General features: G+C 42.3%; 1 protein-coding gene across 1 annotated transcript; it reads right to left on the bottom strand.

The window, feature by feature from the left end:
* Positions 1-297: 297 nt before the first annotated feature.
* LOC126484337 (TD and POZ domain-containing protein 1-like) lies at positions 298-42,760 on the bottom strand. The gene is made up of 3 exons (XM_050107790.1): positions 42,502-42,760; positions 11,798-12,374; positions 298-1,689 (listed from the first exon to the last, which is right to left on the bottom strand). Exons 2-3 carry the CDS (start codon positions 12,361-12,363, stop codon positions 1,122-1,124), a joined length of 1,134 nt encoding a protein of 377 aa, XP_049963747.1. The 5' UTR covers positions 12,364-12,374; positions 42,502-42,760; the 3' UTR covers positions 298-1,121.
* Between the last annotated feature and the right edge of the window lie 18,188 nt (positions 42,761-60,948).

Below are 60,948 nucleotides of genomic sequence, written 5' to 3'. Positions count from 1 at the left end.
ACATTTCGTTTGACACGTCTTTACTCAGCCATCTTGGCTTAAGACTTGGTTTTAGAGTTCACACAGGGCAGAACCATATTTACACGCTTTCCATCTTGCAAGCCATTATTAATCAGATTTATTTAAGATTTTGACTGAGTATCTGCCTAAGACACTTTGGATTAAATTCAGAGAAGTGGGACCATAGTTCATAACTAACTAAACTCCTTGTGGTTTCATCCTATAGAACATGTTCGTATTGTTGCTTAGCTTCAACATAACTAACAGGAATATGTTACTGAAACAAAACTCGATAAGTGTAAGTTACCCTGTATAAAAATTTATTTTTGTTCAAAACACAATGATAACAGTCTCTGTACTGAAATCAATCAAATTAATCATTATCTACTGTCACTAATGTACCACCACAGAGTGATTAAATTTTGTCACCTATAAAAACATTAGCAACAGATACTCTATCAGTGGTCTAAGCTAGATGAAATTTGATGATCACTCTAAAGTTAATTTGATCCTAAATTAGATTTTTCTAGTTCAACTACATTTGGTAAGCAAACCTGTCCACACTTTAACCATTATCAGTTAAAATTACTTAATTGCAAACCCATTAGCTTTGTTTAGTTATGATAGCTTTATTGAAGAATTAATTACTCCTGGTACAGTTGTTTACTCATTGAGTATTGCAAAGCTAGCATCTTTGGCAAACTCTTCTGAGCAGATTGTTCTTTAATTCCTTCTAAGTACGCCAGTAGAGTGTTTGCCTCTCAGCACACATTCAACGCTATGTGTATAGATTTGTTGTCGTCCAATACATCGACAATGAGTTTCACTTCCCCCACTCTCTTGTTCAAAGATGTTGTTTTTTCCCTGAAGCACAAAAATTTAGACTTCTGTGTTTTAAAAGGTGTACTGATGTGGAGGACGTGGCACTCCTATAGTTTCTCAGTAATTTTAATGACTTATCGTTGGTACACTGTTTTACACTCCCACTCTACTTGGATTCTGTCACATTATTTTTTCCATGTGTTTCAATTTTTGCAGGAGTCAATACGTTATTTCGATCAATCCCTGTGTATAAGTACAAAAATATAGAAATAGTTACAGTATTATCCACACAAACAAAACTACCTATACCTTTCTGCTGAAGCCACACATTTGCATATCTCCACCATGATTTCCAGGTCATTGCGTAATGCCATTTCCCAACCAGCCGTGTCCATCACATCGAAGATTTCCCTCCTGATGAAATCAACACAAGCTCTCTTGAGCGCGGTGCAGGAGTGTTTTGTTGCGACCACAACCAGGGACACTGCATTGTCAACAAAGATTTGGTCTGCTAACTGCTCTTCACAGTATTTCTTTAGAACACAAAGCTCATAGTTGTCAGCCAGCACCAGGAGCTTGTCACTGACGCTTTCTGGGTGTGGCAGTTGGTCACTGTACATGTAGAGCAGGGCTTCGCCCAACTCCTTATGTGGTGCTCCGTCCATCTGCAGGGTACCATTTGGGGTGTCTTTGAGCTTCTCAGCCAAGACAGGGCTGCGTGCTGCCAGCAGTGCCCTATGGGCCGCCAGTGGCATCTCACCCACCATGAGTGTCACGTCACTGCTTTCAGCAGACTCCAGCAGTGCCACCAGGTCGCCTGCCAGGTCACCCCTATTCTCTTCCGTCTTTTCTGGTGTTTCATTCTTGCTGAAAAGGAGAATTGTGGTATTTAAAAGAACAGCTATTAAGTTTGCAGCAACCACAGCAGCTATAGCTAACATCTGCACAAAAAATTAAACACTAATGAACTGGCAAGGGAATGGAATAAAAATTTTCGATGAACATAATAATTTTCTACTTTTAATTAATGATCATATAAAAATAAATTAAAATTGAGCACAGACGTTCGAAATGCCTTATCATTAAATAAAGAAATTATATACATATATCAGTAATACTGTTGAATACCTAGAAATAAGGAGGTATTTTATTTTCTATTTGATGTTTCAAATTTTTTTTTAAAGAATTAACTGATAGCACTTTCATATGTTGAGTAAATAATTTAGAAAAATAATGTTCTTATTGTTAGTTACCAGTTGCATTCGACGATACATTTGTAATTTAAATAAAAATTAAAAACGTTGCTACTAGTAACATTTGAACAAATGACTGTCATTATGAGACTACTAAGCCATGCAGAGAGCTACAAGTAACAAAACTAATGTACCTGAAATGTTTTATACTTAACAGCAATTGGAAATCTTCTAATCTCCAAAGGCAATTTTTTCGTTGTTATTGTTCTTAGTACTCTACTAAATTTAGGTTCCTTGTGAGGTAATATTCAATTAACATGACTTCAGTAGGGTTATGCTATGAGATAAGGTTCAGCACGCAACACTGTCCAGAATTCATAGTTAACAACTTTCTTCAATCGAAGAAATATATCGAATAGGAAAAAAATAGCAAGATTTGAATATTGCTTATCAAATCAAAACAGAATTCCAAGTGCATCTTCATAGAACTTGCCTATCACAGCCTCTGAAGCCTCGTGAAATGTGGCTCATCTGCCATATTGTAAATTGATTCATTCCTGCAAAAGCACTAAGTACTCAAATCACTATTTATACTCTTATGAACAATTGCATAATTGTTTTTATGAATATGTTGATTGGTATCATTTTGCGTATTACCTATTTGCCAAATTCTAAGTTTCAGTTCTGCCAACCCTCTACTTAGGGATTATATTTTCTAGACCTGGTAACCTGCCACCTGTCACTGGTTCTGATATGGTACTGAACTGTTCCAGGGACTTACAATTACATGAAAATGAAGACGAGTTAAGAATCGAAAGGTGTGAATCAAGCAGTTATCTGCATTAGTGAATGATGGACTGTCATACAATATGTAACAGCATCAACAGTAAAAATCATGAATTGTATTCTCGTAATCTAAGAAAACATAAAAATTATAAATATTTATTTTGTATCTCACTTCTTCATTTGAATTAAGTCTTTACGATAAGTAAATTTATTAGTACAAATAGGGCTGTAGCATCAACATGTTACAGTATCATACCCATAACATTGTAACTGTGGCATTCTGGGGGCACTGTAAAAATGTTTAAGTGGTATAGGAGTTTGTTACATTGGTTATCAGCCTCTTCTTTAGTTTTAGCGATTAGTGTAAATAAATTTATTTTGTCATTTTGCTGATATAGAACTCAGTTTTATCACAATAAAGAATTTTTATACTAATTCACAATTAGAAATGAAGTTTATGTGTAGCTGAGAACAGCTGTAAGCTTAAAGGACATAGTATTTTACATTCGATGGAGAAGTGGAAATATCTTTAGGTTTGCCCCAGGGAAGTGTTGTGGGATTCATATCATATATTAAGCACCTGACAAATAATATTAATAGTGTTCTTAAATATTTTACAGATGAGGCAGTTAATTGTAGCGAGGTACTGTCTGAAAAGAACTGCACAAATACAGGGTGAAACGCCTAGAACTAAAAGGAATGTCTATTGAGGTGCTTTTTTCACAGAATGAATTGGTAGCCGGGCGCTCGTGTTGTTAGTCAATCTACAGCTTTGTAATAATACTTAGAAAGTATATTTTTATACAAATGTACATTTTTAATGGAACAATGCCTGTTGACACTAACAAACTAAAAGTAGGGTAAATTAGGAGGTCAGTGGCGTTTATTGCAAGATTTTAGTGCGAGTCGTTTAGAAGACATCGTATTTTGGAAGCGTTCCACACTGACACTTCTGCTATACCTGTGGTAGCACACACCAAAGAACAACACAGCTGCATGCACTAGTTACGTGGATTCTGGCCGGTAACGAGACAACTGACCATCACCGGTTGTGTTCAGAATGACCACCGACATCGGCAATACACGCTTCCTGTCTAGTAAGGAACGACTCTTGCATACATGCTGGCATTTTAGCAGATATGTCCGAGTGGGCGGCAGTAATATGTCGTTGCATATCATCAGGTGAAGTTGCTATGTTCTTGTAGGCGACGTCTCTCAACTTTTCCCACAGAAAGAAGACTAAAAGCGTTGAATCCAGGGAATGGGCCGGCCAAGGTACAGGTGCCCTGTGACCAAACCAACGATTTGGAAACAATTCGTGAAGACGTGCGGTAGTACTTCGTGCACTGTGCGGTGGGCAGCCATCATGGTGGTGCCACAAGTTCCACCTAGTCTGCAGAGGAACTTCTTTTGGCATCCGTTTCACTCCATGGATGTTGACGTTCCACCTGACGGGAACTGTCGGGAGATCAATAGTGCATGTTTCGGGGGTTTACATGGCCCCGATTGTTACATTTGGCTTCGTCATTAAACAAGACACATGATACATCTGGAGTGTCATGTCTTAATGCCCTTATACAGAAGTTATCACGATTCTCATAATCGTTTCCATACAGATCTTGATGGAGAGAGATGTGATACGGACAGAACCTTTGTCGATGGAAAATGCATAGGACACTTGCCTGACTCATACAACTTCCTCGTGTGATTGCATGGGAGCTAACGCGCAGCAAGAACGGCAGCAAGAACATTAGTTTCTCACTGTTCTGTCTTTACTTGTTTCATTCTGTTACGTTGTGTAGGTGTTGTCCGACCCTGGTAGCTGAATGGACAGGGTGACGAATTGTCAGTCCTCTGGGCCCAGGTTAGATTCCTGGCTGGGTCTGGGGATTTTCTCCGCCCAGGGACTGGGTGTTGTGCTGTCATCTTCATCATCCTATCATCCTCACCGATTGCAGGTCGCCGAAGTGGCGACAAATTGAACGGTCTGCCCGACGGGGGGGGGGGGGGGGGGGGGGCTAGCGATGCGATTAGATAAATAAAGTACAGGTGTTGGTCTACCACTTTCACATAACTGGCTGAAGAGGTTTATAAATAATTGCAGAGATGGTTAACGTTTATTGGGGTACCCTGCGGCACATGCCAGAACTGCGTCCTTCCTACACACCATCAGCTTGTCCGCTTTTTCTGTATTCGTAAATTCCATCATCTACTCACGATCTAAACTTGGACTGCCACACGCTAACTGACTCGCAAGTCGCAATGCATTCAAGGCACACACAAGTACAGTGTAAGTAAACACAACAACATCGTACCCAGCAATTATGCACGTTGCATGGCACACACGAGCGTCGGTGTAAAATCTTTTCAAAATACGATATCTCCTAAGCGATTCGCACTAGAATCTTGCAACAAACGCCACTGACATTTTAAGTTATCCTTCTTTTAGTCTGTTAATCTCAATAGACATTGTTCCATTAAAAAAAGTGTATGTCTGCACAAAATGGAAATGAGCGTATGGCATTGTTGGCCGGGAGGCCCCATGAGGGGGAGTTCGGCCGCCGTATTGCAAGTCCTTTTCGCCGACTTGCGGGTCAATGACGATGAAAATGATGGTGATAGACAGACAACACCCAGTCCCCTGTCGGGAATCGAACACGGGCCCCTGCGTAATAAGCGGAACCGCTACCGCTACGCTACGGAGGCGGACTATGTCTGCACAAAAATTCACTTTCTACGTATTATTAAAATCTGTGGATTGGACAACAATACGAGCCCCTGACAACCAATCCCTTTTGTGAAACCAGCACATCGATAGCACTTACCATTTTCGCAGCATTTGCAGTGCCTGTTTTAGGTAATTCACCCTGTATATAGTCAGATTTCAAAGCGCAACAAATATAGTCAAGCTTTTTTTAAATATTAACAAATGTAAAATTGTGCACCAGAAATGGTTTTTCTTATGACTAAAACATCACTGAGTAGGAATCATTCAACCAATCATACGATACCCCTAACAAGGCACCCCTTAAGTGCATGGACGAAATGGCTAATTACGTGTACAATATTCGGCGCCTAGAATATTGTCTACCATTCACCCGCAATATTGGCTGCTTATCGTACAGGGGCCGGTACTGGAGGTATCCAATGGTGGGCATAGCATGAATCTACAGAGCGTAGCAGAACTGTTTAGTCGCCGAGTAACTAAAATGGTTCAAATGACTCTAAGCACTATGGGACTTAACATCTGAGGTCATCAGTCCCCTAGACTTAGAACTACTTGAACCTAACTAACCTAAGGACATCACACACATCCATGCCCAAGGCAGGATTCGAAACTGCGACTGTAGCAGCCGCGTGGCTTTGGACTGAAGCGCCTAGAACCGCTCGACCACAGCGGCCGGCCTCCGAGTAACTCACATCATTGCTAAGGCGCTAGTGGTGCTGATACAAAGCAGAGTAATGGCAACGATACTCAAGCAAACATTGCACTTCGTCTACAACAACAGTTGCCGAAGTTGACATTTCGTCAGAAAGGAACCCACGGAATTTTACAGAGTGAGAAAGAAGTGGCAGATGGAATGTTAGCGTTTCTGCAAGTTGAGTCAGTGGCTTGTGTGGTGTCGTATATGCTCGAACGTGCGGACAACGTACATGAGGCGTACAATTATGACAATACGTGCTTAAAAAGTGAAAGTGATGTTGAAACATGTCGAGCTATGTAGTTCATCATCCTTGTCGGACAGGGAACCACAAATCCTGTCTACAGTAGAACGCAGTAAACGCCAGTCGTTGTCCAAGGAGCGGGTACTAAGCATCATTACTAACATGGAAGAGCATCCACAGTATTATGAAAAGATTTAGAATAAGGCTGCAGCAACATGATCTTGTAGTGCATGAGAAAAACTACGGATAGTCAAGGGAGGACAAAGCGCACTTGTTACGAAAAACTGGTGCTTGTGCGTTTCAAGAATTCTTAATACAATTAACAGGATGTGCATTGAGCCTAGTTTACACGACGCCATGGGTTGCACCACTCGTTGAGTGGAATGAGTTGCACGCAAGCAGTTTCATATATGACTGTAGACACGGCGACACCAGTATACACTTCAGCTTCGTCGTTTTGTGGGTCCCTGAGTCGTCTCTGAAATGAAAGTTTTGACAGCTGCACGTCGCACGAGTTGTGATGGAGTTAAAGCTTGTTTCGTGGAATCGCTGCATAAGAAAAAAGTAAGAAACGTTTTTCGATTCGTGACTGGATGAAGAAAAGACGTCAGCTCGGTTCCTCAGTAACCTTGCTGAAATAATTTATAACTGAAGATCCAAGAAGTTTTTTAATTATCTTAGAATGTCACCAGAACTGTTCACGTTTCTTCTAAATAGAGTTAATTATGTGATAAGGAATAAAGGTACTGCAATGGATGAAGCACTGTCACCAGAACTGTAGTTACATATCATATTGCGTGCAATACAATCGAGAACACTCTGCATGTTATAAGACACGGTTTTAGTTGGTGATGACGCTATTTCATTAACACCAATAATTATTAACATTAACAGTCATAATTATTAACATTAGCAACAATAATTACTCGAAGCAGGCCGCATTAGGAAGAGAATAGTTTGCAAACTACTCTCTTGAAGATAGATCTTTACAGTGGCAATATTTCAAAATTCAAACATATGTGAATGGGCAGCACTGCTGCGACGTTTTAAATAGATGAATATGGAATAAAGAATGCAGCTTCTTGAATTGTATAGCCTTTCCTCCTGTCAACAATATTCCTTAACAAAGAGATGGCCAACTCGAACGATGGGATTTTAGTCTTGTAGACGATAGCACTGCACAGCTAGAATTACACTTGCTTTTATCTTTCTTAATTCAGTTGTATAGAAGCATGCGCTCCTAACTCAAATTTTGCCCTGCAGCTCAGATATTGTCACACCATCTATGTTGTGATCGCATATGACGGTCTCAGCGGCAGCAATATGTTGCTTATTTTTGTAATCGCTAAAGGAATGCTTCATCCTCCGAAAGGCGTTCCTGCATGTTGAGTGCAAACTCTGTCCGTTTTGGCTTGTCATTTGACTCGAGTGCCTGTAACAGTTGCGCTTTGCAAGTGTACATCCATAAGTTCTCGTGGAGGACCTTACGCACAGTTGAACGTGGTAGTTTCAACTGTCTGACAGCAGTGTGGATGGACTTTGTAGGTGAACGAGTGAAAACATTTAGCCGGCCAGGTGGTCGAGCGGTTCTAGGCGCATGCCTCGGGCATGGATGTGTGTGATGTCCTTAGGTTAGTTAGGTTTAAGTAGTCCTAAGTATAGAGGACTGATGACCTCAGATGTTAAGTCCCATAGTGCTTAGAGCCATTTGAACCATTTTTTGAGCATCACTGAAATCCCACAAACACCTTTGCAAGCCATAGATATCCAAAAGGCGAACATTATTCTCCGTTCCCCACTTCATATTTCAGTTTGTCTACACTCTACGAACACACATAACCTCAAAACTCATGCAACTAGTGTCGCCAAAGTTGGAACACGCCGTAAGTGTTTAGTTTCACCAACGAGTTGCGGAACGCGGGGCGCGCATGCGCAGCGGCCTGTAGCCTGCAACCTAGTGTCGTCGTGTAAACTAGGCTTTATAGTGACCTAATACCTTTGCACATCATATTGTGCGCGTCATAGATTACAGTAATTTCATAGGAAGCAGTGGATGGTTGCATAACTTCAAACAGTGCAACAGAAACGGAAGACGTAAGGTAACGAAATTTCAAACAAACTGTCAACTTGACAATGCACAGCAAGCTGCGGAAACGGCCCGAAAATATGTAGATGAGATAAACAAACTAATCCTAACGTTGCGTGAGGAAACTGTTTTCAGCTTCGACCAATCGGAATTTGAAAAAGAAATGCATTAAGGAACCCTGGAAATTAGAAGTACCAAGAGATTTGCATCAAGATCAACCAACATCGATGTCTTAACGCTTTCGTATACAATTATTTCGACTGTCAATCTGGATGGTAAAATGGCTGGAAAGTCATTTATTGTGCTGCGAGAAGTTGGAGGTGCTCTGCCCCCTACCATTCATTTGTGTGTGCGTGATCTTACAAGGGAGTAGGGAATATTTACGTCACAGCAATTAAGAGTGGGAAAATGGGCGTAAGGGAACTACAAATGTGGTGTAAGCATTGCTTTTGGCCAATACGTGGTCAAAATAATTTGCTTTTGCTTGATTTCTGGTCTGTGTATAAAAATCATTCTCCATTAGAGAAAACTATTCCTCCTGAAAAGCGTGTGGCATTTGCAGTTCATACCACCCAGAACCACTGGACATATTCAGCGTCCGGATGTTTGTTTTTATCCTTGCCTATAAAAGATATCGCACTAACTGGAGGTTCGCCTTAAAGAATAGCCAGTTTCACGATAAGCTCCAAGACAGACTGTTTCACTGTCGGTTGCATGCCATCACATTCCATCAGTTCTTATCACCCCGTTACACCAGCCTGACTGTATATGCATTCTTGAAGAATGGGTACCTAGCTCAACGTGCTACACGGTTTGTAACTCCCAAGGAGCTCGCCTTCGATATTGATGGTGTGAACCTTTGTTATCACTGTGGCGCGGCATTTTTCATTCGGTGTTCACGGTGCAAGTTAATGGTTTATTTTTATTTTTATTTTTTTTATTTTTTATTTTTTTTACATTTCTTGAATGACGAGGATGTCCATTTTGTGACTTGTAATACATAGATCCCATAGATACTTGATCTCTGTACCTCCCGGACGTTCGTTTCCTGTCGCCCTCCTGATGCACATGTTGAATCATTAGCAGCTAGTATTTTTGCTGTCATAAGCGTTAACACCACTCTTTCAGATGAGCCTTGCTAAAGATTGAACTTGCAACCGCGCGCTGAAGGGGTTCCTTGTTAGCTTCTGCATGCCTGCAACCAGGTGTCAGAGTAGCAGCGGAAAGCCACCTAGCTGAATGGCTGTCGACGTCTGCACAGAGGTACATTTTTAAACGGTGTTACTTAGGTTTAAGTAGTTATAAGTTCTAGGGGCCTGATGACTTCAGCAGTTAAGTCCCATGGTGCTCAGAGCCATTTGAACATTCAGGGGTATATGTGCATACTGTCTGTAAATTTGTCTCGAATACAGTTGCTAGTAACAAAGCAATAATTTATAACGTCATGTCTCGTGCAGTACCTTCGATGCATGGTCAGCCATACAAAGTGACAGTCGTGCAAGAACTGAAAAATACTGATCATGGCAAGAGATTGCATTATTGTCAATGGTTCAAAAATTTCGTCGAACAAAATGGAAGGGATATTCTTAATGAAACGTTTTTCACTGATGAGGCGTGGTTTCATGTATCCAGGTACATGAACTCGCAAAATTATCGTATGTGGAGTACTGCAAATCCATTCTGTATTCATGAGGAACCACTTCATTCTGTGAAAATAGAAGTTTGGATTGCAATTTCTAGACGTCGGATTGTGGGTCCCATACTTTTCAACGAAACAATAGACGCACAACGATACTGCAGTGATATTCTGTACCCATTCATAGGAGAACTTGCGTTAAGTGAAATACTGAACGGTTATTTTCAACAAGATAGTGCAACCGTGCATACAGCTCGCGATTCAATGTCACTGCTTGCTGATGTTTTTGGTGATCGCATAATTTCGCAGGGACTTTGGCCTCCACGATCGCCTGACCTAACACCACCTGACTTTTTCTTCTGGGGTGCAGCGAAAGCAACTGTCTATAAAAACCGTCCAAAAATCCATCGATGAATTAAAAACTGTAATATCACTTTCACTGCTTCTATTACAGAAGAAATGTTACAGCTTGTGTTTGTAAACATGATTAGACGAATTGAACTGTGTATTCAACAACAGGGGGGACACTTTCAACATTCAATGTGAAAATTTGGAAGTAAAAATGAATATTCAATAAATTAATAACTTGTATTTCACTGAGTTTCATTTCGTTATATCCACTGCGGCATACGGCACGCGAAGCTAACAATCATACGGCACTGCAAAAAGTGGTTCAAATGGCTCTGAGCACTATGGGACTTAACATCTGAGGTCATCAGTCCCCTAGGACTTAGAACTACTTAAACTTAACTAACCTAAGGACATCACACACATCCATGCCCGTGGCAGGATTCGAACCTGCGACCGTAGCAGTCGCGCGATTCCGGACTGAAGCGCCTAGAAGCGCTCGGCCACCGCGGCCGGCACGGCACTGCAGAGAGACTTTTTGAACACCTCATATATGACCCTTAAGATAACATGATTATGGAGCTCATAAATAAGAAATGAGACAGTTAAAGTAGTAAAGGAGTTTTGCTATTTGGGGAGCAAAATAACTGATGATGGTCAAAGTAGAGACGATATAAAATGTAGACTGGCAATTGCAAGGAAAGCGTTTCTGAAGAAGAGAAATTTGTTAACATCGAATATAGATTTAAGTGTCAGGAAGTCGTTTCTGAAAGTATTTGTATGGAGTTTAGTCATCTATGGAAGTTAAACATGGACGATAAATAGTTTGGACGAAAAGAGAATAGAAGCTTTCGAAATGTGGTGCTACAGAAGAATGCTGAAGATTAGATGGGTAGATCACATAACTGATAAGAAGGTATTGAACAGAACTGGGGAGAAGAGGAGTTCGTGGAACAACTTGACTAGAAGAAGGGATCGGTTGGTGGGACATGTTCTGAGGCATCAAGGGATCACCAATTTAGTATTGGAGGGCAGTGTGGAGGGTAAAAGTCGTAGAGAGAGACCAAGAGACGAATACACTAAGCAGATTCAGAAGGATGTAGGTTGCAGTAGGTACAGGGAGATGATGAAGCTTGTACAGGATAGAGTAGCATGGAGAGCTGCATCAAACCAGTCTCTGGACTGAAGACCACAACAGCAACAACAAATAAAAAACTGAAGACAGTAAGGGATAGAAAACAAGCACACAGGCAGTCATACCATTCTGACTCAAGGCGTGTTGCATCCCTCAGCAGACGGCAGATCTCCACAGTGTCTTCCGTGTGTTCCCTCATGGCACTAGCCCAACCATCTGTAGCCATAACTTCTTGGTAGTGGGAATTGATAAAGCTGATAGCTGCCGCCTTCAGCTTCGCACACGAGTAGACCATTGCAAGGACGGCGCTGGCTGCAGCATTTTCCACACACAGGTCCATAATGACCTGTTGCTCACACTGTTGCTTCAGTCTGGTCACACCGTACTTCTCCGCTGCCGCGAGCAGCTCCGGTGCGACGCATTCCAGCAGAGGCGCTTCGTCAGTGTACATGAACTGCAGCAGCTGCTGCAGCACCTCCTGGTTGATGTCTGCAATGTTCACACTGCCCTCAGAAGCTTCCAGCACATCGTGCCGGAACATGGCGGCGAAGACAGGGCTGCGCGCCGCCAACACTGCTCTGTGCGCCGGCAGCCAGACGCCGTCCGCCATGATGGTGATGTCAGCAGCTTTTCCAGACGACAGCAGCGCCCCCAGGTCAGCCGACAGGGTCCATCTTCTGTTCTTTTCCATCGCAGTTTCACCTGCAAGACACAGATATGCCATCCTTAAGTTGCAGCCTCTGTGGCTCAGTGGTTAAGTGGCTGACAACAGATCCTTAATGGCTTCAGTCTGACTGTGCTTCGTCCTCTCATGTTTCTCATTTATTTATTTATTTGATTAATACTGTTTTGAATTTGGATCACTTTAATTACCACGAATTTGATTTCATAACAAGCTACTGTTTATTTTGTTTCATCTTAAATACGTTAGACCTAAGACCACGACTATGGCAATACAGGATGCATGTTTTCTGGGAATATCTGTGTGGGTCTCAGTGTTAGTCGAATAGAGAGGCATTTGTAGCTGTAGCCTACCTGTCGCTCCACAAGAAGCCACGGGTAGGACACAGCCAAAGAGTAAGAAGGGGGCGAACTCTGAAGTTAGAGTGCCAGGACGTCGGGGTCAATAGGGAAGCTGCTAGCCAAACAAAAGAGCTGCAGATTCCACGACGCATTGCAGACAATACGAGATATTTTTTTTTCTGTATTGTGATTTTAAAACCTGTAGAACAGGTAGGCTGGCAGCAGCACAATACGCCGCTCTTCAGCCGAAGATAGTACAATGATATAAACAGAGAAGATACACCACTTGGAAAAACGGCGGGAAAAAACAGTAGACACATGAACATAAAAAAACATGAAGCCCGTCACACTCGATGACAATCCACACTACAAACTGTTGACACGAAGCACAAACACTAAAGATGACGATGGCACTGGTGAACGGTGGAGTGTGACGGTGAACACTGAACACTAAACATGACGGCACACACGAGTCACTGATGGCGATGATCTCTGGCGTGCGAATGTCCACTTAGCATGTGCGAGTCCGGGGACCTGCCAAGAGGGGAATAAGGGTGAGGTGGGTGAGAGGGGAGAACAAAGATGCCAATGGCTGAGGAGATGGGAGGAGGAGGAGATGGACAGGGAAGGGGAAGCCCAGGGGAGGAGTGGGGAGAAATGGAGGAGGGAGGGAAGAGGGAGAGAAGGGAGGGAGGGTGCCCAGAGGAGCAAACACAGGAGGATGGTGGGAGGATCAAAGTTGGTAGGAGGGGTAGATGGAGGGGAGGAGGGCATCATCAGGGAGCTGGCGGAAGCCACCTTGGGAGAGCGTAAGGAGGGTGGAGAGATGGAGACCGGGTGGGACGTGGGAATACAGGCACGGCAGTGGGTGGGGGTGGGAGAGGATGGGGGTGACCAGCGGGAGAGGAGGATCGAGTTTGCAGGAGGTCTACAGGATCCGTATCCTTTCAGTAAAAGGAGGGGGTGGGGGAAGGGGATGAGATCATACAGGATCCGCGTAGGGGAGGGGAGACGGATGCGATAGGCGAGGTGGAGAGCATGGCGTTCAAGGATTTGGAGGGATTTATAAAAGGTAGGGGGGGCAGAGATCCAAGCCGGATGGGCGTAACAAAGGATAGGGCGGATGAGGGATTTATAGGTGTGGAGGATGGTGGAGGGGTCCAGACCCCACGTATGGCTGGAAAGGAGCTTGAGGAGGCGGAGTTGGGAGAGTGCCTTGGCTTGGATTGTCCGGAGATGGGGAGTCCAGGAGAGGCGACAGTCGAGGGTGACGCCAAGGTACTTAAGGGTGGGAGTGAGGGCGATAGGACGGCCATAGATGGTGAGATAGAAATCAAGGAGGCGGAAGGAAGGGGTGGTTTTGCCTACAATGATCGCCTGGGTTTTGGAGGGATTGACCTTGAGCAACCACTGGTTGCACCAAGCGGTGAACCGGTCAAGATGGGATTGGAGAAGGTGTTGGGAGAACTGCAGGGTGGGGGCAAGGGCAAGGAAGGCGGTGTCATCGGCAAACTGGAGAAGGTGGACGGGGGGTGACGGCGGCGGCATGTCCGCCAACAATACGAGATCTCAGCCAGGCAATATAATGTCTGTTCATAGGACAACCTACGACGAGAGCGAACACAAACAGCACCCCGTTCCTAAAAAATGCAACTCTCTGATTTGTGAATAAAGGACTGTTTTGAACAGATAACATCTTTCCTATGTTTCGTGAAAGCAAACAGCACTTAGGGCTACATGTTTTCTCTCAGCTTGTGAGAGTGGAACAGAATCACCTGTGAGGTAACGGGTGAGCCTTGGTGCCCTGAAAATATTTTTAGTTCAGAGTTGGTGGCCACCGCTCGGCAAGAAGCGGCTCGTTAGCAAGCGCTTGATGCCGCACAACGGCTGCACCACGTGGTCCATCGTGCATGTGGCTAGGAATTCCTTGGTGACGCTGTGCGCCGGGAGGGCCAAAGATGGTGGACTTGTGAAACCATAATGGCAGACATTTCACAGTTCGTATAGTAGCCAGATGAATCATGATACAGTAGAGTCTAGATAGTTCGAGTTTCCAATAATCAGAGCCTCTTAAAAAAAAAAATGTTGCAACGATATACTTTTTTTACTGACATGATAAATAATGAAAACATCATTGCAAAAGATAGATTGGGAGAGTACAGCTCAGTGACAAAACAGACAACAATGGAATCAACACCGACGATTAGCTCTCTGTACTGTTGCACGAACATCTGTTGTCAGTATGGCACGAAATACCCCGACTTCTGCCGGCTGCTACCGATCAAAACTGGGGAGTTCATACGCTGCTGTAATTCCCAGTAACTGTACTGTACAGTGTTGTGTGTCGTTTTGTTTGTTGACTGTGTGTTCCGTTGTACACCTTACAAGGATGAGTGCTGTAACAAAAAAGAGGAAATTTGTGCCTTTGCATCTAAAATTAGAAGCACTAAGACGACTTGACAAAGGAGAAACAATAAAAAAACTTGCTCTCGAATATGGTGTCGGTGAAGTTACTGTAGGTGACTGGCGAAGAAACCGACTTAAATTGGAACAGTTTTCTTCACAGAAATGCTCACACGAATCTCTCAGTCGAAGAAGTATAAAGAAGTCAGACTTCGAAAAAACAAGTGAGCCATTGTTCGTGTGGTTTACCCAACAGAGACAGAAAGGTGCTCCGATTTCTGGCCCAATCTTGCAAGAAAAAGCTTTGTTTTTCAGAAACCAGCTGCAGGAAGGAGATGACAATTTCGCCGCTAGTGTGGGCTGGCTCGACAAGTGGAAGAAAGAGGTATGGAGTGCATCAACTAGACGTATGTGGAGAAAAACTCTCTGGTGACGCTCAGGCCGTTTCAAAATGTATCGTCGAGTTTAAAAAAATCATAAATGACGAAAATTTGTCTAAGGAACAAATATATAACTGTGACGAAACTGGGCTAAATTTTAAAATGTTACCAGCGAGAACACTTGCTTCTTGTGAAGAAAAAAGAGCTCCTGGGCACAAAAAAGCAAAGAGCGGCTCACAGTTATGGTAGCTTAAAATGCAACTGGAAACCACAAACTAAAACTAGTTGTGATTGAGAAGTCTGCCAAGCCAAGAGCATTCAAGTATGTATCCATCTCAGCTCTTCCGGCTGTCTATACTGATGAGAGTAATGCTTGGATGAATCAGTAAGTCTTCAAGAACTGGTTTTTTTTAGTCATTTGTATCTGACTGCAAGAATTTTTTAAAAGAAAGGGAACTGCTATGCAAAACAATTTTGCTCATGGATAATGCGTCCTCACACCCAAGTGGAGGAGAACTGCAGTGCGACGGTATCCGCGCCTTGTTTTTCCCACCAAACGTTACCTGTCTCATTCAGCCCATGGATCAAGGCGTTCTGGAATGTCTAAAACTAAGTATCGACTGCGATTGCTACAGTCAATCCTGCATTCCGAAGACAACGAAAGCATTGTAGGAGCTTTCAAGAAAGTGACTTTGAAGGACGTCGTGTACTGGATTAGCGAATCTTGGAGCGAAATAAGGTCAGACATAATTTCTAAGTCATGGAGGTAAATTCTACAGGAAAGTATACCAGACACAGAAACTGAAGATTTAGCAGATGAGGACGATCAACCATTGTGTAATTTAATCAGAAGGTTGCCAGGGTGTGAAGAGGCAGACGAGGTGGAAGTAGGCGAGTGGTTAAATTCGGACGAACAGTTGGAAGTGACAGACTCTTCTATAATTGACATGGTTAACATTCCATCGCAATGTGAGAGTGACGAGGATGACGAGGCAGAGGCTGCAACGATGGTGAGTCACACCGATGGCTACGCTGCTCTCGAGGTCGCCATATGCTACGTGGAACAACAGCCCGAGGCGACACCAACTGACCTACTGCTCCTGAGACGGTGGCGTGACACTGCCGCGAGGAAACGTTGCTGCTTCGTCAAACAAAAGACACTTCGCCATTAATTGTCTAAATAAATAACTATTGTTATTCTGCCAATGAAAATGCATGTTTAAATACTGTTATTTTAACAAGGTTGATATTTTGACCTGTATTACTTGCAATATCATAATATTTCTTTTTCCCATTTAAATTTCAATAGTCCGAGTTTTCGATAGTTCGCGGTGGTTCCGGTCCCGTTCACCTCGAACTATCGAGACTCTACTGTACCTCAAAAAGAAACATGTTCATTACTATTATTTGCACGACGATTCTGATGGTGTAATCAGATTTTCAATATCTTTATCAGTCTAAAGTTTAGTATCTGAAAGTAAATTATACAAGTAACACCCAGCAACGAATTTCCAAAATATAAACGCTTCATTCGATTTTGTCGATCCCCGTGTCTTTAGAAAGCTATTAGTGTAGACCTAAATTGGTATGAATTATAGGCATGTAACTTGAATAGTACATGAGTTATCGGAGGTCAAAGTGGCCGATTACTATCGATCGTGTCAGGCCGTAAGTACTCCACAGTTACACGATAAAACGGTAGCAGCATGCTTATAAATATATTTATTCATCTATGTCTTTGTTTATATGCGATATATATTATTCATGAAGAAATTAGTTAAAAATTTACCGTGTAGGCTGCAGGCCTACCTTTTTTCTATTCCTTTGATATGTTGTTGTTGTTGTGGTCTTCAGTCCTGAGACTGGTTTGATGCAGCTCTCCATGCTACTCTATCCTGTGCAAGCTTTTTCATCTCCCAGTACCTACTGCAACCTACATCCTTCTGAATCTGCTTAGTGTATTCATCTCTTGGTCTCCCTCTACGATTTTTACCCTCCACACTGCCCTCCAATACTAAATTGGTGATCCCTTGATGCCTCAGAACATGTCCTACCAACCGATCCCTTCTTCTGGTCAAGTTGTGCCACAAACTTCTCTTCTCCCCAATCCTATTCAATACTTCCTCATTAGTTATGTGATCTACCCATCTAATCTTCAGCATTCTTCTGTAGCACCACATTTCGAAAGCTTCTATTCTCTTCTTGTCCAAACTATTTATCGTCCATGTTTCACTTCCATACATGGCTACACTCCATACGAATACTTTCAGAAATGACTTCCTGACACTTAAATCTATACTCGATGTTAACAAATTTCTCTTCTTCAGAAACGCTTTCCTTGCCATTGCCAGCCTACATTTTATATCCTCTCTACTTCGACCATCATCAGTTATTTTGCTCCCCAAATAGCAAAACTCCTTTACTACTTTAAGTGCCTCATTTCCTAATCTAATTCCCTCAGCATCACCCGACTTGATTAGACTACATTCCATTATCCTTGTTTTGCTTTTGTTGATGTTCATCTTATATCCTCCTTTGAAGACACTGTCCATTCCATTCAACTGCTCTTCCAAGTCCTTTGCTGTCTCTGACAGAATTACAATGTCATCGGCGAACCTCAAAGTTTTTATTTCTTCTCCATGAATTTTAATACCTACTCCGAATTTTTCTTTTGTTTCCTTTACTGCTTGCTCAATATACAGATTGAACAACATCGGGGAGAGGCTACAACCCTGTCTTACTCCCTTCCCAACCACTGCTTCCCTTTCATGCCCCTCGACTCTTATAACTGCCATCTGGTTTCTGTACAAATTGTAAATAGCCTTTCGCTCCCTGTATTTTACCCCTGCCACCTTTAGAATTTGAAAGAGAGTATTCCAGTCAACATTGTCAAAAGCTTTCTCTAAGTCTACAAATGCTAGAAACGTAGGTTTGCCTTTCCTTAATCTTTCTTCTAAGATAAGTCGTAAGGTCAGTATTGCCTCACGTGTTCCAGTGTTTCTACGGAATCCAAACTGATCTTCCCCGAGGTTGGCTTCTACTAGTTTTTCCATTCGTCTGTAAAGAATTCGTGTTAGTATTTTGCAGCTGTGACTTATTAAGCTGATAGTTCGGTAATTTTCACATCTGTCAACACCTGCTTTCTTTGGGATTGGAATTATTATATTCTTCTTGAAGTCTGAGGGTATTTCGCCTGTTTCATACATCTTGCTCACCAGATGGTAGAGTTTTGTCAGGACTGGCTCTCCCACGGCCGTCAGTAGTTCCAATGGAATATTGTCTACTCCGGGGGCCTTGTTTCGACTCAGGTCTTTCAGTGCTCTGTCAAACTCTTCACGCAGTATCATATCTCCCATTTCATCTTCATCTACATCCTCTTCCATTTCCATAATATTGTCCTCAAGTACATCGCCCTTGTATAGACCCTCTATATACTCCTTCCACCTTTCTGCTTTCCCTTCTTTGCTTAGAACTGGGTTTCCATCTGAGCTCTTGATATTCATACAAGTCGTTCTCTTATCTCCAAAGGTCTCTTTAATTTTCCTGTAGGCGGTATCTATCTTACCCCTAGTGAGATAGGCCTCTACATCCTTACATTTGTCCTCTAGCCATCCCTGCTTAGCCATTTTGCACTTCCTGTCGATCTCATTTTTGAGACGTTTGTATTCCTTTTTGCCTGCTTCATTTACTGCATTTTTATATTTTCTCCTTTCATCAATTAAATTCAATATTTCTTCTGTTACCCAAGGATTTCTACTAGCCCTAGTCTTTTTACCTACTTGATCCTCTGCTGCCTTCACTACTTCATCCCTCAAAGCTACCCATTCTTCTTCTACTGTATTTATTTCCCCCATTCCTGTCAATTGCTCCCTTATGCTCTCCCTGAATCTCTGTACAACCTCTGGTTCTTTTAGTTTATCCAGGTCCCATCTCCTTAAATTCCCACCTTTTTGCAGTTTCTTCAGTTTTAATCTACAGGTCATAACCAATAGATTGTGGTCAGAGTCCACATCTGCCCCTGGAAATGTCTTACAATTTAAAACCTGGTTCCTAAATCTCTGTCTTACCATTATATAATCTATCTGATACCTTTTAGTATCTCCAGGGTTCTTCCATGTATACAACCTTCTTTCATGATTCTTAAACCAAGTGTTAGTTATGATTATGTTGTGCTCTGTGCAAAATTCGACCAGGCGGCTTCCTCTTTCATTTCTTAGCCCCAATCCATATTCACCTACTACGTTTCCTTCTCTCCCTTTTCCTACACTCGAATTCCAGTCACCCATGACTATTAAATTTTCGTCTCCCTTCACAATCTGAATAATTTCTTTTATTTCATCATACATTTCTTCAATTTCTTCGTCATCTGCAGAGCTAGTTGGCATATAAACTTGTACTACTGTAGTAGGCGTGGGCTTCGTATCTATCTTGGCCACAATAATGCGTTCACTATGCTGTTTGTAGTAGCTTACCCGCATTCCTATTTTCCTATTCATTATTAAACCTACTCCTGCATTACCCCTATTTGATTTTGTGTTTATAACCCTGTAGTCACCTGACCAGAAGTCTTGTTCCTCCTGCCACCGAACTTCACTAATTCCCACTATATCTAACTTCAACCTATCCATTTCCCTTCTTAAATTTTCTAACCTACCTGCCCGATTAAGGGATCTGACATTCCACGCTCCGATCCGTAGAACGCCAGTTTTCTTTCTCCTGATAACGACATCCTCTTGAGTAGTCCCCGCCCGGAGATCCGAATGGGGGACTATTTTACCTCCGGAATATTTTACCCAAGAGGACGCCATCATCATGTAATCATACAGTAAAGCTGCATGCCCTCGGGAAAAATTACGGCTGTAGTTTCCCCTTGCTTTCAGCCGTTCGCAGTACCAGCACAGCAAGGCCGTTTTGGTTATTGTTACAAGGCCAGATCAGTCAATCATCCAGACTGTTGCCCTTGCAACTACTGAAAAGGCTGCTGCCCCTCTTCAGGAACCACACGTTTGTCTGGCCTCTCAACAGATACCCCTCCGTTGTGGTTGCACCTACGGTACGGCTATCTGTATCGCTGAGGCACGCAAGCCTCCCCACCAACGGCAAGGTCCATGGTTCATGGGGGGTCCTTTGATATATGTTTACTTAATTTGTTTATGTATCTAATAATGTGTGTTAGAGCGTGTTTATGGTCCAGCCGTAGGAATATTTATTTAATTTCAAGATGTTTGAATGTAAATCCAGCATTTCGTACATGTTTCAATACGTTTGTGAGCTTGGAGACATGGAGGGAGCGCTCTAGCCAATCACAGAGCTCGTGAATGGGGAGACTGCACACGGGGGTGAGTGCTGGACGCGGACAGGCCGGCCGGTGTGGCCATGCGGTTCTAGGCGCTTCAGTCTGGAACCGCGTGACCGCTACGGTCGCAGGTTCGAATCCTGCCTCGGGCATGGATGTGTGTGATGTCCTTAGGTTAGTTAGGTTTAAGTAGTTCTAAGTTCTAGGGGACTGATGACCACAGATGTTAAGTCGCATCGTACTCAAAGCCATTTGAGCCATTTTTTGACGCGGACAGTACAGCGCGACAGTCGCGGGAAAGACTTGGATAGTGGAGCGGTTTGCGCGTGGTCGCGGCAGATAGAAATACTTCGGAGTGCCGACTTGTGCACTTGTGAGGTTTCCGTGGCTTCCACAGTGAAGACGTAGTGAGCGTTTAGAAGTGAATCCCTCGCGAGCTATGCTGTTCTTCATAGCTAATTACGTGCAGTAGGAATCTATTGTTTCCCTGTTATTCAACTTATATTTTATTTAATTGCTGGACCATCGACACCAATGGCTAGCTATCCTTGCCTAGTAAGGCGGCGCCGGTCTCCCGCGTCGCTCCCCTACGCTCTGTAAAGGAGTATGGGACTCACCATCATCATCATCATCATCATCATCATCATCATCAAACTGTATACGAGTTTTTGACAGTGCGGACTTCAAAAGTCTAGCTTTCTTCCATTTTGCTTAGCAGCAAGATGCTTTTTAATAGGAGTGTAAGTTCTTTCAGCTCATGGCTATGGCGTGTTATTCCACGTCGCCATATTCGTCCTCACTAAATTGAAATTTGCATGCCATTAAGGGAAAGGAAAAAAATCCATTATATGAAGACAGAATACTGTTGATGACCGTGCAGCTTTTCCCTGGAATAAATGATGACTAACTGAAACCCTCAGCTGCCGACAGGTGTTGTTGATATACCTCGATGTGGACAGCTGAAAATGTGTGCCCCGAACGCGACCCGAATCCGGCATCTCCTGCTTACATGGCAGACGCTCTATCCATCTGAGCCACCGAGGACACAGATGAATAGCGCGACTGCAGGGACTTATCCCTTGCACGCTTTCCCGTGAGACTCGCATTCCCAACTGTCCACAATTCTACATATGTAATGTACCTTATAGACATTTGCACGGTCATCAACAGTATTCTGTTCTTTCGAGAACAGTTACTGCCTTCATGTATATAGTTAAAGACTACCCAGCCATTGACCTTCGTCTGTGCGAATGCGCACAGGTTGCCCAGAACTCTTACGGGAATCTCCAAAGCGTGCGCGAGTAATGAGTGGATGGGCAAATGTCTATAAGGTACATTACATATGTAGAATTGTGGACAGTTGGGAATGTGAGTCTCACGGGAAGCGTGCAAGGGATAAGTCCCTGCAGTCGTGCTATTCATCTGTGTCGTCGGTGGCTCAGATGGATAGAGCGTCTGCCATGTAAGCAGGAGATCCCGGGTTCGGGTCCCGGTCGGGGCACACATTTTCAGCTGTCCACATCGAGGTATATCAACAACACCTGTCGTTAGCTGAGGGTTTCAGTTAGTCATCGTTTAAAATCCATTATGTTTTACGATTTATGCATAAGCTTCAAGTCGTCGGCTTCCAGTTAAGAGTTTTACTACTGTTATGTACTGTACCTGTTCAGTATATTCCTTTACACTCATAATGTACTCTTAATGCTTTTCATGCAACCTTTTTGCAATGCTTTTTTCATTTGCATTCTTTCCTTCTTGGGGGCATTATGATGGGGTTTGGATTTTAACCCAACACAATGGCACCAACTTTTGGGATCACAAACTGTACTGCACCATCTTGCCATCGCTTAAAAGCCAAACAATAGCGAAGAAAATTTATTCTACTGCCAGTGTTCGGACTGATTACCTGCGAGCTGAGCACCACAGCATAAGCAGGCATTTGCGATCTCAAATACAAAAGCAGATAACTACAGGAAATTGCACTGTGAGAAAATAATCAATCAAACTTTCCCCAGGAAATAACATTGCTCCCTAAAAGAAAAGGTTGAGCACAGTGATTTTACTGTGATGTGCAAGACAGTTACAATAAAACAAACTTTACAAATATATAATGGATTTTATATCAACAAAATTTTATCTTATCGTCAGTGAGATTAGTTATTAACGTCAAGAAGCAAACTCACTGCTGATAAGGACACTGAGAAGGTAAACACGTAATCGCTACATTTGCCTCATGTTGTGTTTGAAAGTATGTCGTATGTAATGAAGTATTTGCTAAGTTAAATTAGTTTTTAGTTTATTAATGAGAAAACTTTGTAATTATGGATGCAGCAAAACTATTTTAAGGTATTTAATTCATAAGAACTCGCACATTACACAACCTTTTCATTGTTGCATAGCGACCTATGCCATGCCGTTTCAGTGGCCATGCATCTGTGGTCGAGTAAGCAACGTGCATTTGTTGTAAAATCATTTATTTTGAAACAGCCGATTATTCCGTTGTTACATAGCATTAATTCCGCCAACACTTCGACATGGAACGAAAAAGACGTGCTCCGTTCCATAACACAATTTTGTTATAGGTGAAAAACTGCGAAGAAACAGTTTCAGCCCTAAAACGAAAGTCAATAGAACGTCCATAGTACGTCAGAACACCAAAAACCATTTAACGGATAAGATACCCTGTGTAGATTAATCCATACTGGCAACCCTGTAAACACACTTCTGCTACACATCTCTTTGTTCGAATCATGAGCCGAATAGGCTACTTCATTATAATCCATAATTTCATACTACAATATGATCCGGGATCAGCAAATTTAAATGACACAGAAAGCGTAAAATTTCTGGAAAAAAAACTTCAAGTGATAACATCTACATCTTCATTTATAATCGGCAAATCACTATGAGGTACATGACAGAGGACACTTCTCATTACACTACGAGGGCAGTTTGAAAATATCTCGGACTAGAACGGAAAGAAACGACTTACCTCAGTGAACCTTTTTTTATTTCTCAGTATAGTCTCGCTGTACAACAACACACTTTGGCCAGCATCGATGTTACAACCCCCTTGAACCCATCTCGAAAACTACGTTGCTCCAGGTCTGCAAAATACCCGTCAAATTCGGCTGTCATTCTTTGTTTGAAGAGAATCTCCCTCCACCGACGAAAACGTTTGAGCTTGGGGAAGAGACGAAAGTCCTATGGATCCAAATCAGGCGAATACGATCGGTTTGCCAACAATTCGTTTCTTGGTTCATGTATTTTTGCAATGGCAACGATACTTGTGTGTAGGTGCACATTGTCTTGTTGAAAGATGGCCTTCTTTCTTGCCAAACCTGGCCTCCATTGCAGTATATTTGCTGTAGTTGGTACGGGAGGTTGGCGTAGTATTTTCTCGTAACTGTTTGACGAATGGGGAGTGAATGTATCAGCACAATACTTTTTGCATCCCAGAAAACTGACGCCATGACTGTTCCGGCTGATCGTATTGCCTTTCCTTTTTTTGGTGGTGGTAAATGAAAATGTTTGCACTGCTTTGACTGCTGTTTCGTCTCTGAGGTACAGTTGTGGACCGACGTTTGCTCTGTGGTCGCAAGCCAGCGCAAAAAAAATCTTGTTGGTCGCTCTGAAAACATATCAAACATTGTTCGGACATCTCCATTCTGATGAGTATCTGATCCTGCGTTAAGAGTCGTGGCACCCATCTAACAGATAATTTTCTCACATAGACAGTTCCATTGTTAAATGCGATGTGCCAATTCACATGTCATTCCTACAGCTTCATCAAATCCTCGCACTATTAGCCGGTGATCCTTCATGGCCACATTACGCACTTGTACAAAAATTTCTGGTTAGTGACAGATCTTGGCTAATCATGTAAGCTCTCCCGACCACATTACACCTCGTTTGGCCATCCAGCAACAGCTGAATATGAAAGAGCAGGGTTCCCCAATGTGTTTTGAAAATCGACATGAATTTTCTTAGCTATCGTACCTTTTTATGAAGTATTTAATCAGTGCTCTCATCTCGATTTATTCAATCTTAATATACACTGAGGTGACAAAAGTTATGGGCTTCCCCCAAATATCGTGTCGGACCTCCTTTTGCCTGGCGTACTGCACTAACTCGACGTGCCATGAGATCAACAAGTCGTTGGAAGTCCCCTGGAGAAATACTGGGCCACGCTCCCTCTACAGCCGTCCATAAAGCGAAAGTATTGCCGATGTTGGACTTTGTGCACGAACTATTATGTCCCACAAATGTTCGATGGGATTCATGTCGGGCGATCTGGCTGGCCAAATCATTCGCTCAGACTGTCCAGAATTTTCTCACACCGATCGGGAACAAATGTGGCCCGGTGGATGACGCATTGCCATCCATACAAATTTCATCGTTGTTTGGGAACATGAAGTCCATGAATGGCTGCAAATGGTCTCCAAACATTCGAACATAACCACTTCCAGTCATTGATCGGCTCAGTTGGACCAGATGATCCAGTCCAGGCAATATAAACGTAACCCACACAATTATTTGATCACTACCAGCTTGCACAGTGCCTTGTTGACAATTTGGGTCCATGACTTCGCGGGTTCTGCGTCACACTCGAACTCTATCATCAGGTGTTACCAACTAAAATCTGGACTCATCTGACCAGGTCACGGTTTTCCAGTAGTCTTGGGTCCAACCGATAAGATTACGAACTCAGGAAAGGCGCTGCAGGAGATGACGTGCTGTTAGTAAAGCCACTCACGTCGGTCGTCAGCTGCCATAGCCCATTAACGTCCTAACGGATACGTTCGTCGTACGTCCCACATTGATTTCTGCGGGCATTTCACGCAGTGCTTCTTGTCTCTTAGCACTGATAACCCTAAGCAAACGCTGCTGCTCTCGGTCGTTAAGTGAAGGCTGTGGACCGGTGCGTTGCCTGTGGTGAGAGGTAACGCCTGAAATTTTCTGCGCACTCTTGACACCGTGGATGTCGGAATATTGAATTCCCTAACGATTTCCGAAATGTAATGTCCAATGCATCTATCTCACCTACCATTTCGCGTTCGAACTCTGTTAATTCCCGTCGTGCGTCCACAATCACATCGAAAACCTTTTCACATGAATCACCTGAGTGCAAATGACAACTCTGCCAATGAACTGCTCTTTTACACCTTGTGTACGCGATACTACTGCCATCTGTGTGTGTGCATATCACATGAGTTCTGTCACCTCAGTGTAGGATAATAGTTATTTCCGCTTTTGTGAGGTGCACAATTTTACGTTTCTCAAAATGAAAAGCAAGTTTTCGATATTTAGAGCAGTTCGAAATCCTTTTAAAGCGTGTGTGTATGTTTAACTTTGTTGCTGACAGTACGCCGATGTAGGTAACTGCACCATCTGTAAAAGTCTGGGGTTAGTGTTTACAACGCCCCTCAGATCATTGAAATACAACATAAGCAGCAAGGGTTCCAGCGTCGGTTCCATCCCCCTTTCGTTTTCCACTCCTCCCCCCTTGTTTCCCCCTCATCTGTCCACCCCCGCCCCCCATCGCCCCTTGGCTGTGGGGTGTCATCCTCGTGCCGACTTTTTAATGCAGTGTTTCCAGTGATTGTTAAGTGTTGTGTGTCTTTTCCGAAGTGTTGCAAATGGACATCATACTTTCGCTGGGTGTGATTTTTATTTCTCTTGCGAACAGAAACCAGATTGTCGCCGTGTTTTTTAATTGTCTGTCTACTATTCTACCTGGTTGCATCCTGTGTATTTTATTAGAATCGCCCACCCTTTATTTTATGTTTTAACTTTCCACAATTTTCCGCCGTTTTACAATTTACGTCACCGTTTTCACCGTTTTATCGCCTGCTTTTATTGTTTCTTATCTGCTTGTGTTTTAAAAATTCTGTAGGCTGACGAGCAGCATACCAAGGGAAAAAAACAAGGGTTCCAACACATTTCCTGGGGCACAGCTAAAATTACTTCAGCTGTCGGTGACTCTCCACGCAAAATAATAGTTTGCATCCTTGCTAACAACAAAACCTCAAACCAGTCACGCAAATTCTTTTATGTTCCACGCGACCGCACTGACGTTGTACCGGGTCAAATGCTTATTGGAAGTGAAGAAATTACTGTACCTATGTGAGTTCTATGATCCATGGCTTTCGCGAAGTCACGTGAGGACAAGTCGGGTTTCGGATGAATGATGTTTCCGGAATACATGCTAGTTTCCATGAAAGAAATAATTCTGTACAAGATACCTCAGTAAGCCATTTAATAAATCACAATACGAATCAAGAAACAGAACAACATACTATAAAATAACAGTAAGGAATAAAAAATTGGAACCCAAGTCAAAACTACAAGCAGACAATATTATAAGAACAACAGCCAACAAATAATAGCATAGTGTGGTTCATGGATACAACGAAACTCATAGAAACGAATAAACAACATAAAATGTTGTTTGGTATGTATTAGCTGGAACTCAATGCAGCAACTGCAGCCTACTAAAAGATTTATTTCATGCGTTACAAATGCATGTAAAAATATGCAGCACACAGTTTTATGCTGAGACTAATACTGATTTATTTGAAACAGACCTAAAACATTAAGCATGAAATGCCAGATATTCATGAGGGTGACAATCCCATCACGTCATTACTGAATTACAGCCCACCACTCGGATGCCTCCTGCCGAAACAACAACAGTCAATGAACATCCACAACTATGAACTAAAAATGATCTAACAGGAAGAAACACAATTCAGAGAAAACGCAAAAGTAAGTAAGTAAGTAATTAACCCCCATGAAAATCCCATGCAGAGTAGGATTGTTTTCTACTGTTGTACGTGAAGTCATGTACAGTTGCATTTCAGTAAGTCAAAAGATATAGATACTTCCATAGGAAACACACAGAAGAATCACTAAAATTACTAGTGTTAATCAAGTAACAGAATTATTTTAAATTCAAACATGACGAATGAATAAAAATAAGGAAACTTACAAATATGTTTCAAGAACAGGCGTGGACTGTGGCTATAGTGTATTAGTTAGGGACTACAGATTAAACCTGAAGAAATTGTTGAAAGTCGGGAAATCAAGAGATAGGATGTAGATAAACTGAATAAAAAACAAAAGTTGGTGAGACTTTCAAGCGAGCAGTAGGCAACGACTGACAGAAACAGGAAAAATGAATACAACAGAGAAGGATTGAATAGCTTTGAGAGATGAATTAGTGAAATCAGCAGAAGATTAAATAGCCATACTGAAAAGTCTCAGTGGAAATAATTGGAAATTACAAGAGATATTGAATGTAACTGACGAAAGGAGAAAGTATGAGAATATAGCAAATGAGAAAGGCAAAAGGGAACACAGACATCTGAAAAATGAGAGTGATAGTGCAAAACGTCTAAGCGGGAATAGCCAGAGTACCGCAAAGCTGTAGAATAATGCGTGACTATGGAAAAAATAGATGCCGCGAATAGGAAAATTAAAAAGATCAGTGGAAAAAATAGAAGAACCTGTATGAATATAACGAGCTCAAATGGAAACCCCTTACTAACCAAAGAGGGAAAGACTGAAAGGTGCAAGAAATATATACTGTAGACAAACTTACCAAGGGAACAATCTTAAAGACAATGTTGTAGAAAGGGATACGAAGTGAAAAAGATAAGACAGGAGTTATAATACTTCGAGAAAAATTTGACAGAGCCCTGAAAGAATCAAGTAAGAACAAGATTCTAGAGTAGAAGAAATTCTCTAAGAACTGTATAGATCTTTGCGAGAGTGATTTTGGACAGACTATAGTCTCATAAACTATTCAGAGTGTTTCACAATTCATGTTACACACTTCTAGAGGTTGTATAGGAGACTTAGTAGTTCAACAAGTGTTACGTAGGAACCCATGTCCGGAAACGTCATCCAACGGCACTACAGAACGTCAAAGTTATAGGCCAGTGCCTGTAAGTGTATTTATATACAAGGCGATTCCGTGATGACGTTACAGACTTTCAGGGGTGATGGAGTCGGATAAATATATCAATTTGAGGAAACGATATATCAATTTGAGGAAACGAACGAGTCGAAGTTACAAGAGAAAATCAGTCTAATGCTTCTGACAGTGGAACACATGTAACGGTTCTGTTGTTGCTAGGAATGTAGGGTATGCAATTTTCACAGGTATGGACCAAGGCAAGAAAAGATTTCCAGTAAACATGGGCTCTAAAATTCACACCTGAGAAGATATAAGCACTTCTTCATCTTTGCTAGGGTCACTTGTGTGAAATACATCTCCTCTATTAACCAAGTGCTCGTAGTTCTTAAGATATGCGTTTTAGAAGCCATGTTTACTAGACATTTTTTCTTCTTTTCTTGGTTTTGGTCCGTATTATCGCCTCTGGATGTTGTATACCGTACATTCGTAGCAACAACAGTACATGTACATGAATTTCACTGTCAGAAATATCAAAACACTTTTCGCTTATAACTTTCCAGTCGTTCTTTTCTGGTACAGGGACCCTTACTACAAATTGATACATTTATCCTTCTCCACCACCCTTGAAAGTTTGTAACATCATCATCGAATCACGCTGTATATACATAAATTTACAGGCGTCGGCGCCTATACCTTTGACGCTCTGTAGCATCGTTGTATGACGTTTCCGCATATGGGTTTCTATGTAAAACTTGATCTTCTATGTCTCCTCTACAACATCTAGAATTGTGTAACAGGAATAGTGAGACACCCTGCATAAAGGGATGTGCAACAGAAATTTTGTCCAGTTGACTTTCCATAAAATTATTTCTTAATTCGGCACCCAAAAGTATTTTACTAAAAAGACGAGCGCTGCAAAACTCCAACATCATAAATTAATAATGAAATTCTTGAGAGACCGGGGAAAATTGAATCCCTATACAGCAGTCTGCTCATGATGTGTTGCTCGTGATTTAAAAGTCGCACTGTGGCAGCTCCGGTATAAACTTTTGGAACAGCGTGTCCCAACTACTGCTCAAACGAAAGAGAACTGCTTTTACTATTTGTAGACAGAGAAAAACTGCGAAACTATTCCGTCGCAGAGATCTGCAATGCCGACTGATTTGTTACTGTTAGAAACTGTCGGATACTTCGTCCATAATGGATTGTTTTTGGGGACCCGTAAGTGATTAGGCAGGGCACAAGGAACACCGACTGTACGTTCGAATTTGAGGAATCCAAAACAGAATTTTTACTTCATTAAATGACCGTTTTCGCTCAGTCACTGTATCATGAGATTCGTCTGTCACTTTAAACTAGTAAACAGAACAAATAAACACTTTAGCCAAGGTTGGCATCATCACGAGGTATAAAAACATGATTACACAGGGTGGTCCAATGATCGTGACCGGGCCAAATATCTCACGAAATAAGCATCAAACGAAAAAACTACAAAGAACAAAACTTGTCTAGCTTGAAGGGGGAAACCAGATGGCGCTATGGTTGGCCCGCTAGATGGCGCTGACATAGGTCAAACGGGTATCAACCACGTTTTTTTAAATAGGAACCCCAATTTTTTTAATTACATATTCGTGTAGTACGTAAAGAAATATGAATGTTTTAGTTGGACCACTTTTTTCGCGTTGTGATAGATGGCGCTGTAATAGGCACAAACATATGGCTCACAATTTTAGACGAACAGTTGGTAACAGGTAGGTTTTTTAAATTAAAATACAGAACGTAGGTACGTTTGAACATTTTATTTCCCTATGTGATGCATGTACCTTTGTGAACTTATCATTTCTGAGAACGCATGCTCCAACAGCGTGGGACGTCACATCCGGTGAACGTGCTTCGACGACCAATCCACAGGTCATGAAATATGCTATTTAATACCGATTCAACTGAACGCGAGCTATGTGTCGGACATCCATCATGTTGGAAGTATATCGCCATTCTCTCATGCAGTGAAACATCTTGTAGTAACATCGGTAGAACATTACCTAGGAAATCAACATACATTGCACCATTTAGATTTCCACTGATAAAATGGGGGCCAATTATCCTTCCTCCCATAATGCCGCACCATGCATTAACCCGCCAAGGTCGCTGATGTTCCACTTGTCGCAGCCATCGTGGATTTTCCGTTGCCCATTAGTGCATATTATGCGGGTTTACGTTACCGCTGCTGGTGAATGACGCTTCGTCCCTAAATAGAACGCGTCCAAAAAATCTGTCATCGTCCCGTAATTTCTCTTATGCCCAGTGGCAGAACTGTACACGACGTTCAAAGTCGTCGCCATGAAATTCCTGGTGCATTGAAATATGGTACAGGTGCAATCGATGTTGATGTAGCATTCTCAACAACGACGTTTTTGAGATTCCCGATTCTCGCGCAATTCGTTTGCTACTGATGTGCGGATTAGCCGCGACAGCAGCTAAAACATCTACTTGGGCATCATCATTTGTTGCAGGTCCTGGTTGACGTTTCACATGTGGCTGAACACTTCCTATTTCCTTAAATAATGTAACTATCCGGCGAACGGTCCGGACACTTGGATGATGTCGTCCAGGATACACTCGCGGTGGGTATTTTGATCACAATAGCCATACATCAACACGATATCGACCTTTTCCGCAATTGGTATACGGTCCATTTTAACACGGGTAATGTATCACGAAGCAAATACCGTCCGCAATGGCGGAATGTCACGTGATACAACGTACTTATACGTTTGTGACTATTGTAGCGCCATCTATCACAAAGCGAAAAAAGTGGACCAACCAAAACATTCATATTTCTTTACGTACTACACGAATATGTAATAAAAAATGGGGGTCCCCATTTAAAAAAACGCAGTTGATATCCGTTTGACGTATGGCAGCGCCATCTAGTGGGCCAACCATAGCGCCATCTGGTTTCCCCCTTCAAGCTAGACGAGTTTCGTTCTTTGTAGTTTTTCTTTGATGCTTATTTCGTGAGATATTTGGCCCGGTCACTATCAATCGACCACCCTGTATTGTGATAAAAACACATGCCGCCCACGAACCTTGGACCCCGCTGACGGGGGATGTCATTTATGTCTCTACCTTACCGTAATTGCAACCTTATCGGACGAGTAGCTGTAGAGGAACGATATTAAAGTATGGCTACTGAACAGAGCCAATAGCCTTTTCAGCAGATGCAGGGGAAACAGTCTGGGTGACTGACTGATCTAGCCTTGTAACATTACAACAATCATGGCCTTGCTATATTATCGCTGGGAACGGCTGAAAGCAAGGGGAAACTAGAGCCATTATGTTCGAAGACATTTCAGGACTGCAGCCCTCGTAAACTTCAGTCCACGATATTTCGACTGGACACATGCCGGTCATCTTCCCCCGAATGGGCAACACGATCATTTCATTTCATCTTCAGGTAAGCCATCGATGACTGACCAAGACGTTCTCCGCTCCGCCGAGTATGCGTCAGTCACGGTGACAGAAGGACCACACTATTATTATTCTGTACATCAACAAGCTAACTGCCTGCTTATCCCCCCTAGAGCAAAAATTGAAAGGAAAACGATGCACGTTCACACTTCGCGATAACCACTTCGCTAACAATGGTAACTGCATGTAAGTGGCACAATAAAAGGTATCCGATGGATCCGCCGTTCGTTTTCGTCACATAGCGGACTTTTCTGGAGCACTTGATGCCGACTCGCTGTATTTTTCGTTTTTGCAAACGCTAGCGACCTAGCAGTTGTAGTGTCAAAACGGCGTGGTTGCTTGGGTAGAGAATAAGGTTGTTTGGGGGAAGGGACCAAACATCGAGGTCTTCGGTCCCATCGGATTAGGGAACGATGGGAAAGCAAGTCGGCCGTGCCCTTTGGAAGGAACCATCCCAACATTTGTCTGAACCGGTTTAGGGAAATCACGGAAAACCAATATTAGGATGGACAGACGAGCGTCTGAACCGTCGACCTCCCGAATGCGAGTCCAGTGTGCTAACTACTGTGCCACCTCGCTCGGTAAAAAAACTGCGTGCTGAAGCTAAAGATTGTAGCTTCCGTTGGTAACGCCGGGCGTCGATTACATCAGCACATCCCCTCACCGCCAAAAACCAGTCTAGTGATTTAGCTTGTGGTCATTTTTTCTGCAACTGTTTTTGAAGACTGTCGCTGTGACGAAACAGCACTATAGTTGCGTTGAAAATTGATCTTGCTGTTTTTCCACATCGGAAATCTTGTTGTTCCATTCACACCGCCATCCCCCAGTGGAGTTGGACTACTTCTTTGTGCCACCTATACTTGCTTGACACAGTCAAAGAGAAAGACTGGACGTGGTGGGAGCTCAAAAAGTAGTAAGACTCCTTCACACAGTGAAAGTAAAATTATGTTCTTCTACAATTTCAAAAGAACAATTTCATGCATTCACCGAAAATTGCGAAAAAACTTAAAATAAAATAAAAATATCGGCACTCGATATTGCCTTTTTGATATCGATTTGTAGGGGGACAGATATAGTCAATATGTATCGATATTGTTTGAATATATATATCGACATTTTATCAACAGCTCTAGACCACACCGCCCAGCGGCAGCTCCCTCGCTGGTGGAACGGCAAAGATCAGGTGTCTTCGGCGTTGCCGCTCGCCGCTCGCCGCACTCACCGGGGGACTCTGTGGAGTCTTCGTCTGGAGAAAATCTCAGAGATGACGGGATTCCGCGCATTATCCAGCTAGTAACCGGTGTCACAGTTCATTAGATTTTCCACGATGCGTATTTCAACGTACTATTTTATAATAGAGTCCCGAAAAGATTTTGCTGTGCCCAAAATTACTGTTTTGTCGTACTCCATTGAATGTCCCCGTTAGAGATAGAATATTCCGCAATTGCAGACTTGCTGGATTGCGAAAGGCGAGTGCAACGTTTATGTTCTCTGCAGTGTTCTTCCACTGTGCGTTTTGTTTATTCTATATACGCCACACAACACTGGCAATGTATTTTATAAATTCTCTGTTTCCGCAAAAACAAACTATCTTCCACTGATCCCAGCGCGTCCGAAATCTTAGATGGTGTGCGAAAAATCACTTTCACCTGAAAATTACTGACGCGTTCTCCTATTTATCCACTTCCCGGTTTGCCGGTCGAAGTGGCCGTGCGGTTAAAGGCGCTGCAGTCTGGAACCGCAAGACCGCTACGGTCGCAGGTTCGAATCCTGCCTCGGGCATGGATGTTTGTGATGTCCTTGGGTTAGTTAGGTTTAACTAGTTCTAAGTTCTAGGGGACTAATGACCTCAGCAGTTGAGTCCCATAGTGCTCAGAGCCATTTGAACCATTTGAACCACTTCCCGGTTCCCGGTTTTAGCTGAGAATGCCCTGTTAGTTTGCCGGGTAGAGTATGCATTGTCTTTGAACACAGTCTTTAAATGTTCAAGCTCTTTAGGCAAATTGTCTGCATCCAACACTGTATGGGTTCTGTGTACGAGAATTTTAAGCATATTCATAGTTTCTTGAGATGGATGATGGCAACTTGAAGAGCTAAGTACAGATCAGTCTGAGCGGCCTTACGACTAACCGAACGTCCCAGAGAGCCGTTACTCTTTCGTCTAACCAAACCATCCGGGAATGGGAGACAACCATCTTTCTCTAATGTCATAGCAAACCGAATGTTCTCATGAATGCAGTTTAGGTGATATAAAAACGCTAGGATCTTCTCCGTGGGGCCACACTATGAAAGTATTATCTACGTCTTTCCAAAAATGGATGGCCCATATGAAGGTGACTGTCAGGTGCCCAGTCAAAATATCGTGAATTTTACGACAACTAGCTGCAGTCCCAAAAACTCTCTTCGAATGTTTAATTCGCCTGGAAAATTTTAAACGTCGCAGAGTGTCATTATATTCTCCGAGGACATGCGGCTCTATTGTATTGATCAATGATGATGACATCCTCCCGGGAAAAATATCCGGGAGGTGTAGGAGCCCCCCATCTGGTCGGAGACTACTCAGGAGGATATTGTCATCAGGGGAAACAAAACTAGCGTCCTAAGGATTGGAACGTGGAATGTTATATCATGCAATCAGGTACACAGGTTAGAGAATTTATAAGGAGAGTAGAGGTTTGATACAGTGAGAATTATTGGTGTGCGGTATTTCTGGCCAGGTGATTACAGAGATATCAGCACAAAATCAAACAAGATAGTGCAGGAGTAGGACAGATAACAAATAAGAAAACAGGAATGCGGTTAACCTGCTACGATCAGCACAGTGAACGCATTACCGTACCAAGCTGAAACCCTCTACAATAACACAAGTTTATATTACAGCTAGCTCCGCAGACGACGAAGAGACTGAAAGAAAGCATGATGAGATAAAATAAATTAAACAGATACACTACTGGCCATTAAAATTGCTACACCACGATGATGACATGCTACAGACGCGAAATTTAACCGACAGGAAGAAGATGCTGTGATGTGCAAATGATTAGCTTTTCAGAGCATTCACACAAGGTTGGCGCCGGTGGCGACACATACAACGTGCTGACATGAGGAAAGTTTCCAACCGATTTCTCATACACAAACATCAGTTGACCAGCGTTGCCTGGTGAAACGTTGTTGTGATGCCTCGTGTAAGGAGGAGAAATGCGTAACATCACGTTTCCAACTTTGATACAGGTCGGATTGTAGCCTATCGCGATTGCGGTTTATCGTATCGCGACGTTGCTGCTCGCGTTCGTCAAGATCCAATGACTGTTAGTAGAATATGGAATCGGTGGGTTCAAGAGGGTAATACGGAACGCCGTACTGGATCCCAACGGCCTCGTATCACTAGCAGTTGAGATGACAGGCATCTTATCCGCATGGCTGTAACGGATCGTGTAGCCACGTCTCGATCCTTGAGTCAACAGATGGGGACGCTTGCAAGACAACAACCATCTGCACGTACAGTTGGACAACGTTTGCAGCAGCATGGACTATCAGCTCTGAGACCATGGCTGCGGTTACCCTTGACGCTGCATTACAGACAGGAGCGCCTGCTATGGTGTACTCAACGACGAACCTGGGTGCACGAATGGCAAAACGTCATTTTTTCGGATGAATCCAGGTTTTTTTTTTTTTTACAGCATCATGACGGTGGCATCCGTGTTTGGCGACATCGCGGTGAACGCACATTGGAAGAGTCTATACGTCATCGCCATACTGGCGTATCACCCGGCGTGATGGTATGGGGTGCCATTGGTTACACGTCTCTGTCACCTACCTCTTGTTCGCATTGACGGCCCTTTGAACAGTGGACGTTACATTTCAGATGTGTTACGACCCGTGGCTCTACTCTTCATTCGATCCCAGCGAAACCCTACATTTCAGCAGGATAATGCACGACTGCATGTTGCGGGTCCTGTACAGGCCTTTCTGGTTACAGAAAATGTTCGACTGCTGCCCTGGCCAGCACATTCTCCAGATCTCTCACCAATTCAAAACGTCTGGTCAATGGTGGCCGAGCAACTGGCTCGTCACAATACGCCAGTCACTACTCTTGATGAACTGTGGTATCGTGTTGAAGCTGCATGGGCAGCTGCACCTGTACATGCCATCCAAGCTCTGTTTGACTCAATGCCCAGGCGTATAAAGGCCGTTATTACGGCCAGAGGTGATTGTTATGGGAACTGATTTCTCAGGATCTATGCAGCCTAATTGCGTGAAAATGTAATCACATGTCAGTTCTAGTATAATATATTTGTCCAATGAATACCCGTTTATCATCTGCATTCCTTCTTGGTGTACGAATTTTAATGGCCAGTAGTGTAATTAATGGGGACGAAAAAATAAGGTAATTGTTGTAGGGCACTGGCATTGGACAGTGGAGAAAGGTTGAGAGGGAAATAGGAGATCATGGACTGTGGGGAGTGGAATGAAAAGGAAAGCCGCCTAGCACAATTTTGCGTAAATCATAATTTAATGATCGTAAATACCCGGTTTAAGAACCACGAAAGAAGATTGCATAAATGGAAGAGAGCTGGAGAATAATGTTAAGACAGATACTTCGAAGCAATATTCAAACCGTGTGACATTTTCAGATGTGGATGTTGACTCTGACCATAATTTATTGGTTATGAGCTGCAGTTTAAGACTGAAGATCTTGCAGGAAGGAGGAGATTAAGGAGAGGAGATCTGGATAAAGTGAAAAGCCCGGAGGTCGTTGAGAATGATCAACGGAGCATTCTGCAATAATTGAATCAAACGAGGGAGACGAATACAGTAGACGACGAATACGTAGCTTTAAAAATTGAAAGAGAAGGCAGCAGACGATAAAATAGGCAAAAAACGAGGTCCAGTAGATACCCTAGGTAACCAGACGATGTATTAAATCTTTGTGACGAAACTGTTTACAGTGTACCATAGCGGTATAGGGGAAGTTCAGAAGAACAGTTTGATACAAGACACTTACGGTCTATCTAGCCAGGAAACAACCTCAAATTAGTACAGATAATTCACCTAAATATCAGAACATCCGAGCCGCGCGATATTTTCAATTTTCTATCGCCTTTCTACGACATCGGCTTAGTCGTGCACTTTACACGTTTTAAAATGGACGTTTGTGTAAATCTTACCTCACAGTTTGATGATTTTTAGCAGCATAAAATTAACAAAAATGGCTCTAAGCACTATGAGACTTAACATCTGAGGTCAGCAGTCCCCTAGACTTAGAACTACTTAAGGCTAACCAACCAAGGACATCACACACACCCATGCCCGAGGCAGGATTCGAACCTGCGACCGTAGCAGCAGCGCGGTTCCGGACTGAAGCGCCTAGAACCGCTCTGTCACAGCGGCCGGCTAAAATTACCAATTAAATGGTTTTATTTCTCTGGCCTTATTAGGACCAGACTACTGTGTTTGAAAGGCTTCACTTTACATTGAATTGTATGCGTAATTTGTTTTCGTGTAACGCGAACAAAAGTCTTTTCCATTCAGTACCTTCACAGGAAAAGTTAACTACTAGTGTTAAAGAAAGCTGGTGTCTCAAGAGGGCGACAGAATACTAAAAATTTCGCACGGGGTGCATGCGCTTTCGTTGACCAGTTTGATGTTGATTCCCTGCTTGCTCGATCACAAGTATCATGTATGAAATTGTTCTTCTCAACTTCCACTACACCGCTATGGTACGTTGTAAACGCTTATCGTTTACTTCCTCTATATAGAGTATATAATAAGGGAAACAAACTTGAAGATAACATTACATAATGGGAAGAGGAAGTAGATGAAGGTAAGATGGAGGATTGATACTGGTAGAAGAAGCTGACCGAACATTGAAAGAGCTAATTCTAAACAAATCCTCTGGAAAGAATGACATTCCCTCAGAATTCTTGACATCCTTGGGATAGCCAGCCATGACGAAACTATTTCACCCGATACGCAAGAAAAATGAAGCATCAGGAGTTCCCTTAGACTTGAAGTAAAATGTAATAATACCTGTTCCAAAGAAGGTACGTACTGACAGGTCTGAATATTATCAATACTTTAATAAGTCATATTTGCAAAATATTGACGCCAATTATTCACAGAGAAAGGGAATACTGATGCAAGCCGAACTGGGTTCAAAATGGCTCTGAGCACTATGGGACTTAACATCTGAGGTCATCAGTCCCCTAGAACTTAGAACTACTTAAACCTAACTAACCTAAGGACATCACACACATCCATGCCCGAGGCAGGATTCAAACCTGCGACCGTAGTGGTCACGCGGTTCCGGACTGAAGTGCCTAGAACCGCTCGCTCACCTCGGCCGGCCGCCGAGCTGGGGGAAGATCGGTTTGGGTTTCGGAGAAACGATGGAACTAACAAGGCAATGCGGATCCTACGACTTATCTTAGAAGATAGATTGAAGAAAGGCAAACATGGTTTTCCGATGTTATTGTAATTCTGTCTTATTAGTCGGAAAACGACTTGGATGAGCAGTTTAAGGGAATGGATAGAGTGTTGAAAACAGTTGTTAAGATGAACAGCAACAAAACGAAACAAGGGTAATGGAGTATAGCCGAACTAAATCAGGCGATACTGAGGAAAATACTCGTAGATTAGATTTTTTTGGAAATTTGTGGTAAGGTCTTATGGGATCAAACTGCTGAGGTCATAGGTCCCTAAGCTTACCCACTACTTAATCTAACTTAAACTAACTTACGCTAAGGACAACACACACACCCAGGCCCGAAGGAGGACTCGAACCTCCGACGGGGGCAGCCGCGCGGACCGTGACAAGGCGCCTGAAACCGCGCGGCTACCCCGCGCGGCAAAATTACTGGCGATTGGCAAAGTACACAGGGTATAAAATGTAGAACGAAAAATGCAAGAAAAACGAGCTCCTGGAAAAGAAAAATTTGTTAATATTAAGTATAAATTTTTAGGAAGTCTTCTCTGATATGGAGTGTAGCCTTGTACCGAAGTGAAACGTGATCGATAAGCAGTTCAGAGGAGAAAAGATTACAAGCTTTTAAAATGTGGTGCTGCTGAAAAATACTGAAGATAACATGGGTAGATCGAGTAAATGAGGAAGTGTTGGATCAAATTGGAGAGAAAAGAAATTTATGGCCTGGCTAAAAGAAGGAAACGCTTAACAGGACATATCATGAGACATCGAGGCATCAAGAGACCACTAATCTCGTAACAGAAGTAAGTACGTACGTGAGGGGAAGGGACGGATGGGGATGTTATGGGGAGAAAAGAGTGGGGAGCGGGGGGATGGATTTTTTTAGGGAGACCACTTACCTGACTACAGTAAGCGGGTTCATATGGACGTAGATTGCAGTAGTTACTCAGAGATGAAGAACCTAGCACAGGATAGACTTCAACGTGGACAGTTGAATCAAACTACAACAACAAATATACAGTGAAAGACATCCGTTTATTTGAGCACATCTTTCATTAGAGTCTAGCCTATCAACTAGATAGGGTATTTTTTCATTTTCTAAACGGACCCATTTCTACACTAAGTGATCTCTAGGATATGCGTTTTAATTTAATGCTGACTTTTCCTTTATGATCAGCATCCTCTATTCCATTGAACACTCCCTGTCTTACATGAAATCCATTCTCTTAGTCTGGCTATGGGGTAAGGCGAATTGTCTGGTTTCTCCAAGCTTAAAACGGAGAACTGAACCGTTATAATGCACGGGACACTAGCAGAAGAAGGGATTGAAGAACAAGTAGAGTAGTGATGGCAGATGACACCAGCCCTCTCTGTCTTACCGTACATGAGTTGGGAAACAAATGTGAAACAATCCTTGCCGCCTAATTCGTGGATATATATTTCCATTGGTTGCTGGTAGTTCGTGACAGAAGTTCCGAGATCTTTCGAGAGAGTCTTTCCGTTAAAACGGGCGAACAAGGAATCCGTAGGTCGTGCTTCGGACGCAAGCCGATTGGGCCATTGTGTTGTGTCCGGAAGCTAGAGCTGTGATTAGCGGGAAGGTGCACCAAAAAGTGGGTTCTCTCACGGGTGTTGAGGAGCCAACGGACAGTTGAGGTCTGCGCACGCTGCAGTCTAAACGTGATAGAGATTCCATGGGCTGCTGGGCAAACGTGTACCTATTCGTTATTAAACGAATACACTACACTCTGGAAGGGCACACTATTTAAGACATTAAAGGAAATTTACAAATAAAAACAGCACAAACATATACAGTCTACACACACACACACACACACACACACGAAAAATAGATACACTAAAATCTGCAAAGACGCACCATTGATACACAAAAGGAATACCATATAAAAGACAACACACACAACTAAGAAGCACACAGAAAACACACGCGCGCGCACGCACACACAAAGATAAAATGCAAAAAAAAAATTCAAATTTGGCGCCGAACTCTCTGGTGAATAAATGAACACTGACTGGGCTGGGACACACAACAAACCACAATCACACTGTGTTTTGGTGAAGTGAAAAGTGTTTTACTACGTTATTTGTGGAACATATTTGTTATAGTTACGTGTGCATCACAGCTCCTGAGCTGGCCGGTGTGGCCAAGCGGTTAAAGGCGCTACAGTCTGGAACCGCGTGACCGCTACGGTCGCAGGTTCGAATCCTGCCTCGGGCATGGATGTGTGTGATGTCCTTAGGTTAGTTAGGTTTAAGTAGTTCTAAGTTCTAGGGGACTGATGACCTTAGAAGTTAAGTCCCATAGTGCTCAGAGCCATTTGAACCATTTTTGAACAACTCCTGAGCATGATGCGGAGAATGGAAGTGCTTACCACACGAAAACGTAAGTAAAAACGAATATAGGCGCAAAAACATCGCAACAAATTAAATTACATTCTAGAAGATAGGTTAACTCCCAACAAAAAAATTTCTCATCAACATCGTTTGGTTGCAGATGACAAGCTACCTGTAGTAATTAACACACAAATTATCCAGAAAATTCATGCACACCAAATGTAAAGGTATTTACAAAAGGAAATGATCTAGTGTCTGAACTAAAGGTGCACATAATTTTATAATCATTGAAGAAAAATATTCACATTGCAGAATGAATAAAAACGTAAACCCACTGATGATGGCACAGTGGTGTCGAAACATGTTTGCATAACTGGCGGACCTCACATCCAACAATTCCAAGATTTAATTCAAATCTTTTACTTCTAGCCTTCTAGGTCATTTTCAGGTGCATCAGGCAATAGACCAAGAATTATGTGAGGTACTGCTCAACTTTGTTTGTTCTCCGGAAGACCACACCGTGCTGCTTGGTTCCGTTGCGTCAGGGTAAAAAAATTCTTTCCCGTTTTTGCCTATTCTTAACTAAAATCACAGATTAAGATCACGAGTTTAACATCAGATCACTCTACACTATGACATATAAAAACATAGCCCGAACATCATAAAATGACACGTAATGTAAAGTAATCGTCGGCAAGAACATGACACTGCCCTCTCTGACACGTATGTTTATCGCAGAACTATCATGTTTCTGTATCTTGTGACGGTCTTAGTCGCGGGTACAAGCTTTTTTTTAAAAAAAGGACAAAATGTGAAGTTAATCAGTTGATTTGTTTTGTTTACTAGTTTAACGAGTCAGACGAATCTGATGATGACCCAACTGACAGAAACTAATTGCTAAATTTTCGATAAACGTGTTTTTCGGATTCCAAAAGTTCTTAAACATTGGGTTTCTGTATTCTTCAATGTGATCACGTCACGATTATGTGCTCTAGCCATTCTTCCTTTGCGTTGGATCGCGTCTCAGAGGTCATGACATCGTTATCAGATTTTCGGCATGGGGCATTTTGCGATATGCACAAAATGTTGTTGTTTTCAAATGTTTATGTCAAATGCGTATGGAGTACTTTGACAGCATACATCTATTACGCAGTAAGTACAATTTCTAGATGCATCTAGAGACGTACATCACTTATTACGTTGCTATAATTTGCTGTTAACCACTAGTGCAAGACGACGCGTAATCCTATCGTCTTACCGCTGACTTCCGAAAATGCATCACACGTGCGTTCCACAGTTGCAGTACGTTACGCAAAGCAGAATGAAATTCATCTGATTATGTTGGCTTGACCATCGAAGAACATAACGGACGTAAAAAGAAAATCGATGTAATTGCACCTCTATCAGCGTTGATGCACATCAAAATATTAGTTTGCTTCTCCGTCGTACCGCCTCATAAACTTAGTAAAGTGGTAGCTACATTTTAGAATGCACCCAATCTGCAATTAAAATAGCAGACAATACAACTACAAACGAAGTATTACATTCGTACTTACGTGTTTGCCCTTGAGAACTAACTGCGCCTTGCGGACGCCTTCGGCTTCAGACGCTGTGGGGACTTCGGTGGGGATAGCGCAGGACTGCCAACTGATGAATCTAAATGCCCCTCACGCTGTGGAGTCAGCTACGAATCCAGTGAAGAATGAACAGAGCATTTCCTTAAAGAGAAACAGACGTGACATGCACAGCCACTTGGATCCGGGAACCGAGGACGGTCGAGCGTGCCGGAAGAGTAATTTTAGCGGCAGTGACTTGTGTAATCAAAGTAGGCAGCATTCCACTGCAGCACCGCGCCCGTACTGCCGCAGCTGATAGTCGCAGCGATCAGTTTCGCAATCACTCCCGCTGCTCTTCACTTCTCTAACAGGATCGGCGTTATCGTATCAGTTCACCGTCTCATTTGCCCTACGTTACAGCCTAGTACAGTAGACATGGATATTTGTAGGAGAATTAAATCCGTTGGAATAGTTGTGCACAGTGTACATGCAATAATATGACATATAATATACTGACAAATGCAGTCAAATGGTATCGTATTTGATGTAAATGTTACAGTATATAACAAGACATCAACGATTTAGGAGTTACAGGGTAGAAGTCCGCATAAAGGCAGTCGGCTACGTGCGGTCCTAGTGTGTGCATACGTGCCCTTACTGCAGATACGAAACAAACGCCGTTAGTGATAGTTCGTATAGTGTACACAAGCCACAATTGTGACAATGCCCCGCGGAGAACATTTTCCACGTGATGGCAACACAAAATCGGTGATTACAATAAAATGGGACTCTCGAATCATCAAATCGCCAAGATGTCGAATATTTCGGGTACAGTTATCGTTAGGCTGTTCGAAGATATGGCAGAACGGAAAAGATGGGCAAAGCAGAATGTTACCTGCGGCATCATAACGGTTACTTTCGGACAAAGCAAAGACCATAAACTGTTATTCTTCTCGACGTGTTGCTGAGTTACAGTTGCTAATGACTGCCGAACGGGGATGTCAAGTTTTGTCAAACGACAAACACCTTGCGCTCAAGGAACGGCTGCAGAAACCTGCTCTAACACCCAAACATAAACAGGCTAAATTGGTATTTGCTGAAAAACATGTGTCATGAACTACAGAATGGGCTAAATAGATCTTCAGTAATGGGCCGCATAGTTTTCAACATGATTGGCATGATCTGAGAACTGAACAGCAGGTAATGATGAGCAGAAATTTTGGCGGTCGAAGTGTTATGACCGCGCGGGATTAGCCGAGCGGTCTCAGGCGCTGCAGTCATGGACTGTGCAGCTGGTCCCGGCGGAGGTTCGAGTCCTCCCTCGGGCATGGGTGTGTGTGTTTGTCCTTAGGATAATTTAGGTTAAGTAGTGTGTACGCTTAGGGACTGATGACCTTAGCAGTTAAGTCTCATAAGATTTCACACACATTTGAACTTTGAACATTCATTTGAAGTGTTATGATTTGGGCAGCCTTCTACACTAAGAGTTAATCACTCATTGCTTAGCTGAACACTAGAATGAACTCTAATTGTACACTGAGGTGCTAGAGACAGAAATGATTAGAATGTATGAAGACTATGACGGTACCTAACCAACGACATCCCATACGAGCAAACGGTTGCGCCTTTACCTGTGATCACTCGTACTTTAGGTACTTGGGCTACACACGGCTCTGTTTTAAAAAAAAATCGCTCGGTATAGTCATAGGATCGAGCCACACACGTCTTCTTTCATTCCTCACAGCTAATTCTCTGCAAATAATAACTTGTAGCTGTGATCCTGCTGTCAAATAATCTACGCGTTAGCTAGAATTGCGAATTGATAAAATACACATAAATACAAAATAACAGTTAAATGAGTAATTTAATAACAAGGTTTCTATTCTAACGTCTGTAAGTAATGTGAACAACACAGAGTTAAGTTGAATAATGTTTATTCAAGAAAGGACATCTCAGATAAATGGGAAGTGGCCCTACGATATTCAATAGAAATACGGATAGAAAATACCCTTATCAAACGCAGTAAAGTTACGTTCAGAGCATATGAGAATGACAGCAAAATCCCCAACACAAATGGTCATCAAAGATACGTAAAAACAAGACCATTTCATGATGACAATGCGCGAAATATTCACCGGCTCAAAACGGTTCAGAGTTCAACATGACGGTTCACAAATTAACACAGTCAATACAACGAATTACAACTCATACTCTGTATATTCTCAGTTCCGTAAATCAAGCGGCAAAAGTTGAGAGTCCTACAATGGAGCACATTCAGACCTCTAGAAATATAGCCTAAACTCCCGTCAGAAGTTAATGTACGTTTGCTCACTGTTCAGAATAAAACACCTCCACAATCAGATATTCCTCATAACTACAGGCAGCTCTGCCTCCTTCCAACACTCGACATAAAGTGTCCAGAATCGTTTTCTGAGTTCTGCACTCGAAAATTCCCAGCCTCCATTTCACTCCCATAGTGTTCTACTGTTGTCTACTTCTCCATTGGCTGAAGGCCATCCTCACCAAAAACATATCGTCCTTAAGCTCTACAGATATTATTTGATTCAACCTGACCACTTCCCAGACTAAACTAATATATTACAACAATATTTAAATAAAGAAATGTTGTAAATGTTCTGTCACACTCACAATTTACAATTATTATAAATAAAGATTTGCCCAAACATAAATAAGCCATTATTCTTGTGGAAGTGCATTAATGATAAATGACAACAAATTGTCCTTATATATTGTTTAAAAATTTATGTAGGCCTACTTGACAGAAGCATCTATTGGTTCTCTGTTCAGTTGCGGTGTCCACTAACAAATGCGACAGACCACTTTTAAATTATCACAGTTTTTAATAGCAGATGCAATGAATATTTATATAAAGTTATTGGCAAAATAGTAAACTGTTCATTGAATAAATCACAAATATGACAAAATATGAGGTATTCATGTTGGTTTCATTTGCTCTGTAATTGTAGAAGATACGATGTTCTGACAAACATCTGCATACTGAAACAGATATAAAAGTAGATACAGATACTAGTTTTCAAGGATGATCACTATAATGCCATGAGATAACTATAGCGCATCTGAGATAATGTTTGTTGATATTCCATGAAGTGATTAAAAGTTCTTGATGATGATGTCGATGATGTTTGGTTTGTGGGCCGCCCAACTGCGCGGTTATCAGCGCCCGTGCAAATTCACAACCTTTGCTCAGTCCAATCTCGCCACTTTCAGTAATGATGATGAAATGATGAGGACAACACGAACACCCAGTCATCTCGAGGCAGGTGAAAATCTCTGACCCCGCCGGGATAAAAGTTGTTAATTCAGAAGGTAATTGTGAAATTGTTTTTTTAGTTGTGAAATATTGACTTTTGTAGTTTTAAAGATATCGAAACATTGTTTTGTCATTGGATGCACCTCATTTATCTGCGGTCGCCGGCGTAGCTAGATTTGCTTTAGTACTTGATGTAAATTATTATTAACTTTCAGAAAGCTGTAAGTTAGCCATCTTTAAGATTGTCTGAAACTGCACCATTACTTGGAGCATCTCCTGCACGAAGGCCATCCGAGTAACAGCCGTCCACACTCCCAGCTTAGGGATTTTTCCCGTTTCCAGCGACGCGCTCCTTGTCTCTGCACCTGGACTACGTCGCACCCGTCACCTAGCCGGAACTGCTGTGGCGTGCCCTGGGACCTAAGCCCACTAGCATTCAGCTGTACCACAACTTCATCGTACCTCATACCAGTTATAGCGTGCCAATTAGTTCATCTACATACTCGTAACTTTACAGGGCGTAGTGGACGAAAGTCTAATGCTTCAGTAAGTGCTTTTTTTTTTTCTAAAAAAAGGATGAGGGTACTCCGACATTGGATATAATGCAGCGAAAATTACTTATAACTGAAGCATGGGATACCACCCGTCTGCTTTTAGCCATGATGTCATCAACATATCGAACTACAAAAAACTGGTATCGGACTCTTCAGGTGACTTTACAGCTCACATGAAGCAGGCGATACCGGGAAACACGCAGACATACAAGAGCATGGGGTATCAAACACTTCAGTTTATATCATCTCAAATGAAGCATGCGATTCCCATCAACCCCTGAACAGTAAAAGAAAATGGTATCATACACTTCAATTGACCTATAATACACCTCAAATGAAACAGGTGAGCCCAATCAACCCTCCGACATACAAAACAATACAAGGAAATATTACCGAACACATATTTCAACCTATAAAACACCACTAAAAGACACAATACAACAAAAATCATCCACACCTATCATGAACAACAATAGAAACTACACTACAAAAATCTTTTGTAACCGTGTTTGGTTCCCGAAATGGCATAGATGATAGGTGGTATCCCGATCTTCAAATGACCCAGTTTTTATTACAGCTGAAAATTTATTTAACTATAAAACTACAGTGTAACTTACATTAATAGCATTAAACAGTTTCCAAACTGACTTTAGTTCACGGCTGTGTAGTCTTCACGCCTTCTTACTTTACTCTTGCTATCAGTAGCAAGATGTCTGCCTTTCATAAACCAAGAACGTACATAGTCCATGGGCTGGAACAACAGCAGTGGAGGACCAACGAACTTTATGAATATCAGATTTCTGACTGGAAAGATGAAATGAAGCTCTTGTTGGCGAGACGATCATGTTCATTTGGGAAAACCCACGTTCACATTCACTCGCTGATATAGGAACACATTTCAGTACATTCTGAAGAGGAAGGAGGGATACTGGAATTTTCTTCTCCATCAAATACTCCCGAACTGGCTGCCAGCGATTCAGTTGTCGAGAACGGTTGCTGCAGCTTCGAAATGCTTGAAACAGTCAATGACATCGCTTTTCCCACCAAAAACCTCACTGGTATCGTTCGTATTGCAATTACCAACACGAAAAAATGAAATAAAAAATTTAAGTCCATAAAATAAATCTTTGGTACTCTTCCAAGTTCTCAACATCGTAAAAAAATGACTTTGTCGACGAAAAAGTTTAGGGGTACACATCCCCCAGCGTTCCCCCAGAAAACAGTACTGGCTTCAGTAAGATAGTTCATCTGTGCATGCTTCTGCCGTAACCAAAAAGTGTTTTGAAGATAAGGATATTGAGTATTACCCTGGCCTGCAAGTAGCCCGGATTTGTCCTCCGTGGAAATCCTTTGGGAAATACTTGCAAGGCGCATTTATCACAATGTAGTCGAGTTGAGGACATATAACGGTTGAAAAGCAATGGAAGAAGAGTGGGCGACAATGTCAGTGCAAGAACTACAAACCCTAAAAGAATCAACGCCCGAGAAAACCTTTGAGGTAATTGGGAAGAACAGAGTCTGGAAAAGTACTAACAATGCAATAACATGACAGTGAGTGCCTTTACGCAAATCTCCATCCAGGAAAAGCAGACACCACGTTTTGTTACTCGTGTTATAGAAGAAACTATGTATTTCCATCATGATTGTTTATGTCTTATATGTATCTACATTTTCATAACAAACTAATGCATGTATGGTTCAGACAAAGTACAATAACTTTCATTGGATCTGTGACTTTATACTGATTTCCACTACCGTGTTACTCGACAAACAAAATTTCGGTGGTTGCGGAATTGGAATCCGGGACCGAGGAGGTTTTGATTACTAACCAGAGAAACTATCCCTAGACCAAGGGTGCATGAAATAAATAGCAAGTGTAGGGAAGCTAAACCGAAATGGCTGCATGAAAAATGTGAAGAAATCGAAAAACAAATGATTGTCCGAAGGACTGATTCAGCATACAGGAAAGTCAAAACAACCTTTGGTGAAATTAAAAACAAGGGTGGTAACATAAACAGTGCAACGGAAATTCCATTGCCAAGGGGGCACACCGTGGTTCAGGTCGAAAAATATCGATTTTCGGTTTTCATCATATTTCGATAGATTAATGTTTTATTTTAGTACTCTGAAAAGCATTTTGCTGAAAAAAAATTTTTTCGAGGATTTAAAGAGCATTTTGCTACCACATGTCTTTATGTGCCACGCCCACTTTTCTGTCACCCACTTTTCTGCATATATTTTAGGTCTTCATATCCCCAACATTGCACGTTAGGGATTGTTTTTACTGCCAAGTGTGTTGGTTATGCTTGGAATGCAACAGTCGGTATTTTTTTGTTTCTGCTGTTTCTAAACAACACGCTTTCAAACACGCGGTCAGTTTTGTTCAAGTGTGATTGCGAGTAGTTGTTATACTTACGTTTGCAGTGCTTGCTTACGTGTGTTTTGTTGTGTTTATTGGAGATGAAGAAACGTAAAGGCATTTTCAAGAAACGACAATTTAGAGGAAACAAGTTTAGAACGCTTTCTGTACAAGAGGTTATGTCGCCTGGCAACGATGTTCCTAATTGTAATTCTTCAACAAGTGCATCATCAAAGAAGCTCTCACCATTTCAAGAGAGTTACAACGAATTTACTGTAAGTTAACGTGGGGTGCAGTAACATTATTATAAATTTGAGAATATTATCAGATGTAATTTCTAAATTTGGACAATGTAGACAGTGTGGTGAGTCACAGAGTGTGGAAATTTGTGAAAGTGCCAGTGGGAGAAAAGATCTAGCAATTGCTTTGGATTTAATTTGCACTAAATGCTCGGGTGTGATTTCACTTATGAGTTCTTCAAAACCAGATGCAAGTGACCCTTATGAAATCAATACTAGATTAGTTTATACCTTACGATCCATTGGCAACGGCATGGCTGCAGGGAGAACATTTTGTTCGGTGATGAACTTACATCAACCACCAAGTAAATTTGAAAAACTGACTGCAATATTAGAGAAATCTGTATCTGAGGTCAGTGAGGAAAGCATGAAACTGGCTTCTAGGGAAGCAGTGGAAGAAAATGATGGATGTTCGGATATTGCAGTTGCACTTGATAGAAGTTGGCAGAAAAGAGGACATACTTCTCTGAATGGAGTAGTGACTGCCACGAGTGTAAATATTGCAAATGTTGTAAAGTCAATGAACATAAAGAACACAACTGTGTGGCTAATTTTAGAGGAACAAGTGGTGGTATGAAACTTCATGGAGTACAACAAATGTTTCATCGCTCCGTAGAAACAAGAGGCGTATGGTACACCAAATATTTGGGCGATGGTGACTGTAAGACATACAACAATGTGGTGAACTCTAAGCCATATGGAGATGCCATTATTAGCAAAATAGAATCTGTAGGTCATGTTCAAAAACGTTTGGGAATAAGGCAGAAAAAACTAACTGTTGATATGAGAGAAAAAAAATTAGAAGATGGAAAATTGTTGACCGGACAGGGTCGGTTAACTAAAACTGAAATAGAAAACTTGAAGGTATACTATGGACAGGCAATTAGGAGAAATAAAGAAAATCTGGAGGCAATGAAGGGAGATGTTTGGGCCATATTCTTCCACAAGTCCTCTACTGATGATAAGCCATGTCATGGATTGTGTCCATCAGGAGAAAATTCGTGGTGCAGATACAATAGGGCTCAGCCAACTGGAGGATCTTATTATCACAAGTATTCTCTTCCTGCTGCTGTTATTACAGAAATTAAACATATTTTTGAAGACTTGGCTCATCCTGACCTTCTAAGGAAATGACTGCATGGGCAGACACAGAACCCAAATGAATGTTTCAACAGCATAATTTGAAACCGCCTTCCTAAAAATGTATTTGTAGGCATGCATACAATGAAACTAGGAGTTCATGATGCTGTTATTACATTCAATTGTGGTAATATTGAAAAGTGTTGCGTACTGAAAAAGCTGGGAATTAATCCTGGTGAAAATATGATCACTGGGCTGCAACATTGCGATAAAATGAGGATAGCCCATGGAGACAGGTCTGCATCTAAAATGGCCAAGAAAGCAAGACAAACATCCAGGAAGGTGAAAAAGCAGCTGGAAGACGTGCTAGAGACCAAAGAAGGGCCATCATATGCAGCAGGACAGTTTTAATCAACTGTAAGTAACAAATTTTTTAAGTTTTTTCTTTAAAGTCAATTTCCCGCAAACTAAAATGTTCAGTACATATGCCCCATTATATCAGAAGTTATCATAGATAAATGAATAAAATTTTCAGAGACTCTGCATAACATAAAAAGCCACCTCTGATACTACATTCATTAATATTTCCCCAATTAGGAAGCTCACAAAAAATATTTTCCGCAGAAAAAGCTTAAAGTTTTTTGTTAATAAATTTAAAATAGTATTTCTTAAAAACTATAAAATGAATACAGTAGACTTTAGTACAGTTGACTCTACTAGCATCATGTAACATACAGTAAAAATATTAAGGTCCTGCATCAAATAGTTTTTTCAGAAATGGGTCAAATACCTGCCTAAATTAACGTGGGTTAGATAGGCAGGGTGTGGTCCACTTAAATGCAGAGGAGAGAGTAGATAGCTCGAAAGAGTACCTCGAAAGCCTCTACGAGGGGCAAGATTTGTCTAATGTGATAGAAGAAGAGACAGCGGCCGATTTAGAAGAGATAGGGCATCCAGTATTACAGTCAGAATTTCACAGAGCTTTGGTGGACTTAACATTAAATAAGGCAGAAGGGAAGCGCATCAGAAGTTCTAAAATCATTTGGGGAAGTGGTAACAAATGAATATTCACGTTGATGTGTAGATTGTATGAGTCTGGCGGCATACCATCTAACTTTCAGAAAAATACCATCCGCACAATTCCGAAGACTGCAAGATCTGACAAGTGGGAGAATTATCGCACAATCAGCTTAACAGCTCAAGCGTTAAAGTTACTTACACAGAAGAATGGAAAATAAAACTGAGGATGTGTTAGATGACGATCAGTTTGGCTTTACGAAAGGTAAAGGCACCAGAAGGGTAATTCTCACGTTGTGGCAGACAATGGGCAAGACTAAAGAAGAACCAAGACACGTTCATAGGATTTGTCGACCTGGAAAAAGCGTTCGACAATGTAAAATGGTGCAGAGATGTTCGAAATTCTGAGAAAAATAGTGGTAACCTGTAGGGAGATATGGGTAATATACAAAATGCACAAGAGCCAAGAGGGAATAATAAGAGTGGACGACCAAGAACGAAGTGCTCGGGTTAAAACGAATGTAAGACAGGGATTTAGCCTTTAGCCCCTACTGTTCATTCTGTTCATCGAAGAAGTAATGATGGAAATAAAAGAAAGGTTCAGGAGCGGAATCAATCAATGATGTGATTCGCTGATGGCATTGCTATCCTGAGTGAAAATGAAGAAGTATTACATGATCTGCAACATGGAATGAACAGTGTAATACGTATAAAATATGGTTTGAGAATAAATCGAAGAAAGACGAAAGTAATGAGGAGTAGCAGAAGTGAGCACAGCTAGAAACGTAATATCAGGATTGATGTCACGAAATAGATTAAATTTAGGAATTCTGCTAGCTAGGCAGCAAAATAACCAATGATGGATGGAACAAGGAGGACATCAAAAGCAGACTAGGAATGACAAAAAGGACATTTCTGGCCAAGAGAAGTCTGCTAGCATCAAACTTAAGCCTTGATTTGAGGAAGAAATTCGTGAGAATTTACCTTTGGAGCACAGCATTGTGTGGTAGTGCAACATGGTCTGTGGGAAAATTGGAACAGAAGATAATCGAAGCATTTGAGATGTTGTGCTACAGACGAATGTTGAAAATTAGGTAGCCTGGTAAGGCAGGGACTGAAGGGGTTCTGCACAGAATCGGAGAGGAAAGGAATACATTGAAGGGACAGGATCATACGACTTCTGTTAAGGCATCAGGAAGTGACTTTCATGGTACTAGAGGGAAGCTGTAGAGGGCAAAAACTGAAGAGGAAGACAGAGATTGGAATACAACCAGCAAATAATTGTGGATGTAGGTTGCAAGTGCTACTCCAAGATGAAGAAGTTGGCGCAGGAGAAGAATTCGTGCCAGTCAGAAGACTGATGACCAAAAAAAAAAAAAAAAAAAAAAACTCCACGAAGCGAAAATAGGCGCAGCCTGTGTTCTACATCTGGATCTATAACCAGTCTTACGATGTGTGGTGGAGGGTATTTTGTAAAGCACTTCAAATGGTTCAAATGGCTCTGAGCACTATGGGACCTAACTTCTGAGGTCATCAGTCCCCTAGACATAGAACTTAAACCTAACTAACATAAGGATATCACACACATCAATGCCCGAGGCAGGATTCGAACCTGCGACCATAGCGGTCGCGCGGTTCCAGACTGTAGCACCTAGAACCACTTGGCCACTCCGGCCGGCTGTAAAGCACTTCCCTGTGCAAGTCGGGAATGGTGTGTGGAAGGAAAGTTTGCTGTTAATTCTCCGAGCGGACCCGAATCTCTCCATTAAACTTCATGGTCTCATCGCGAGATATACGTAACGGGAAGCACTCGGTTGATTGACTCTTCTAGGAATGTACGTCTCCCCTGCAGAGTCTGCCACTGGAGTTGGACATAGATCTTTGTCACGCTTTCGTGCTTATTAAATGGACCTATCAAGTAGCGCGCTGCTCTTCTTTGGATCTTGTCTATTTCTTCAATCACTCTTTTCTAATACATGTTCTAGACTGTCGTGCAATAACAAAGTGTCGATCGAACAATGATTTCCTTCGCCACTCCCTTCGCAGGTGGACTATACTGTCTAAAGATTCTTCCGGTGACTCCCGGCCTGGCATCTGACTCACCATTAGTTTTACGTGGTAGTTCCATCTCAAATTGTTCCATGCGCACGCGCCCCATTGAAAGTGACTGCTTCTTGTGATTACCTCAAACCCGTGTAATCATACAGCAGTCGCTCTTTCCCCCCCATTTATGAACAGTAGATTGGATTTACTTATCTTGAGGGTCAGCTGCCAACCCCTCCAGCTCTTCCTACATTTCGCTGTAGTTATAACTTATTTGTTATCTCGCACTCTTTGCCTGCAAGATTACGGCGTGAGATGGCTTTTTTGGCAGCTACAACGAATTGCTGTTAACTTCATTAAATTTATTGACGATGATAAGGAGGCAGGAGAAAGAGTGCTGACGGAAAAGATAACGGAACGTGCAGAGAACGGTTGGTGCACAAATTACAGAAGGAGCGATCTACGTTGTACATCTACATACAGGTTTTCGCAAGCCACCGTATGGTGCATGGCGGAGGATAGCCTGTACCACTCCTAGTCATTTCCTTTGCTGTTTCACTCCCAAATAGAGCGAAGGAAATGTGACTATCCACTAGCCTCCGTACGGGCCCTAGTCTCAGTCACTTTGTCTTTGTGCTTCGTATGCCAAATGCACCATGGCGGCAGTGGGATCTTTCTGCAGTCAGCCTTAAATTCCCGTTCTCTAAATTTCGTCATTAGTCCCCCGAGAAAATAACGTCATCTTCCCTACAATGATTCACGAATCATCACCATAATACCTGCGTGCAGATGGAACCTACAGTTAACAAGTGCAGCACCACGCCTCTGAATCGATCCGATGTCTTCCTTTAATCTGCACTGGCGGGGATCCCAAACACTCGACCAGTACTCAAGAAGGGATCGCACTAGTGTTCTATAAGCCTTCACATTTATAGGTGAGCTGTACTTTCCCAAAAGTCTCCTCATAAGACGAGGTCGACCATTCGCATATTTTGGCCTGTAAGTGCACCTAGAAGTGGGTCCTCTCACGTGCGTAGCGGAGCTAACATGGGCGGTTAAAGACTGGTCGAGACTGGCCATGCATGCTAAGGTTGGAAGCGTTGGAAATGCTGTAGGCCTATGAGACACACTGTGCAGCTGTACCACAAAGCAATGTTGGTGAGACGCAATGCTTGTTGCGATCACAGCTTGTAAGTAGTCACAATTTTTCTGTATCACACTCTTTCCGGATTGCTGAAGTCCTTGCCACGGGTGTCGTAAGCAAAATTCTTTACACCACCCTGTTTCAGATTAAGCAGTGTGCTCGTCCTAGGCGGCCAAGGTGGCCGAGCGGTTCTAGGCGCTTCAGTCCGGAAGCGCGTTGCTGCTACGGTCGCAGGTTCGAATCCTGCCTCGGGCATGGATGTGTGTGATATCCTTATGTTAGTTAGGTTTAAGTAGGCCCAAGTCTAGGGGACTGATGACCTCAGATCTTAAGTCCCATAGTGCTCAGAGCCATTTTAACCATTTTTGAGCTCGTCCTCTTGTTTCAGTGACTGTAACTAGCACCAACTTTTCTCTCGCTGTGCTCTTGTCTATTGCAAATCCGTTAACCAAGTTTGGCTGGCTCTGAGCGCTATGGGACTTAACAGCTATGGTCATCAGTCCCCTAGAACTTAGAACTACTTAAAACTAACTAACCTAAGGACAGCACACAACACCCAGTCATCACGACGCAGAGAAATACACTCCTGGAAATTGAAATAAGAACACCGTGAATTCATTGTCCCAGGAAGGGGAAACTTTATTGACACATTCCTGGGGTCAGATACATCACATGATCACACTGACAGAACCACAGGCACATAGACACAGGCAACAGAGCATGCACAATGTCGGCACTAGTACAGTGTATATCCACCTTTCGCAGCAATGCAGGCTGCTATTCTCCCATGGAGACGATCGTAGAGATGCTGGATGAAGTCCTGTGGAACGGCTTGCCATGCCATTTCCACCTGGCGCCTCAGTTGGACCAGCGTTCGTGCTGGACGTGCAGACCGCGTGAGACGACGCTTCATCCAGTCCCAAACATGCTCAATGGGGGACAGATCCGGAGATCTTGCTGGCCAGGGTAGTTGACTTACACCTTCTAGAGCACGTTGGGTGGCACGGGATACATGCGGACGTGCATTGTCCTGTTGGAACAGCAAGTTCCCTTGCCGGTCTAGGAATGGTAGAACGATGGGTTCGATGACGGTTTGGATGTACCATGCACTATTCAGTGTCCCCTCGACGATCACCAGTGGTGTACGGCCAGTGTAGGAGATCGCTCCCCACACCACGATGCCGGGTGTTGGCCCTGTGTGCCTCGGTCGTATGCAGTCCTGATTGTGGCGCTCACCTGCACGGCGCCAAACACGCATACGACCATCATTGGCACCAAGGCAGAAGCGACTCTCATCGCTGAAGACGACACGTCTCCATTCGTCCCTCCATTCACGCCTGTCGCGACACCACTGGAGGCGGGCTGCACGATGTTGGGGCGTGAGCGGAAGACGGCCTAACGGTGTGCGGGACCGTAGCCCAGCTTCATGGAGACGGTTGCGAATGGTCCTCGCCGATACCCCAGGAGCAACAGTGTCCCTAATTTGCTGGGAAGTGGCGGTGCGGTCCCCTACGGCACTGCGTAGGATCCTACGGTCTTGGCGTGCATCCGTGCGTCGCTGCGGTCCGGTCCCAGGTCGACGGGCACGTGCACCTTCCGCCGACCACTGGCGACAACATCGATGTACTGTGGAGACCTCACGCCCCACGTGTTGAGCAATTCGACGGTGCGTCCACCCGGCCTCCCGCATGCCCACTATACGCCCTCGCTCAAAGTCCGTCAACTGCACATACGGTTCACGTCCACGCTGTCGCGGCATGCTACCAGTGTTAAAGCCTGCGATGGAGCTCCGTATGCCACGGCAAACTGGCTGACACTGACGGCGGCGGTGAACAAATGCTGCGCAGCTAGCGCCATTCGACGGCCAACACCGCGGTTCCTGGTGTGTCCGCTGTGCCGTGCGTGTGATCATTGCTTGTACAGCCCTCTCGCAGTGTCCGGAGCAAGTATGGTGGGTCTGACACACCGGTGTCAGTGTGTTCTTTTTTCCATTTCCAGGAGTGTAAGTTTCAAGTTTATCAGCATCGCGAATTTCTGTGAATGGGTAACAACCACTTTCTCCCTTGTTCTTTGCCCTCTGCAATTCTTATCTCTGTTGCAGCACGTTGGATCACGCACAAGTTTATAAAATATTCTCCCACATATAATCAACGAATATGGATGTAGCTTGTTTTCTTCCCACACTGAATATGAGCTTGAATTCCCAGAATACGCTGTACTGTCATAAACATGCAATATCTCAGCGTAGAAGTTACATACCACAACACCTGACTGGTTAAATATTATTTTAGATGCCACGCCACTTTTGTTAAAATCAGCTGAGTGCAGAAACCTGGGCAAATTTACGTATGCAGACATCTGGAAGCTTGCTTTTATTCTTACACCCCACTTAACTCATCCATGCGACACAGTGATACTCCCACAGTCACGCTTACAACCAATGCATGCAATGAAATATATAAATAGACACAAATACACAACTTCTGTAAGTGCTGGCGTAGTGGTGGTTATTCGTGTGTAACTGTTAACTACCGAAAGTCCATGTGTGGACAAGTAACACAAATATGTAAATATGAAAATGTTATTCATAGATTAAGTGGACAGAATGTACATATTTTCTGACGTGCGTTAACAGATTCGTGTCGTAAGAGCTTAGACCGATTGTACTAATAAACGTTAATTGCTGCTTGGACTGAAAGTATTAGTAATATAAACAGCAACAAGAATTAAATGAATTGTAGAACTGAGTAGTACTTGCATAACATAAAGAATAAACTACATCAGTGCGCAATTTTAATTTGAAGTAGCTGACAGCTGGACGCAAAATTATGTTATGTTTCAAAACAAATATGCTTTAAATTCAGGAATTTCTGAAAATTAACATCATTGTTACCACCTTAAGCAATATTTAAACTGTTTTACCGTATGGTACTCCTTAGACTGATGTCAGGCAATCAGATTTGTTTTTGTATGACCCAGCAATATAAATGGATGTGGGCTGTTGATAGGTGAATTACAAGACGTGACCTCTTTTTCTTTTTTTTTCTTTTTGGTTACACACCACCGTCATTGATATGTAATAATAAATACTTTGTACACTCAATATTCCGTTCTTTTGGTACAGATTAACTTTTAATGTCAATTATAGTTTATTACTGACCTTTGTATCTTGATATGACAATTACACACAAATTCCATTTTTCTGTTGTATGTCATTATGTTGGATTCGTATAACAAAAACTTGATTGACATTGGTCGTGGTACATTATTCTTGATGACAGACGATAGCCGGCCGAAATGGCCGTGCGGTTAAAGGCGCTGCAGTCTGGAACCGCAAGACCGCTACGGTCGCAGGTTCGAATCCTGCCTCGGGCATGGATGTTTGTGATGTCGTTAGGTTAGTTAGGTTTAACTAGTTCTAGGGGACTAATGACCTCAGCAGTTGAGTCCAATAGTGCTCAGAGCCATTTGAACCATTTTTGACAGACGATAAAAACCTATTCCTCGCTTCTCGATATTTCCAACAATGAAATAATATGTAATTCGTATCTCCACGAGTAGTACCATCACACTCACAGGCAGGTGTTGGTTTTATACGGAATCAGTATATGTGATTTGGGAATGTCCGGAAGGTGAATGTTATTTAAGTAGATGCCGCAGGTAGAAATCCATAAACAGTCTCAAAAGGAAGTCCTTTCGGAATTCTTGACTGTTTTTGTACATAAGCTCTGCGTCCATTCATACCGCCAGGAGTCGAACGCTCTTTTGCGAATGAGTTGTCCATAATCCGTATAGGGAAGCTTTATGTGTAGAAGTGTCCCGTTGCTTGCAGTCTGCTTTGCCATTTCATACGTTTTTTCACTGACTGAGATTCCACAGCGAACTTCCACTCACATAAACGTGATTTGTTTCTACATTCTCAGGTATTCATGGTACCAATAAGAAGTGGTAAGGTGCGAGTAGAATTCGCGCACCTAGGGTTCAGTAAGAACTTTATATATATATATATATATATATATATATATATATATATATATATATATATATATATATAAACTCTTCATTCATTCGAGAATATCGACCACTTTTTCCTGTCATGGACATTGATATTTGCTAGATATTGGACACAGGTATTTCAAGATTTTCGAGAATGTTTTAATTTCTATCATGTAAATATGACCAAAGTCATGTAGGGGTAGGCGACTGTTATTATATTAATCAGTAGTTCTCCATTCAGACTGACTTGGTCGCAATGGTAAAAGTCAAGTATCATGCAAGGAATGACTTCATATGACGCGTTTCGGAATTTATCCATCATCAGACATCTAAGAGCGATTAGTGCACATAAATGCGGCGTTTCAACCTGTATGTGTAACAAGTGAAAGAAACATTCGCAGACTAGTGTGAGAATGTTTGTTACACATCACCCATCACTAGATATCCAGGAGCAGTCTGTGAATGTTTGTTTCACATAGGTATGGTGTTTTAATACCTACATGCAGTAATCGCTCCTGGATTTCTGATGATGGATGAATCATGAAACGCGTCATATGAGCAAGAAATTCGTTTCTTGCCTTATGCTTGACTTTTAGCATTACAGCACAGCCAGCCTGAATGCAGAACTATTTGATTGTTTTACGGGGTGTGACAATAAAGTAATGAGACTGTTTTCCTTTGCAAGATGTGGCAACCCTGCAGGCTTGCGTAGGCACAATATCTCTGACCTTGGTCTACAAGCTGCTTCTAGTCCAAGTGGCACATCAATGCAACAGCTCAGTTGTGAGTTGTACTGTAATAAGTTATCATATGTTTGTGTCTCTCGTCACGGAGGTGGAACCGCATAATATTGCGCAACGATATGCCATTTCATATTTCGTTAAATTGAGTGAAAACGCGATGACAACTTATGGTAATCTTCAGAAGGCTTTTGGAGAGGAGGTTATGTCAAGAGCGCAAGTTTTTCGTTGGCGTAAAATATTTAGTGAAGGCAGAACGAATGTTGAAGACCGAGGTGGACGACCATCAACCTCATGGACGAATGTCAACTTCGCCAGGGTGCGTGAACTCGTACAATCTGATCGAAGATTATCCGTGAAAATGATTGCAGAAGAACTGAACATCAATGGAGAAAAGGTTCGTCTAATAATAACAGAAGATCTTGGTATGACAAAGATTTGTGCAAAAATGGTCCCCAAAAATCTGACACCACAATAGCGAGAAACACGGAAAAATTTGGTAGCCGATCTGTTAGAGCAAACGGAAATTATTTCAGAACTGTTGAGCCGTATTATCACTGGTTATAAATGTTGTTTTTTTCACTACGATCCAGAGACAAAACGCCAAAGTTCGCAATGGTGCTCAAAGAGATCACCCAGTTCAAAATAAGCTCGCATGTCAAAGTCAAAAGTGAAACGCATGCTTGTGTGCTTCTTTGATTCCAAGGGAATTGTTCATCAGGAGTGGGTGCCTCCTGGACAAACAGTTAACGAATATTACTACAAAGAAATTTTAGAAAGACTTCGTGAAAGAGTTCTTCGTGTCCCTGCCAACATTACTGATAATTGGATTCTGCATCACGATAATGCGCCATCCCATACTGCTCTATCAATACAGTAATTTTTAACCTCAAAACAAATATCAGTACTACCACAGCCACCTTATTCACAGATATCGCTCCATGCGACTTTTTTTCTATTTCCAAGAGTCAAAACGGCAGTCAAGGGACACCATTTTCAAACAACACAAGATGTCCAAAAAGCTGTGACGAGGGTCTTGGAGGATATTACAGAAGATGAGTTCCAGAAATGTTACCATCAATGGCAGAAGCGCTGGAAAAGTGTGTGCAATCAGAAGGGAACTACTTTGAAGGAGGCAACACTAAACGTGACTAAAAAGGTAAGCAACATTTTTTTTTCACATCAGTCTCATTACTTTATTGTCGCACCTCGTAATTTCAAGTTTGAAGTTTGATAACAAACGACAAAAAGAAGTATTTTTCGTGTGATATAATTACAAATCAACACTTTTCGGATTTTCTTTCCTTTATTTGTACTGTGAAACTTTACCTATTGCCAAATTTTATCTTTGTAGACCAGCAGGAAGTACCCTATAGGTTTTGATGAGTGAAATTGCGAGTATCAAAATATGTGACTTAAAAGGCCGTACCTTTTGACTGCATCGACTTAGAAGCTAATGTTTATTATACAGGTACCGACAAGAGACCATAGACCTCTTAGTATGTGACATAACGTCCAACGCGATACGTCCACCCGTTCCCGAGAATAACTGGTCTTAACAGACGGACGAACGAACCGTCACTCTGATAAGAAATGACAAATTTCTTTGGTGTGATGTAATTACAAATTCAAAGTTCTCGTATTTTTTCCTTTGGTTGTGCTGTGAAACCTTGCTTCTTGCTCAATTTCATAATTTTAGGCCAACCGAGAGTACAATAGGTTTTGATGAGTGAGTTTCCGAGGATCAAAATATGTAACATAAATGGCCGTAACTTTTGACTGCATAAGTTAGAAGCTTCACTTCTTTTACACCGCCAACAGACCGTAGGAGTTTGTGTGACATAAATTTCAAATTTATAGGTCTACCCGTGCCTGAGAAAAAACAGTTTTTAACACAGACGGATCGACAGACGAACGGGCAAC

The sequence above is a fragment of the Schistocerca serialis genome, chromosome 6 (assembly GCF_023864345.2).
Source record: "Schistocerca serialis cubense isolate TAMUIC-IGC-003099 chromosome 6, iqSchSeri2.2, whole genome shotgun sequence".
NCBI classification, from domain to species: domain Eukaryota; kingdom Metazoa; phylum Arthropoda; class Insecta; order Orthoptera; family Acrididae; genus Schistocerca; species Schistocerca serialis.
Note: the sequence above shows the minus strand (reverse complement) of the source record. Positions and strands in the feature narration are given on the sequence as shown.

Coding starts and splice junctions, on each gene's coding strand:
- LOC126484337 (XM_050107790.1), bottom strand. CDS start 12,363: ATGGAAAAGAACAGAAGATGGACCCTGTCGGCTGACCTGGGGGCGCTG. Junction 1,690..11,797: donor ACACGCCTTGAGTCAGAATG/GTATGACTGCCT, acceptor TCTCCTTTTCAG/CAAGAATGAAACACCAGAAA.